The 72,089-nt window shown below is 31.1% G+C and overlaps 5 protein-coding genes and 1 non-coding gene across 8 annotated transcripts in view; 3 read left to right on the top strand and 3 right to left on the bottom strand.

The window, feature by feature from the left end:
• The window catches only part of LOC114194052 (cytochrome P450 71D11-like), a 6,290-nt gene extending 4,896 nt beyond the window's left edge, over nucleotides 1–1,394 (top strand). The window contains exon 4 of the mRNA XM_028084090.1: nucleotides 1,111–1,394. Coding sequence (XP_027939891.1) covers nucleotides 1,111–1,161 — 51 coding nt within the window. The 3' untranslated portion in view covers nucleotides 1,162–1,394. The remainder of the gene's footprint in view (nucleotides 1–1,110) is intronic.
• Nucleotides 1,395–11,932: 10,538 nt separating this feature from the next.
• On the bottom strand, nucleotides 11,933–15,092 carry LOC114195430 (adenine nucleotide transporter BT1, chloroplastic/mitochondrial-like). The gene is made up of 3 exons (XM_028085904.1): nucleotides 14,256–15,092; nucleotides 12,761–12,922; nucleotides 11,933–12,588 (listed from the first exon to the last, which is right to left on the bottom strand). Exons 1-3 carry the CDS (start codon nucleotides 14,823–14,825, stop codon nucleotides 12,115–12,117), a joined length of 1,206 nt encoding a protein of 401 aa, XP_027941705.1. The 5' UTR covers nucleotides 14,826–15,092; the 3' UTR covers nucleotides 11,933–12,114.
• Nucleotides 15,093–34,695: 19,603 nt separating this feature from the next.
• LOC114194172 (AFG1-like ATPase) lies at nucleotides 34,696–53,608 on the bottom strand. Of its 3 annotated transcripts, none has more exons than XM_028084263.1 (15): nucleotides 53,513–53,608; nucleotides 52,912–53,178; nucleotides 52,609–52,745; nucleotides 52,321–52,457; nucleotides 51,946–52,091; nucleotides 48,308–48,387; nucleotides 47,940–48,197; nucleotides 46,273–46,383; nucleotides 45,972–46,094; nucleotides 45,125–45,249; nucleotides 44,980–45,049; nucleotides 43,378–43,470; nucleotides 43,018–43,145; nucleotides 35,769–35,910; nucleotides 34,696–35,098 (listed from the first exon to the last, which is right to left on the bottom strand). In XM_028084263.1, exons 2-15 carry the CDS (start codon nucleotides 53,036–53,038, stop codon nucleotides 34,997–34,999), a joined length of 1,779 nt encoding a protein of 592 aa, XP_027940064.1. In that variant the 5' UTR covers nucleotides 53,039–53,178; nucleotides 53,513–53,608; the 3' UTR covers nucleotides 34,696–34,996. The 3 variants fall into 3 exon arrangements, 2 of the variants coding, with proteins under 2 accessions (XP_027940064.1, XP_027940065.1); XR_003606349.1 differs by lacking the exon at nucleotides 34,696–35,098 and adding an exon at nucleotides 41,780–41,888 and having other exon boundaries at nucleotides 35,790–35,910; XM_028084264.1 differs by lacking the exon at nucleotides 53,513–53,608 and having other exon boundaries at nucleotides 52,646–52,745; nucleotides 52,912–53,045.
• On the top strand, nucleotides 53,447–57,066 carry LOC114194171 (pentatricopeptide repeat-containing protein At4g21065-like). The gene is made up of 2 exons (XM_028084262.1): nucleotides 53,447–54,200; nucleotides 55,612–57,066. Exons 1-2 carry the CDS (start codon nucleotides 53,493–53,495, stop codon nucleotides 56,752–56,754), a joined length of 1,851 nt encoding a protein of 616 aa, XP_027940063.1. The 5' UTR covers nucleotides 53,447–53,492; the 3' UTR covers nucleotides 56,755–57,066.
• Nucleotides 57,067–57,618: 552 nt separating this feature from the next.
• Nucleotides 57,619–64,929, bottom strand: LOC114195616 (DEAD-box ATP-dependent RNA helicase 56-like). Its single transcript, XM_028086143.1, has 12 exons — nucleotides 64,777–64,929; nucleotides 64,503–64,617; nucleotides 64,089–64,189; nucleotides 60,468–60,640; nucleotides 60,143–60,374; nucleotides 59,922–60,040; nucleotides 59,274–59,330; nucleotides 58,991–59,175; nucleotides 58,604–58,748; nucleotides 58,400–58,483; nucleotides 58,095–58,158; nucleotides 57,619–57,909 (listed from the first exon to the last, which is right to left on the bottom strand). Exons 2-12 carry the CDS (start codon nucleotides 64,613–64,615, stop codon nucleotides 57,899–57,901), a joined length of 1,284 nt encoding a protein of 427 aa, XP_027941944.1. The 5' UTR covers nucleotides 64,616–64,617; nucleotides 64,777–64,929; the 3' UTR covers nucleotides 57,619–57,898.
• Nucleotides 64,930–66,518: 1,589 nt separating this feature from the next.
• On the top strand, nucleotides 66,519–66,591 carry TRNAA-UGC. The gene has a single exon. It is a non-coding gene; the product is annotated as a tRNA-Ala (tRNA).
• The last annotated feature ends 5,498 nt before the right edge of the window (nucleotides 66,592–72,089 follow it).

Here is a 72,089-nt window from a genome sequence, read left to right as displayed (position 1 = left end):
AGAAAATATAAGTTTTTTATTGATGAAATATTAAATACTTAGTTTCAAAAAAGATCTTGTTACCTATCATTATTAATTTTGACATTTTAGTTATATTGATATTTCCAAAATTCATAATATGAAAATTTATTAAAATAAAATACTCCAAAACATGATGACAAATGCTTAGTTCAACAAGAAAATTATTTATTTTAAAAATTCTTTTGAGATTATTTTTTTTCAAAATAACTTAAATAAAAACAAGTATGAATTTTTGTAGAAATAAAAAAAAAAACTTATTAACAAGTGACAGATATAAAATTATACTCATTAACTAGTGGCAGATATAAAAATATATATTTTAATTCCTTATTTTTTTTTCTTTATGGTATGTTGTTTGAGGAGAGGGGATGGCAGATGGATGTACCCACAAATATCACTACATAAAATTCAGAATTTGTCATTTCAATTTTTTCCTACACATCTATGATGCAAATATCATAAGATGATTCAAACATCATATATATACAACCATGAAACATGGAATCTTAAGACAATGTTCACATTAGTAAAGGAAATAAAAAAAACGTGATTTTTAGCTTTTGTCACATAAAGATTCTTGTTTATATAATTAAATCTTTATTATGGTCTTAGTAAAAATGTAGATGATACTTTTATAAATTATATATCCTTAGATAATAGATATATCTACAAATACCTAAATATGTTTATTTTATATTTAATTACTTAAAATCTAGATTTTAACCCACATTGGTTGAACAATTTCGTTTGCCTTATAGCATTGAGAGCTGAAATGGGAACCAATTGATTCATGATATTTATATCAATAAAAACAACACCATTCCATGTTTTTATATTGATAAGTGGTAAACTTTGTGAATTAGGATATGTTTAGAGAAAAATTTTCTCAATTTTAGAAGAAAACAATAAATCCGTTTTTTATAAAGGTAAAATTAGTTTATACATGTGTTCCAAACCAAGTTTTGAGAGAGGTTAATAGAAAATATTTTTTTATAAATTAGTTATAAAAAAGAAAAGCATTTTTTTTCTAGTTAAAGATATCTTTTCTAAATTTTCATTTGCTAACATTTTATGTTGATGTTTTTAAAGGGAAGTGATGCAAAGAGTAACGAAGTAAGCAGTGGAAGCAAAGAAGAGTGAGTAAGGAAGAAGATTTCCACACATCTTTGCTGAAAAGTAAATATATGCCTCAGTGTTTCAGTTCTTTAATAATGAATAATTGGTCAAGAGATCAAGTCTTTAAGAACTGTTAATTAGTGTAATATTTTTATGTTATGTTTGTTTTCTCAAGTATTTGAATTGTAAGTTTTTTTTTTCTAGCATGCTTCATCTAAAGAGCTTAATAAAAATGTGTTATTGCAGTTATAATTTCAGCCTATGTTTATCTGTCTTTTATGCATGGGTTATTTAGTCACTCCCATAGCGGGTACATAATATTAGATTAAATAGTGTTAGTTATGTTATTGTTACTACTATTATAATTTTTTTTAATTTTGTTCTATTATTTTTTAAATAAGATCATGTTAGATATTATTATGAATTTTAACATTTTAATTATGTTGACATTTCAAAGTATAACATCCCTAAAATAACACTCCAAAGCTTACTATCGAGTAGAAATCACATGATTATACCAAAACAAAATTCACTGGATATAGTTCATAATATTAAATAGAGTCCTTCTTTCTTTGATAACTAAAAACTTAAATATTCAAAGAGTATTCAAAAGAAAACTACCATGGGTGATGTACTCATAATATCATAAACTATATGTATGAAACTTTAAACTTGTTTGTGGCATTCAGCACCTGTGAATGACTCAACATTGTTCCTCCTCGGATCCTACATTATCTTCTACTATCATGAAATTTACACCTATCGTAGGTAGATAATATCAACATAAGAACAAACAGGATAAGCTAGAAATGATTTAAAGTTTTAAATAAAAAGAGATTATTCTAAGAATTTGAATATAATGACATACCATACAATCATACCATCAAACTTCACACCAAAGTTCTTCAAACACAAACAAACATTAATAATTATAGACCCGACCTCTGGAGGATCGGTGTATTAACTAGTGAAATGAGATCTTGTACTTGTCAATGCTCTATCACTTTTGCCTATCAAGAGCTATAGTTGTACCGTGGATGGATAGCTTCCCTAGTTTCATTGAGCATGACAAGATAAATTCAATATCTCTTTTTAGTGTGACTAGTGTCATCACTCTAAATACAAACCTCCATCGACTCTCGCAACTAGGAATATCAATGGGGTGGGGCGGGTATGGGTAGTAGCTCCTCACTACCATCCCCACTGGATAAATATCTATCACATACCTGTGCGGGTATCCATTATACGTGTACCCGCTTATTCTTTTAATACTTGTGGATATTTACAAAACAAAAATATAAAAATATTTAACAAAATATTTTAACTATAAAAATCTATAAAAAAAATTGTATAAAAATGGTAGAAAGTTATAAAAAAAATGTATATTTATTAAAATTTAAAAAAAATCTACATAAAAATCTATAAAATATCTATATATAAAATTGAATTTTAAACATTCAATCAAAGATTACAATGTCAAAATAAATTCAAATAAAATATAATACATCACTATCATAAGTTTCAAACAAAGTCCAAATAAACTCAAATTCATACAAGTTCAAATAACATTACAAAAGTAAATATTAAATCACGTTTAACACAATTGAAGGTTTTTAACTACTGCTTGGATCAACAACCCCACTTTGTTAAATTAGAGATTAGCATGTACGAGTATCCACGGATACAGATACTATGATACTTGTACCCACCTCATTAACATGCGGGTATAAAATATATTTGTACTTGTTCATATTTTCTATTTGACGACTGTAATCACTAGTTAAGTCATGATTATCTCACCTTGCAGCTATCATTAATACACCCCATATCATATTCAATTAATGGTAGAATTCCCTCCCTAGGAATAACTACCTTATCATTCCATTCACATACATATTAATTTATAATAAAATTACCAAGATAGAAAGCACAATCATAAGAGCAAGTAGCAAAAACACAATATATCACACATAGTTCATTCATCATACTCTCATAAAATTTTAAATCATCACACCATGTTATACATATGCGTTTTACCTCAATCCAAACTCATCTCAAAACATAAATCATCTATTGTTTATTTCAAATTACAGGTTAATAATTCATTATTTACTTTCTATTGCATTAACATAACATTTAAATACAATATTTCCAATAATTTCATCAAAACGATGAAAAACATTTCTCTTACCATAAACCTCTATTCAAAGATCCTAACAGACAAGGTGAAGAATCATGTGTCTAGGACTTATTGTCAAAATTTCAACTCGATCCAATAGTTAACGAAACAGGAATCCTAATTTTCCCAAGATAATAACTCAAACCAGAAAAACATGTGGTGTTCGACGCTGCCTAAATGGCACCCAACGCCAACACGTCAGTGAGTTCACTGACTTGGTTGCGCTCAGTGGTACTAAAGTCCTGCCAAGTGCTAGTCAAGTCATTAGTCATTGTTTGTTTGGTGCCCAGCTAAAGATCCGACCCATTTTGGCCCAATACCCCTAGCTGGCTATATTGGGCGAGATATTCACATAAGTAATACGTCTTGGTGGAATGAACGCACTCGATGTGACACCCTGACTATTATACTAAATAATTATTATTTGATAAAAAGATATGGAATCAATTTTTTTTTTAGAGATTATCCTTGAGAGAACATTAATAATAACATAACTTCATATTCATATATGTAGTTTGCATCTATGTAATTGTTCATAAAATATTACAAAAATATATATTTGTTAAATATTAAGAGTCTTACATCAGAATAGAAGATTTTCTATATTTTTAACATCTCCTAAAGATATTAATAGAAATTATCCAAGAGTCAATCTTCAGAAGATCCACCAATAGTATCCCGAACAACTCTCACTGAGCAGGTTCCTTTTCTGCTCATGCAACAGGTACATATGAAAGAAAAATATGAAAGGAGTGAGGTCTTTATAAGCCTTAAATATCAATCTTAATAAACTCAACAAACAATGCAGACACCGGGGGCCTAGATTTGGACCTACAACCATAAAACTTGATCTTGTTTTACCAGACATATGGATCCATATTTCACTTTTGATGATCCAATCTGAACATCAAAAGTTACTTTGGGAAGTGATTAGGTAGTTGAGTATTTCTCATAAAACATTGGTACAATCATAATTATTTCTTTCTCGAGAATATTAGCCATTCATCGGCTCACAAAAGAGATATATACTCACTACCTAACCTTGGCGATGCCGAGCAGGTATCGGATAGTCCCAAGTTTGGCCTATGAATATCCTAGTCCAGGGCGCTATTCTGAACTATCCAGATATTCACCTACTTGGTAAAACTTCCTTAGACCCCACCATGGTCCCTGCCTTTCATCCCGCAGTGTACCAAACTGTGACTTCCCAAATACAAACACTTTGACACTGGTTTAATCTCAACTTATTGAAACTAGACTTAACTCTTACTTAACCGACATACTCTTAGATATTTTCAAAGGTCATTAAATGTGATGACTATCAATTCATGTCATTGTATAAACTATACACAAAGAACATAAAATAAAATAAAATTTACATGTAATTTTCTTATATTCAAGCTCACTGAATAAAATAATATTTACTTTACTTTACATTTATTTTTATTTTTATTTTTTAATTATAAAATAATGATAAAATAAGAATCAAAGCAAGAACTTTAAATAAATAATTAGATAAGGATTAGAACGTTATAATAAAAAATATAATTTACACAGGACCAATGTGTAACTGAAAATATATTAATTGAAAGAAATAAACAGAATCAGTGCATAACTGGATATAAATAAAATAAAATAAATAAATAGGACCAATGCGTAACTGGAGGTAAATAAAATAAATAAATAAATAGGACCAGTGCGTAATTGGAGATAAATAAAAAATAAAATAAATAAATAGGACCAGTGCGTAACTGGAGATAAATAAAAAAAATAAAATAAATAAATAGGACCAGTGTAACTGGAGATAAAAATAAAATAAAATAAATAAATAGGACCAGTGCGTAACTAGAGATAAAAAAAATAAAATAAATAGGACCAGTGCGTAACTGAAGATAAAAATAAAATAAAATAAATAAATAGGACCAGTGCGTAACTGAAGATAAATAAAATAAAATAAAATAAATAAATAGGATCAGTGCGTAACTAAAGATTAAATAAAATAAATAAATAGGATCAATAAATATTTGGAGATTAAATAAAATAAATAAATAAACAGGATCAATGTATAATTGGAGATGAAATAAAATAAATATAAGAGGATAATAAATGAAAATAAGTTAAATGAAAGTAAATAGAATAATATATGAGTCAAAATAAATAAAAGATTAATATAAAACACATGAGCTTATCAAGATTAATATATAAAAGCTTAACCTCACTCCCCCTTACCTTATTGATTGAAGAGCACACTAATAATAGTCCTAGAAGACTAGGATCTCTTTGAATCTTTGCTCTAAACTTTCTTTTCCTATTTTTCTCTTTCCCTCTCTACTTTCTCTTTCTCTTTCTCTTTCTCTCTCTCCTTCCTTTCTCTTTCTCTTTTCTTTCTCTCTCATTTCTCTCTTTCTTTTTCTCCCTTTCTCACTTTCCTTTACGTAACATTCATATATATATATATATATATATATATATATATATATATATATATATATATATAAAAGCAAGCCATGTGCTTATTTAGATTTTTCTTTCAAAACCATCATTACCTACATTAATAAAGAGATAATGCTTATCTCTTCATCTTATCTTCTTTTTATTTATTTTCTCTTCTTCTTATCTTTTCTTCTTATCTTCTTATTTCTTTTTCTTCTTATCTTCTTCTTCTTCTCTTTTTTTTTCTTTTTTTCTATATTATTATTATTATTTTTTTCTCTTTTAGAAAATTCTTCATATATTTTTTTTTACACACACCTATTTAATTAAAATATTTTTACCTAATATATATATATATATATATATATATATATATATTATATTTGTTTTGTTTTATTTTTATTGTTATTTTCAATAAGTAAAATTTACATCATGATAAAATATATTTTCAATGTTTAACTACATCATAATAAAATACGAAACATTAGTAAAAAATATATATAATTTTTCTAAGTGTTTTATTTAAAATAAATAATACAGTATATTAAAAAAATAGGGATGTTACACTCGAGGCGCTGTAGACTCGCACAATATTCGGTAAGATCTCCTGTGATATCAGTAAGTTTTTAATATCCTCTCATCCGACTTTTCCACAGAGCTCAAAGGCCAAAAGTTATTATAAATAACCCTCCAACCCTTGAAGGAAGGTAACCATTGAAAGATATAGAACTTATAAGACACTTACTGACTTAGGCATCGAAGATTCTTTTACAGATGGTTCTTCCAGCATAATCAGATAATCAAAGCCTCAACTCGACTATCTGAACCTACCTCTCACTCGCTAGGGAATTGAAGTGCACAATTTCGATAAGAACAAGTGTATTTCAATAGGCAATTTTCTTGCATTTCAAAAATCAAAGTAAATTATACAAGTACAAAACTTGCCATGGAAATCAATTGAGTCATGTTTATCAATCCATGAAATAACACTTTCAAGCCAAACCCCAACTGCATATATCAATTGTATCTAAAATCATCAATCCAAATACTTCACCTAACTCATATCAAACAAATGAAATCATTTCATGCATTAATTCAACCATTCATAAATCAAAAATCCAATCCCAATCTCATTCAACCAATTGCAATCGATCCAAAATCAAATACACATCAATGTTTCATAGATCAATCAATTATTTCACAAAAAATATATGTATAAAACACCCAAAGCTATAACAAATGTTCTATTCATTCAATCACAACAAAACTTTTAAAAACATTTAGTTTATCTTCCTTTATGATACTGCTTAAAAATGGTCTAAGACGCCAAAAACTCTTCCAACTCCACATGATGTTCTATCTACACATAGAAACATCACAAAGATTATCAGGTCATACAGTTATGATCACTTATCAGCAAAGATTGACATGCAAGTGGAGAAATCTCACATGAAAAGAGAAAATAGATTGGACCAAGAAAAGTGTAAGATCCGCAGAATTTAATTAATTAACTAAATAATTAATTAATAAATGCGGGTAGGTAGTGTATTTATGACATTAAATTCTGATGGGTATGATGTGGAAAAGTACTAGCTCAAGTGGTTGAGAGTACTTTGATTGTGTGAGAGGACTTGAGTTTGAGTCTTATGTATGCCAATTGTGTGTTATTTAATTATTATTGTTTTAATAATTTGTTGGAGCATGTTTCGTATGACATAATACTTGAATTGTGTGAGTTATAATGAAACATGAATTGGCTTGGTGGTTTAGCTTTGAATTGGCATTGGTATGGTCATGGGTTCAAACCTTGGTGAGCCAGATTTAACTTTTTTTGCTTAAAAATTAGTTGTGGGCTGAATATGAAAGGGTGCAAAAAACCTAGCAGAAAGGGGGCAGTTAAGGGGCTGAGAAACAATCAAGTAGTGGCCCTTGATAGAAGAATAGGGTTTTGGAAGCTATTTTCTGAGAGCTTTAGAAAGAGTGCGAAAATTGAGAGTGAATAGTGAGGTTTGGGGCAAGTGAGAGCTGTTTGGGAGAGAAACGAGGAAAAGGCATTGGTGTTCCGGAAAAATACTCACAATTCAAGTTTTAAGCAAGGGAGCTTCAGGTTAGGGGAGCTGAACCTGTAAATTGTATGTTTGGTTAATTTTGCATGATTGTGATGATGTTATGCCATGAATTTTCGTGCTCCCTATGAGGTGAATTAGGGGTTTGGGTATTTGGGTACTGTTTTATTGGTAATTTTACCTAATTGCATGATTATGATGGATTTATGCAACTATTGTGCCAATTTGGGTGTTGGGATGTTGTGTGGTGCCTAAATTGTGATCGTATGTCTGATGCAATTGATGCAAACTACTTTGGTATGAGTTGGAGTGTGAATTGGTCATGGTTACTGGTGTTTGTGTGCGTGAAACAGTGCCAGAGTCTGCCTGTCTCGCTCAAGCAAGCCAGGCTCGCCTAGGCGAGATATGCAGGGACTCGTACCCATTATCTGCTTGAGGTTATCGCTCAGGCGGAGGATTTTTGGTTTGGGCGAAAGGCCATCTCGTTTAGGCTAGTGAGTCTCGCCTAAGCGAGAATTCGAGAGGGTTGGGAGTTATGGCTTGGCATCCCACTCAGGCGGGGATCCTATTTTTTTAGCGAAGGAGTGTCTCGCTTAGGCGAAGAACGTTCTGATGTTGGCTTAACTCGTAGCCCAGGCGATAGATGTGAGTCTTGGGCGAAATGTAATCTTGCCCAGGCGAGTGTAACTCGCCTAAGCGAGTGTTCGAGGTTGGTTTTGTGTGTGGTGCTCGCTCAGGCGAGGTAACCTAGCCTAAGTGAGATGAATTGGAGTGCTTAGGCGAGAGTTGGAAGTTTAAGCCAAGGATGGATGGATGATGGGTTTAAAGGCAATCAATTTTGCAGTATTGGATTGGTTAAAGTTTGAATAGTTATGCGTGTGGGCTTGCTGGTGTTCCATGGTTTGTGGCCTGGAATGTATCCCTGAGTTGTGGCTCGGGATAGGGGTTAAGCATGTGGCATTCTATGGGTTGTGGCCTGGAATGATTTCCCTTGAGTTGTGGCTCGAGATAGCAGATGAACATGAGGAACCTTTGAGTTGTGGCTCGGGTTGGCAAGTGTTGCCGGTGTGAGTGTGCTGGTTGTGGCCAGTACGGATGGGTCCAAATGGATTGCCCTCCTTAGTGGTTCGTTGACGAGTTTGGTAGTCTTGGGACGTTACGGACTATGTTCGTATTTGGGAACTCCACCTAGTGTTACAGTGTGTGATCCGTAGCATGGTTCCCGCACGTGCTCTATCAGTTGTGGCCGATAAGTGTGGCAGCAAGGCGCCTTGAGATACTCACTAGAAGATGTAGAACACTACTAGCATGGTTGTGGCCATGTGGAAGAGATGGAACGAGTCTCCTAGATGTGCATTGGTACTACATGGTTGTGGCCATGTGGAAGGAAGGGAATGAGTATTCCTTGATGTGTATTGATCTTACATGGTTGTGGCCATGTAATAAAGAAAGAGGAGGTTCCTTGGTGGTGAAATGATATCATACATGGTTGTGGCCATGCGGGATAAAAGAAGAGATTTTATTTTGATGTATTTTATTGTATATTTATATTTGGTGTATATTTATGTGTTCTCTTTTTAGTTCACCCTATCTGCTTGTGTTTGGTGATGATCGTGTACGCGGTACACTGGAGCAGATGATATTGCAGGTGGAGCTGGTGAGGCTTACGCTCGGAGCGTGGGCTAGATCGGGAGTTTTTTTTATGATTTGTGTTTTGAATAATAATGTGTAAACACTGTGGATATTCGTTATAAATTATGTTTGTAAATTATGGAATATTGGACTTTTCATCGTTTAATAAAGATTTAAATTTTCCGCGTTTTTGGAAAATGATGTATTATTAAATACAGTGTAATTATTTATTTTTCTTTATTTTATTAAAATTCGTAATATCCTAACGGGATGTTACAAAAAGGCAAAAAAAAATCAACTTACTCAAACAAAGAATTTGATCGGTTGAATTTGAAGAGTTCACCGCAAGAATCACTTCAACAGTCTTAGATCTTCAAATAGACAAACACAGAGTAAGAACAAGAAGAGAAGGTAAAGGACTTTAGATAAATGTTTTCTAGAAAAATGATGTGTTTTAAAATAATAAAACTCGTTTATAACAAAACTATTTATACTAAAATATTTTATTATTAAAATAATCGAGTGTCAAAATTTTGAAACATCATCAATTATATAATACCATCTTCTAGGTTCTCAGACAAAGTCCATCAATCATTTGTCATCACATAAAAATTTATTAAAAGGAAAAAATAAAATAAAAAATACTATTTTACACCTTTTTCATTTAATGCATTTTTTTTTATAAAAATGAGCCTATATATGTAGCTTTATTTGTAAAAGTGATAATAAAAGTGTTTCAAAAATTATACTTTGTTCAAATATTCAGTTGGTCATTGTTCGAAAATCTTAAGTAGATCCCTATATTTTGATTGGTCTACATTGGATCTTGTTTTTTAAAATACTTAATATTATTAGGTCATTCTCAATAGTACTATATTAACATCATTAGATATGTATCATGTGTTAGTTCACAATTTTTTTTATTAATTTTTTAAATATTAAATTTTAAAGCTTTTTAAAAAAGTTTATAAAAAAAATATTTTTATCACATGTCATGTCAATGTCTTGCCATGTGTTAATTCATTCTTTGGATTTCAATTTGGTCCATGTATTTATTATTTTGATTCTTTCAGACCCTTTTTTTTATTTGGACAATTTTATCCTTTTTCAAATTGAGACCAAATTTAACTTTTATATAATTATTATAATGATATTTTTATTAAATATTTTTATCAATATTAAGCTTATTTAAATTTAAATTTTACATTAAACTTTATTTAAATTTTGTTTTAAAATTTTAAATATATTTATTTTAAAATTTTACAAAATTGTTTTAAACTTGTTTTAAAAGTTTATATTTGAATTTATAAAATTGTTATTTTTAAACCATCCATAACATTTGTATAGAAATTATTGATATATAATATTACATAAATATTTGAAATATAAATTTATAAAACTATATAAATTTGTAAATAATTATTTGAAATATAAAGTCAAATAAAAAAATATCAACACAAATACATTTAAAATATTAAAACAAAATTTAAATAAAGTTCGATATAAAATATAAATTTAAATAAATTTAATCTTATTAAAAGTATTTAATAAAAATATCATTATAACATTATATAAAAGTTAAATGTGATTTTAATCTAGAGAGGGTTCAATTTTTAAAAAAAAATTAAGACTAAATTGTATCAAAATAATAAATATAGAACCAAATTTAGGTAATGACTTGACAAATGAAAAAAAATTAGAAAAAATTAAAAATTAAAAAATTAAGAAGATAAAAAAAATCATAAAAAGACATGTAACTCATTTAATATAAAAAAAAATCATGAAAAGACATATAACCCATATTTAATACTAGTACAATGTTAACAAAAATAACCTAATTGATATTTATTTTCAAAATTAGAATCCAATTAAGACCTCATATACATATATCCATCAAATTAACAAATACTATTTCAGAAATTAAAACTACTTTGTCTGTGGTTAAGACAAGACTAGCTCTTTGAAAATAACTTATTAAATATAATAGACCTAATAATAATATTATCATCATATCTCTAAAATTAAATAATATCTTTATATTAAATACCTCATATATTTATCTCTTTAATTATATATATATATATATATATATATATATAACAAAACTCAATTTTTATATTCATTTATTATCTAACAAATTATGGCTATATCCAATAAAAAAAAATATTTTATAACTATGTTAAGGGACATCAAGTGTATTCGAAATAGTTTCCAACTTCTCCCTTGAACGTCTAAATCTTCGTAAGCATCTCCATCAACATATAACCCCAAGGAAGGATTAATAACTTTCATCCACTCATTCAAGCTATCACCAAATTCCAGTTATCTTGCAACTTCAATTAGATAAACAATGATGAGTATAAGATAAAACAATTTTTGAAATTGCAAGGAAAAATACAACTAAAAATAATGGACTCTTTCCACCTAAAATATGCAGTTAAGCAGAGACATTAGTTAATGCCAACAATAAGCAAGAGACAAAGAAAAACCAAAAAAAAAAAATCATTATTCCATTACCAATTTTCTAATCAAAAGTTGCTATGGGGTAAGCAAAATAATTCCAGTAACAACAAAAAAAAAATCCAGAACAAGTTAAGCAAATATGCAAAATTTGAAGAACGAAGTTCTGCCTCTTAGCTCCAACACTACTCTTCTACAACCTTCATGCTACTCCTCTTCATCGTCCTCTACCAGTATCCTCTTGCATGCTTCATAGCACATGAAAGAAATTCCTGCAGCTGGCACCAACTTCATGCAGCTAGGTCCCAACCCTTTGTACAATCCTTGAATCCCTTCTTGCTCAAGAATGCTTGCAAGGGCATGAATCACATTTTTGTATATTTGCCTTCCACTCAGGGCACCCACTTGCATGTGCTTGCGTGCCACTTCAAGAGGAAAGGTGGCACTGCTTGAGATAGCACCAGCTGCAGATCCTATCAAAAGGGTTTCAACATTGCCAATCTTCTCCTTTTTGAAAATTTTTCTATATGCTTTCCTCAAAGTGTCATATGCAAAGTAATTTGTTGCAGAATATGGTATTACTCCTATAAGGCTGGGAGTGAGGCCTCTGTAAAGTTCTCCAGCACCCTCTTCTCTCACTATTTTCAGGAATGCATCTAGTAGACCATCATACACACCCCTCTGCAAAATTACTAGTTCATTCAGATTACATTCTGCTTTTATTTTGTAAACATAGTCTATGAACTGACAGTGTAAAGATTCTTTTCTCTTTTTTTGCGTTGTTAAATTAGTCAGAAACATGATGATTTCTAAATGGTGAAAACAAGAGTTTGTTTGCTTTATATGTACACACCTGGATGGTTAGACGAGTCTTTAGCAACTCCAGAGGATATGTGCATATTGTTGAAGAAACTCCAGCACAAGCACCTGCTATCAATGATGGAGGAATAGGGAGTTTAGGTTGCTCCCCTGGCTTTGGTGAGAGCTTCTTGTTAACAGTATCATATGCAAATAGCTGCAGAAAAAAGTTAAATGTTCTCAGATGCATAGAAACATATCATTTAAGACTTCATTATATCAAAATTTTGAAATATGGATTCCCAACAAAACATTAAATCCATTACTGTATTCTCTTTAACATAAAAGGGGTCAAAGGAAAATGCAGGAGAAAACAAGTGTAAACATTTTTTGCTTTGGAAGTGAAGTTTTGAGACAGATTTTATGCTTTTCTTCAGTGAGAAACAAGGGCTGTAAGATATCATGTATGTTGTTGAATATGTATCACCAAAGAAACAAGGAAGCTCATTACGTTAGGTTGAATTAGATACAGTTTACTTGCCTTAAAATGAACACCTCTACACACGACAAAATTGACTTTTACCAAAAACCAGGACCATGAAAAGCAATATTGGCTGCGTGACTTCTAAAACTGTTTAAACATCTCAACTGATATCATAAAGGGAAAGGTAACCTGATGATAAAGACATCAACAACAGAAAAAATCCATTTGAGAATGTAGGCAGAGTGAAGTTCATTTAATTGCAAATTGCAATTTGTCTTGTCATATCGGAAAATGATTTTAGGACTTAACAGGAAAAAAGTTACACAAGTCAGTTAAAGAGCACACAAATTCCATTAGAAACAGGTGGCATACTCAAGGATCATTTTATATATTTAACATGTGTTTAGTCTGTGAGCTACCACGGTCTATCACCAAAAAGAAAAAACAAAGGAACAATCAAGTGAAAGCTCCTTATCATCATTAAGACAACTAAGTTAAACAACAAAACTGTAGCAGGATTTAAGAAACACTCAGGAAGATGTAACAAAAATTTTTGCCAGCAACAAAACCAGGTAGATACCAAACCAGATATTCCGATTGTGGTAGAAACAATAGACAATAATTTATCAGCCCAAACACTTCTACTTATATTGACTATACAAATGGTCCTACTAAAGACAAATCCAACCAATAGTAGCAAACCTCTGGACATAAGAAACAGACAAACCAACCAATAATCCAATAGAGTAAAGCAAAAACCAAAATTAACGTCCAAAGAACAAACATATTATGGCAATCAAATCAAGCAAGAAAAAACTCATTCACCCTAAACCCAAAACAAATTGTAAAGTATAAAATGCAAAAAGTTGCAGATACACATAGACATAATCATTCACCACAATCCCATAAAAACTGCAAACATAACCATAAAAAATAATGTACAAATAAGGTAAAGACATGAGTGCGCAGACACTTTTTGAGACAATCAAATCAAGCAAACCAAAAACCATTCAGCACAAACACAAAACAACCTGTAAAACATAATCATACAGTGTGATATAGTTACCTCAATGGCCTTGCTAGGTGCAACCCGAATGACATTAACAAAATTACCCCTAAACAAGCCCTTCCATCCATCAGTCTTCATGATATTGTTGAAGACCTCCCCAGTAGAATTCCCACTACTTCCTACCATCAAATGAGTCCGAATGGTCTCCAAGGGTGCCACAGTGGTCCGTGACACTGCCCCAGCAAAGGCACCACTAATCAACCTCCTAAGAGAAGGGTTCTTCACCTTGATCTTCAACCCCTTAAAGACACCCTTTTTCTTCCCCTTAACACCCGCCACCCCCTCTTCTTCCCCATGAACCCCAGTAATCTTCACCTTCCCCTCTGATTGAACATACCTAACGTACAACTCAGTGCAAGGGATCCTAATGTTCATGCCCCCATTGTGCTGGGAATCACCAGAAGAAGGGTTTGGCTCTTGAACGCCAAACCCCATTCCCATTTGACTAACACTCGCAAACATAGCCACAGGGTCGTTAACACGCCCATCCCATTGAGACCCAAAATTGGAAATTGAGAAAAGACCATTCCTTTCTTCATCAAAGAGCTTGATCCCTCTCCCACCCATCAATCAGAGCCTCTCAAAGATTCTTTCTTTCTGGGTTTGTTGTGAAGATAGGGGTTAATGAACAAGAATAAAAATAATAAGAAGATATATGGTTTCAGAGATAGTGATAAGAAGATTTGGTTGGTTAGGTTCAGAGAAGATTATTGAAGAAGATGGGCAGAGTATGGGATTGGAAGAAGAGGCGGCGAGAACGAGAGAAAAGGGTAGGTGAATGAATCAGTGTGTCTGCGTTTCCCTTCAGCACACTGAACAGGAGACGCTTTTGTTGGTGATAATGTGTGTATATATGTATGTATTATGCACATGTTAGAAAAAAGTTGCTACTGTTACAATTTTGACATAACTAATTATTCACATCAAAAAAATCATGGGAAATTATTAGCCAAAAAATAAAGGGAAATTGACCAATTGCGCAAATATTCTAGTTTATTTTAGCGCAAAAAAAAAAATACTAGTTAGATATTTTCAAATATAATACATTTTATTGTTGATATGGTTTTAGAAGTAATAATTATAAAAGTTGATAAATTTATCGTCAATTTCTAATCAGATGCAGTGAATATCTATTTTACATTATTAATGCATAAGCTCTTTTTTTTCAAAAATAATATTTTAACCTTTTTCAAGAAGTTGCCAAAAGATAGTGGTGTGCAAATTTAAGTGTAAAAACAAATATTTATATTTTCTCTTTTTCGTGTTTTTTTATGATAAAAAACACTACAGATGACTCAAAACTTGAAAAAATATTTTTTAATTCTACCTTTTTAAACAAATATACCTAGACTTGTAAAAAAATCATAATAAGTTATTACTTTATTAAAAAAATCTAAAAAAAATATACTAAAAATAATATTTACTCAGAATTATTTAATAATATATTTCATTTAAATACAAACTGATGTATTGTAAGTTTATGAAAAATAGATATGTACACTAACAACGTAAAATATCACTAAAAAATCATTAAATAATAATTAATTTCAAAAAGAAAAACAATAATTAAATAATATATTGATTAATTTAGATATTATTTTGTAAATTAAAAATTATTGATATTTAAAATAATTTCTGACATTAATAAAATCATTATAATCGTTTTTTGAGATAAATTCTAAATTGATCTTCAATATTATATATTATTTATTAGTGTCTAAATTGGAATCAATTTAACCGATTTAATAATTAATTATTTAAAATTTATTATTATTTAATGCTTTCCATGTAGTGTATACTATATTTAATCACAAATTATCATATATATATATATATATATATATATATATATATATTAAGTTTAATAACTTTTATTTAATTTTTACTGATAAAAGCTTTTTACTGATACTGAAAATAATATTTTACAGGATCATGTAATCACAATTTGAAATATGTAATGAAGTTATAGAGAAAATTAATGCAGCTTCTAAGACATTACTTGGTTCCCCTTCTAGTGTTATACAAAAATAGATAAAAATAAGTTATATGAAATACAAAGCTAAAATAATAAATTATGAGTTAATAAATATTTTATCTTTCCGAATTCATGCTTAATTTTTTTAATAAATGTTAATAAAACGTTTTTAAATTCTTGATTACATTTTTTTAAAATTATTGATTAAATTATTTTTAAAGATATTAACATCGCGAAATTCATTAAGTCAACACTCTATTAAATAGACTTGGTCTGGTCAATGTCAACAAATTCATGCATGTTCTTTTTGTGTCGATAAAGTGCTTCAGTCAATAAAGTCAATAAAGTTGAGTAATGGAATAACACTGTTCAATAAGCTGCTTGAAAATGTTGAAAAAAAAAGGTCAATAAATTGTGACTGTGTGTATATATCTTTTATAATTATATAATAAAATTGATTTTTTAAATTATTTTCATTTTAAATTTTAATATTTTTAAGTCATATAAATATTTATTTTATATTTTATTCCATTTTATGTCAGATAATATTTTGTTATTTATCATATAAATATTATTATATTTATTAAATAAACTTAAGTTTCATATAGAAAAACAGAAAATGTTCATTAAGTCATGTTCTCTTATAAGAAAAAGGTAATTTATTTAAATGAAATTAGTAATTTAAAAAATATTTAATAAAAAATTATTTTTTATATAAATATTAATATAATATTAATACAAATAATAAATTTATTTTCAGTTTATAAGGATTATATTTTTCTATTTAAAAAAATGTGATTAAATTGAATAGAAAAATATATTAAGTGACTGGATTTAATACGAGATATATTTGATACTCACAATGACATTCGAAGGTCGTAATTAGGGATGACAAATCGAATCAGTCCAACATATTTTGGCCCGCAAAGTGCGAACCGGATTGGCCCGTTCCGTAGTTTAATTTCAGGTTCACTTTCTGGCCTGCCATGTCTTGCGGGTTGGCCCATGGGCCTACGGGCTAGCCTGCATTTGTGATGAACGAAATATTTTTTTTCTGTGTTGAGCAAAATAAAAACTTTTTTATTTTTTCATAATAAGTAATATTTATTTTCTATTGAAATAATTTCAATTACTTTACCTATTCAAAAACAAGAAAAATAACAACGAAGATTATAGCTAAAGTACAATAGCAAATGTCACCTTATAAGACATGTACTTAAAAATGCATAAAAAGATATTTCATATTTAAGAATTAAAATCATTATCTTATATACAATTATTATACATAAACATAAACACAATCACAATAATAATAATAATAATAATAATAATAGAAGGAACTTAAAAAAACAACGTGATGAACGATATGAGAATTAAAAAAAATGAGAACATATAATTTTGTAAGCGGGCCAGCAAACCACCCCGTCCAGCCCTATCTTTAGTCTGCGCGGACTACAGATATATGCGGGACGGGCCATTACGGACCAACGAATTCAATATCTCAACCTGCCCCGCATTTTTTTGTGCGGACCTGTGGGCTAGTCAGCCTGACCCGTCCCGAATTGTCATCTCTAGTCATAGTGACATATCTTATTACATGACACGATCCTATCACATGGTATAACAAACGTATGAATAACTACAAAAAATTTATAAAAATAAAATAAATTAGAAACAAAAAAAAAAAACTACTGCCACCTGATTGTGGTTTAAATATAGTTGGTTCAATAACAATGGAAAAACATAATTGAATAAATTTTTTAAATTTTGACTTAATTAAAATAAAATTGAACCTACTTGAAAATTTTCAACTAATGAAATCAAATTACTAACTAAATCAAGATATGTTAATTGATCTGTAAAGTAGAGTCTAAATTACAGTCTAACAGTTAATTTTCAAGATTTTCTAAATTAGTTTCTAATTTAAAATAAAGACTAATTTAAAATAAATAATAGTAAGTAACTATATTTTTATTGGTAATATAATCTATTTTAGATATTAATAATTTTTTTAGTTTATAAAAAGATTTTAATTTAATCACTAATTATTTTTTATTATTTAAATTAATGTGAAATTATAAAAATTATTTACAAAATATATAAATATATGTAACGTTATAATGTTAAATAAATTACAATAAAAAATATATTTAAACATTTTAATTTGATAATTTAATATTAAAAGGAATTATTGAATGCGAAAGTATTAACATTGTCATAAATATTCAGTTTGATACTTGACTTGCTTATAACGAGTGTGAACAATTGTAACGTTAGTGTTCGAACATTACAAGAAAGAATATTAAATTTTTAGTTCTTATATCCATAAATTTATGGATAGATAGACTATTAAAGAATATGGAGAATCATATATATTATATAACAATATTTATTATTCTTACATATAATATCCTCGTTATTTTTAAGTTTTGCATTGTCATTATTATTTTTTTTCTAAATTTTGGATTAGGTAATTTAAACATGTAACCTTCTATTTATATTATATTTTTTAATTAAAAGAACACCTTGATAAATTCATATTTAAATAATTTAAAATATACATTTTACATCCTAAATCATTCACTACAATAAAATCATTACTTAATAACTAATTTAGAAAACAAAAACAATCCATCATCACTCAAATCACTAATTTAGATATTAATTTATAAACTAAAATATTATTATTATAAAAAATGTTTGTATTATAAATAAAAAATTATAACTAATTTATGAATAAAAGCTAATAAGTTTTCTTTGACTAAAACTTTAATAGATAATTCACAAACAATTATAATTTTGTATGCATAATAAAATTATTTTATATATTAATAATTTATATTTTATAAATTCGTATCTAAATTAATTATTATAGTGATTAACTGTTTTTATTTATAAAATTAATTATTATTTGATGATTTCTCTAAAGGAAAACAAGAGTATTAATTGATAATATAGTTAGAGTGTTAAATATTATTTTCTTCCACTATTTCATATTTTGTTAATATTGTAATTATAATTATAGTTTACTTCATAAAATGTTTGTATATAACTTTATTACTTTTTTTTTAATTTTTGATTATTTAATTTAAAATATAATTTTCACTTATCTATACCTACATATAATGAGAATTTATTTTTTATTTTATCACATTTGTATTTTTAATTTTACTCTTTAAATAAATTTTTAAATTAAAATAATTATTTTATTAATTTTATCTTTAAGTAACTTTTTTTCTTTTGTTTTTATTTGACAATTTTTTTAACTTAACCATTTTTTAATTATAAAATTACAACAAAATAAATTAAAATTATTTACAATAAAATTATAAAATTATTTATATTTAATTTAATAATTATAATAATATAATATATAAGCGCATGTATTCTTACTAGCATGATTCTAAATAAAATTCAAAAATATATTAAATTTAATACAACATTTAAAATTATATATTTATAAATTCATTAATCAAAAATTTTAAATTTTAAAATTTCAAATTTCATAACTTATAAAAGTTATATTATTATATAACATGAAAACATTAAAATTATATTTTAAATTATATAATCTAAAATTATATTTAAATTACATCATTTAAAATTATATTTAAAATTTTAAAATCATTTATATAATATTATATTAAAAACACAGTTATATATGGTTATTAATAATGAGAGTTCTGTTTTTAATTGTAACAATTTTTAATGTGCACATTTGATTATCAATTATATCTTTATCAATATAATTTATGTTATTATTTTATGTTTTATATTTTATATTTTATATTTGTTTTTCAAATTCAATTAATTATTTATAATAAAAAATACCTATATGAAAATGATTTATTTTATAATTATTTCTTTATGAATATAACTTTATAAAATTAAATAAAATATTATTTTAATAATAATATTAAACAAAATTTATTATTCCAATAAAAAGATAGACACATGTCAATTTATATGAACTATGTGAGAAAAATTCTGACACGTGTGGTCCGTTTTGTCTATATGATTATATAGAGGGATTATTCCTTTTCTTGTATTAAAAATAATTAATTTTTTAAATTAAAATAATTAATTTATTAATTTTATCTTTTTTAAAGTTTAATTGTTTTTTTTAACTTAAACAACTTTTAAAATTAAAATAATTACTTATAATAAAAAATATTTTCTATTATAATAATTATTTATATTTATATAATTATATATATATATATATATATATATATATATATATATATATATATATATATATATATATATATATAAACACATAATACTAGATGAGAGTCAAGGCATTTGGTAAAAAGGACAAATTTCTATAGTCGATTTGTGTTGTTACTAAAATTAAGCACATGCCTATGTTAGTTGTTAAATTTAAGCACGTGCAATGTTTGTTGGCTCTACCAATAAAATTTTTTAGTGCAAGATTTCAAAACTGGATACCGTTGAGATGCTGCTTTAAAACACAATAATTCAGATTTGGATGAATTGGGGTTGAATTTGTATTAATAAAATAAAATAAAAATAATAATATGTTGTGTTTGGATTTGAAGATAAATTTGGAAGAGTGAATTTGAAAGAAAAAAAAATGTGAAATTACGATTGTTTGGATTTAAGAAAGATGATATGATTCTAGTATATTTGAGATGAAAGTTTGTAAAAGTTTTTATTTGATGTCATGAGTACGAGGGATTAAAGAAAATATTTTATGGAATAAAATTAGATGATTGCTATTTTACCTTTGATGGTGAATGTGAATACTGGAAATTATGTTAAGATGAAAATGAAGTTGTTATTTGAAAAAGTTAAGTTTAAAAAAATGAAATTAAAAATAAAAAAGATTTGTAGGATTAAATTTCAATTGCATTATTATTATTATTATTATTATTATTATAATATTATTATTATTAGGTTTAAATCCTTTGGATGGTCCCGTTTTTGTTCTAAAATTTCAATTGGCTCCTCATATTTTAATTCATTTCAATTGGGTCCTTCTTTTTCGAGAATATGTATCAAATAGACCTAAATCGTTAACCATGTCGAACTCGTTAACGATAGTGTACATTAGACAAGGTCATGTGGATTTATTTTCTAACATGGAATATTACTTGTGGTATAGATAAAATTAGGTTAAAATACATGGTGAAAATTGGACTGCGTTAGGTTAAAACTAAAGAATAGGTGAAAAAAATAGGATTTTGGTGATTGAAGGAGCAGGGAAGGAGATTTGAACCAGTCGAAGGAGCATTTAAGGAGATTTGGATCAATCGAAGTAGCAGGGAAGGAGATTTCACTGAAATTGCGTGTTCGTCGTTGATTGAAGGAGCAGTCCAAGGAGTTATTAGCATTGAAGGTGAGTTTCATTTCGTGGGTGGGTTTTGGTGGGTTATTTTACTTCATTACATATTTGATGTCATCCTTGGGTTATGCGTTTCATTTCGTTGGTGGGTTATTTTACTTCATTCGATATTTTGTTGTCGTGGTAGGGTTGTGCATTTTCGTTTTGGGATGGGAATGTTTTGTTGTTGGGTATGAATGAGTTAGTGGGTTTTGTTTTGTCCTTTAAAATGAGGTAAAGTTGTGGTCTTCTGTTTCATTTAGAAATTTATAGAAGTTGTGGTTCCCCATTTAGGTGTTTTGGTGGTAGGGATCATAATTTGTTTATTATTTTGTGGGCATAATCTACAACTATAGAAATATATATGGTAAAATGTCTAACGAGCGTTTTGAAGTGGTGGTCCTCCATAGTGGAAACTTTGTAACTGTTCAAGTGAAAGAGCTATGGTACTCTTTAGGAGATGGGTCAGTGTTAGAAGATCGGTTGGAACTTTTAACTGATGACAAAGGTGTTATACATATGGTTAACATAGCCAGGCTAAACAATGTAGTGCATCTGTATGTGGTACATAAAATGCCTAAACCTTAGATAATAGACATGATTGATGGGGTTCAGTTGGAAGTTGATGGTCAACTTGGGTTAGAAGATATACAAGAGGGTGGTGAGTTTTAGTGTGGTGGTGAAGGTGAGAAGTAGTTAGAGGAGGTTTAGTTGGAGGGTGATGGGTTAAAAGATATAGAAAAGGGTGATAAGTTTCAGTGTGGTGGTGACTGTGAAAAGCAGTTAGAGAAAAGGGGTCAGGTGGCTGGTATTGGTGAGGCTGAACATTAGGTGGAGGAGGGTGGTCAGTTGGATGGTGATGGTGAAAAACAGGTGGAAGATGGTGGTCAACAAGAGGATGTAGATGATTTTGAGTTAAAATATGTAGATGATGACGAGGATAGCGAATGTGAGTCTTTTAGTGATGAAGGCCTAATTGATATCAACATTCAATGTGACACAAATAGTGATATGGATAATCAATGGGATGGTAATGTTCAATATGAAATGGAAAGTGTTGTAGAAGACCTTATTGAGATTTCTAGGGCAAAGTCAAACAACAAAAGTGTAGTGGAGGAGCAAGGACTTTAAGGGCAAGTGTAGGAGGAAGACATCAGACTTTCGGATAATGAGTGACATTTAGATGAGTTCGTTAGTGCCACAGATAGGGAGGATGATAATGTTGATAAAGAGAGTTATGGTAGGTTTATTATGTTTTAAAAGCCAAAAACCATGGAGGACTACAAATAGGAAGTAAAAACTTATTTCACTAAGAAGAAAGAATTTACATATGCCATTCAGACTTATTAACTAAAAAATGGGAAGAACTTAAAATTTGTAAGGAATGATAAAAAAATAGTTTCAATAAAGTGTTAGAAAATGATTACTCAAATAATACTAATAATAATAAAAATATAAAATGATATAATAATAATTATTAAAGCAATAATAACACTGAGACATATATATAAATCAAAGAATATTAATCAGAGACATGATAATTATTATAACAATAATAAATAATAGATAAAAGGTAAGGAGTAGAAATAGCATGTGTTGAGGAACGCATAGCGCTATCCTTAGAGAGAAAACGCCCCTACTACACAAGACTAAACAAATACACAGTACACATCATATGTGTTTCTTATCATATGCGTTTCTCTCCCAAGATACAACAACCCGTCAGATCGATCAAATGCAGCGAAAGATCTCCGAACCTTATGAACACCACTGTCTTAAAGATAATATAGAGAAGAAAAGAAGAACACTTTTAAGAAAAAAACTCTAGTGTTTGTTGTCTCTGTTGTTGTTGTTGTTGTTTCTTTCCCCATGCACCTATGTGGTATTTATAGGTAGCCAAAGAAGACAAAGGAGTAAAGTGTAATAAGAATATAGCCGTTAGCCATAAAACACATTAACCCATAAATTAAAGGTTTATAAACACATGAGTAACAATAAGTTTTTTATTTTAATTATTTATTTTTTAAATTATATTAAAATATTTCTAACAATCCCCCACATAATTTAAAAAATAAAACAAAAAATATATTATCTTTTAAAACAAAATATTGTAGTTCAGTGTAAGGAACCTTCCGGGTCTGACCCTTACGCTTAGTGCTTATAAACTTCCACCTGAGAAAATGCAGAGACTTGATTGTCTTGAACTACATCCCCTGTGACCAGGTTTTAGTAAATAACACATACAATATCGGTGTTCATTATAGGTTCTAATCAGTGGGTGCACGTTACGGCCTTGTGCATGTATCTTGTTTCATGAGTGTCACTTAGAGACTTGCCCATGTCTCACAATGGCGGCCCCACCATCACACTCACTAGGTAAACCCTCGAAGGGTGGTTTATGACTCACACCCCTACAATAATTGTCATTGGGTTTATTAAGAGGTATTTTATAAAATAATGCACATACCTCAACCATTGGGTTTATTAAGAGGTATTTTATAAAATAAGCATAATAATGCACATACCTCAACCTTATTATTGTCACAATTTATAGTACAACTCGCCATAGGAATGAGACATAAAATTTAATCAAATTATTTGGTGTACTTTAGTCAACAACAACTTCGTTGTTACCCATTGAACTCCATTCCATGGGATCGCTATTCATGTGGAGATGGATGTCCATTGTTGCAACTAATTTATGGGCTATAGTCTCATTCCTCTCGACGACTTAAATTCTTGTTGTTGATGCATCAACCCTTTGATAAGCAGATCTGCAATATTTCTTTTTGACTTGACAAAGTCAAGAGAGATAACCATGAGTAATTAAGTTTCTAATATATTTGTCTCTTATTCATATGTTAATTTTTCATTGACATTTTTATTAGAAACTTCAAATATAACAATTTGATTGTCAGGATGCTTTGAACAAATGGAATAAATTATGTTTGCATAGTAGATCATGACAGAAGAACAACTTTCTAACATATTTCCATGATAGTACACCTTCATCCAAGGTTAAAACATAACCATAACCAATAGTTGATATTGTGCCACTAGAATCAATATCCAATTTACATTAAAAATATCATTCAATAATCTCAAGAAATTGGACATATTGTCATAACTAGAAAAAACAAAAAATAATATTACACTAGATGGCAAAACAGTGAGGTATATATTCATTCACTTTATAATATATAACCAAGATTTTTTTATTAACAGGTATATTAACCATTGCAAGACACCCCCACACTTTGAAATATTTTAAATGTGGTTCTTTTTTCTTTCATAACTCATAAAAAGTTTTATCTCAATCTTTTGTGTTCAAAATATGGTAAGCAAGATATAAAATTTCACTAATATAATGTTACACAAGCTAGAACTTGTAGAATAACATTTACCATATCAAAGTATTTTTTTTCTTTCTTTCTTTCACTGCACCATTATATTAACATCATACACTATATAAAGATGTTACTTAATGAATAATACCATGAGTTTCACACAAAAACACTCATTTATAAAGATATGTATCATCACTTCTCTATTTAATTAATTTTGTACCTCAAAATTTTATAATTTGAATGGTCTCTAACCAAAATTTCTCAATATATAACATGATATATAATATCTTTATCAATGGTAAGAATAGACAATATTAAAGCATAAATTAATATAACAACAAAAACATTAGCTATAGATATCACAAAAAAAAATTCAATGAGAAAGAATTTCATTTATCAATAATTTCATTTATTGTTACCAATAGGAGTAGAACAATTATACACATAAACTTTTAGGCTTAGTTGAAATTGATTTAATTATAACCATAAGAAACACATTAGTTCATAAGATGTGCTTTCAGTCTTCAGCTCTATATTATTTTTAATTTTAGAAATGAATACAGATGAGTAATCAAAAAAGAAATAATAATAATTTTTCTCTCTAAGAATGTTAGAAAATGATTACTCAAATAATACTAATAATAATAAAAATATAAAATGATATAATAATAATTATTAAAGCAATAATAACACTGAGAAATATATATAAATCAAAGAATATTAATCAGAGACATGATAATTATTATAACAATAATAAATAATAGATAAAAGGTAAGGAGTAGAAATAGCCTAGGTTGAGGCACACATAGCGCTATCCTTAGAGAGAAAACACCCCTACTGCACAGGGCTAAACAAATACACAGTACACAATCATATGTGTTTCTTATCATATGTGTTTCTCTCCCAAGATACAACAACCCGTCAGATCGATCGAGTGCAGTGAAGGATCTCCGAACCTTATGAACACCACTGTCTTAAAGATAATATAGAGAAGAAAAGAAGAACACTTTTAAGAAAAAACTCTAGTGTTTGTTGTCTCTGTTGTTGTTGTTTCTTTCCCCATGCACCTAGATGGTATTTATAGGTAGCAAAAGGAGACAAAGAAGTAAAGTGTAATAAGAATATAGCCATTAGCCATAAAACACATTAACCCATAAATTAAAGGTTTATAAACACATGAGTAATAGTAATTTTTTTATTTTAATTATTTATTTTTTAAATTATATTAAAATATTTCTAACATAAAGTGTGTGTGTGTGTGTGTGCAAAGGGAAAATGCAAATGGTATACTTATTGTGCTTACATGTCCACTGTGAAGTCATGACAACTAAGAAAAATAATTGATGTTCATACTTGTAATAGAGATTTTAACTTGAAATTAATGAATGTCAAGTGGTTAAGTAAGAACATGGAGTAAAGTGTTAGAGAAAACCCACAAATGAAAATTACTAACATTCTTGAGAAAATTATTTGAAGTGAGGCACACATCTCAAATTAGGATCAGTTTGTTGTCAACATTGACAAAATGGATTGTACATGTAGAAAATGGAGCATAAGTGGAATTCCTTATTGTTAAGCTCTTACCACAATGAGATTTCTAAATTTAAATGTAGAAGACTTCATTTCCCATTGGTTTAGGAATTCAACATATGAGAAACCTACAATTCAATCATCTACCTAATAAATGGTCAACAAGTGTGGGAAATTACTCTATATCCAAATGTGTTGCCCCTATAAAAAAGAGTAATGCCAGAAAGGCCTAAGAAAAAGAAAAGACCAAAGGCCTAGGAGATATAGAAGGATGATATTGAATTAAGAAAGGGAAGGTTCAGAAAAATATATGTTGTCTACAGGGAAGTGGGACACAACAAAACTTCTTTCCCACAAAAAAGTCAAGTAGAAAAAACTGAATCAACACTATGTCCGCCACAATAAATAAAATCTACATTACCTCCACCACAACAAACTAAATCAACACAATTAAATACACAACCAGTTCCATCATTAGAAGGAACACAATGTACTCAACAATCATCTTATGTTCATGTCATTCCACCTCAACACCCCTCAATAGGCAAACCAAATATCATGCATAAACTCAAGGCTAGGAGGGGTTTTGTTTCGAAGTCATGACCCTAAAGTTGTAGAAATATTATTTTGTGCGTCTGTTATAACGTTTATTTTGTGGAGACTTAGTTTGATGTATTTAAGTATGTATTTCCTTTGTGCATTAAGAGGGAATGCATTTTGATATGTTAATTTGTGCCTCTGTTAAAATATTCAAGCACCTTTATTTTGATGTAATTAAGTACAATTGTTGGATTGCCCTTTTATTTTGACAAACAATGAAATTTCACTTGGTGGACCTATACTATGTATTGCTTCTTCATATACACCAATTTATTTTTAACTTTAACAAATTCCAAACACAATGTTTTACCAACCACTGAAATTGTCTCATTAATTGAGAAACATTACATCAAGTACTTTAACATTTTACAAGACATCATGGGATTTTCAACAACATTGATATTACAATCATATTAATTACGCACACAACAAACATCATCCTTATTCACAACTTAAACCATTTTTTCCAAAAACAAACAATCTTCTATAATTTCTTAACTTTCATCTTTCACCATCCCTTTCTTCCATCTTCACCGCAATCCATTCATTTCTTTATTCTTCAGACCAAGTTTTTCTTCAATTATTTGTTCACTGCACCATTGGAAATAATTGTAGTCAACCAACTCTTCAGACCCACTTTGTTCAACAAAACAACAAAATCTCACTTTAAAAATTTTCCTTGCATAATAAAATAAAACAGTTCATTTTGCTTCCATAGATCTTACCTTAAACTTAAAGCAACCCTAAAATTGTTTCCCCCTATTCTTAGGGATTCTAGCAATTCTCAAAACTACATTCTCACCATAATAACAAATAGATTTTAAACCCAACCTCCTCACTCCACCACCATTTGAAGGAGAATTTTTTTTGGAACCATAATTCCTAATTAAGGTATTTTCCCTTAAATTTTTTGTCTCCTTTCTATCTAGTATGCACGAATTTAACCAAGGTAGATCCAATACTTTCTGTTGTACACGTTATGAATGCGATTATAACCTTCAATATTGTTTGAACCCATCCTCATTTTGATGGAAAATTTTCGCATTCATTGGGTACCGATAAGAGTATGATAATATCCATTTTTTTTAATTGGATATGTGAACGGATGGATACATGCACACACACACACAAATATATATATATATATATATATATATATATATATATATATTATCCTAATCTTTGGTTTTATAATGTTTCTTTTTATTTTCCTACACATGTTTTCATCTTTGTTTTAATTGTTTGACTTGTTTTCTATTCATGGAGTTCACTCACATGTCCAAGGCACTTTTCTTATTATCATAAAGTTATGTTCAAATAGAGTATTATCAATTACAATCAATCAAATAGTTTTTATGTCTCATAGTTGAATATTTTTACTATTTTTTAATATTTTTATTTTTTTTGACATAATTTTTTTTATTTCTCAACAGTTCCACTAGTTTAATATTTGAAAATTTTTATATCTTCAAGGTACTTTTCTTTTTATCATGCCGAATTATACATTTTTTTCTTTTGTACAATTTCGTTGAATGGTGTATCAAATTAATTACTTTTACTTTTATTTAATATTTTTATTTGTTGTTTACGCAGAATATTGTTGTGATCATTTTTTATATAGTTATTTTTATGTTCTAACTCATTATAATAAGTGTAATTTTATCATCACAATTGTATAAAGAGATTTTATTTACTATAATGTAATAATTTCATGTAATTGTTATGAATGTTGTCTATCACGGTTCAACATGGATTGAAACTCAAAAGATGAAATATTTATGCTAAATTTTTTAATTATTATTAGTTGGGTTAAATATGTTTTTAGCTCTTAAACTTCGACGCAAGATTGAAATTCATCTTGCTCCCAAACTTTGATACATTTTTGTCCCCAAACTTTAATAATGAATGGATATAGTCATTTTAATTTAAAAGGTATATAATTATAATTTTTCTAAATATTTTATATTAAAAAAATAAGAATACATCGTTTTAATATTGGATATTGAAAATATCATGTTTCCTTTGTAAAAATAGAGGTTAATGAATTTTGGAAAAATCAATCTGGAAACATAAATATGCTTTCCAACACAGTCATTTTGAAAGTCTATCTTATTTCATTTTGAAAAGTATTCTCTTAATTACTTTCTTCACATTTTCCTCTCCCCACTCTGGATTTCTCATTTCGATTAAGGAAAAGAGAAAGGAGACAAACATAAAAGCATTATTTTTCCCAAAGTACTAAGCTACAATCGAAGATAATAGAAAACAAAGATGAGACACTCACCACCACATCCAAGAGATATTTATACAACATTATAAGGTTGTTTTTGTCAATTCATATATTTAAGAGAATGTAGGAAAAAGTTTGAGAGGGTGCAGGAAGAAATTTCCTAGCCTCACTAAGGCTTTCTTGTACTCTTTCAGAATACTCAATTGACCATTCCTACACTCCCATAAACTTTGAAATACCAATTATACTCTTTTAAGTAAGTTGTTTTTCATTATTTAATTTAAATTCTGGACTAGGTAATCCGTAAATCTTCTTGATTACACAATTTAGAACAAAAAATTTATATTTTTATTTTCAAATTTGTATAATCTAAAATATAAATTTTACATTCTGAATTATACAATTTAGAATGCAAATTTTATATTCTGAATCATATAATCAGAAATGCAAATTTTATATTTCAAATTTTACAATTCACAATACAAATTTAAATTTTGGATTGTCTATAATGCAAATTTTATCCTATATAATCCATAACGCAAATGTCTCTTCCTTCAATGGCCTCCACAACTGCGCTTTTAATGTCGCTTCCCTAAAAACACCCTCCAAAAATACCACCAGAACTTAGTCCTTCGCCCTAATGACCCCTAACCCAACAAAGGAAGTTGATTGGAAACACTATTAGTGAAGGGGAGAAGTTGTCGATTTGACTTGAGAACCGTGATGTCTTTGACCATCGTGTTTGTCTTCTCTCGCATTGACAATGCTATATTGTTGGCTTTTCACTTCAATTTCAAAAGGAGCACACATCCCTCCTCACTACTTAACTTTCCAATTCTTTCTTCAATTTTGGATTTCATTCTCACTCAAAAGTCTCTTTTAGTTTTTCACTTACTTTTCCTTTCCATCTTCCCACATATCCCAAACTTTAAGTGTTAAATTAAACACCCATGTGAACAAAGCATCGTTATTTGAGTACCCAATTGTGTTTTATGAAAAAAAAAATCATCATTTTCAACTTAAGGGTTTATAAGCATTCATGAATTCACTAAAGAACGTAGAAATGTCTCCCGTGAAATGGAGAGAAGTGGATTATAAAGAGAGAGAGAGAGAGATAGAGAAAGAGAGAGAGAGAGAGAGTTTAATAATTTGAACCAGTGGATGAAAATGTGGTAAAACCATCATCACTTTGACTAGGAGATTGGGGTTATAAGGGTCACAACAAATGAATGAAGTGGGGAACAAGAAGAAGAAACAAAATTGAATAGATTTGAATATGATTATATATGGTTTTGGTCACTCAACTATAACGTAAAATTGGAACTAGTCAATGCTTAAAACTTTGATTATGTTTGGTCACCTAGTTTTAAAAAGCAATGAATATAGTCCCTCCCATTCAACGACATTAATTTTTTTCTGACGTGTCAAATAATGTTCCACTAGGATGTATGAACTGTTTATACATCCCTTGACACATATCGTTCACATGTCAATGAATAATGTTTTGAAAGAGAATATTTTTTTAAACATGGGTTGATTTAACTATGTTTTAACATTAGAGAATGGTTTCGTTTGGGTTCATATGAATCAAAATTGAAGTCAAAGGCCATTGTGAATGTAAGAAAAGAAATTGTTGAAGAATATTGGTGGCATAGATGAATAACATAGTTAAAAGAAGGGTAAGTAATGTCGTATTTTGTGTTTGTATAAATTAATTGGGAATTTTTTAGGATTAGGGTTTTACATCATTGTTGGTTTTGGTGTGTTAATAAATTGAGGATTTCAAGTAAGTATTATGTGATGAAATCCCAGTGTTGTTGTACCTTTGGAACTATGTAAAGAAGTTATGGACAAAATGTATGACATCGTCATCTTCATCTTCACAGTTGAGACCAAAACTTTGTGGTTGTGGGGAAAGATTGTTGTTGTTGAAAGAAAACACCATGAAGAATGGTGGAAGATTTTTTTGAAGATGTATAAACTAGGTAGTAAGTCAAAAGTATTTTGTAGTGTTAAAATTTATAGTATTTGATTTAGCTAAGGTGTTTTTTTTTTCATTGTAGACTACTCACACACATTGTAACTACTTCCAATGGATTGTTCAAGTAGAATCTCAGATGGAAGGAAAGACAAACATAGAAGAAGAATAAGAAAGTGTTTTTGGTAGTGAAAAAAATTGTGCTAGAATTGCTAAAGAGAATGCTAAGTTGAAGACAAAGTTAATGGCATAGAGAAAAATGGGGCAAATTAAGATGTGTTTCTCCGTTGTATCTTGGGCTTTTACAGTTATATTTTGTGTGATATTTTAGCTAAATTGAAACTGTAAGGGTTAATTTTTAATGGATAGTAAGGGATATTACGTAAGGGGTAGTTATGTTTTGTGATGAGAGACCTCTAGCTAAGGGACCAACTACTAAAGCCATGGCTAGGAGGAAACAAGAAGAATGTGCATTCGTTAAGCATGCAAGGCCCAAAATGAAGTTCACATGGGCCAAGGAGGATGTGAAGACCTAGTCTAGGACTCTTTATTTGTAAATATCATATTAGGTTTTAATTTTGTGCTTTGTATTTTTGGCCCAATAGAATAGGGTTTTCTTTGGACCATGTATTGGACCAATGTTCACCCTAGTAAACCCCAACATAACCCTAAATGCAACAAAAACAATGAAACACTCACCTAATTTGTATCATCGTTGCTCTTAACCACGTGATTCCACCTTTCTGAGCAGCCTTTGATTTTCACAAAATCCCTCAACAACAACTACAATGTTCAACACCAAACGATTTCAATTTCAATAAAATAATCGCGCTTTGAACAATTTTTGAATTTAGTAACCATTCACAAGCTTTGGAATTCAATATAACGTTTAAAAATCAGTGTTGCACGTTTTAAAAAAAATATCATTTCAACAAATTAATTATTGACAATGGACAACACGTGTGAAGGTAATGTAAACAATGCATACTTCCTTCCCAGTGGAATGTCGTTAGCCATGTCAGAAAAAATTTAACGTCGTTGAGTGGGATGGACTATATCCATTACTTTCTAAAGTTAAGAGACAAAACAAAATCAAAGTTTTGAACATGAGTCAATTTCAATTTTACGTTATAATCGAAAGACCAAAAACATATTTAATCCATTTGAATAAATAATACATATCAAATTGTGAGTGTAATCTGAAACGTATTTTCGAATCTAAAAATATATTTCAGATTACATAATGTAGAAATAATATAGAATGTATATGTTATTTAAATCTATTATGAATTGTATAATTCAAAATAAATTTTCAAATTTAAAACTACATTTTAGATTATATAATTTTATAATTTGAAAATATCTCGAAGTACATAAGTTGAAATGTATTTAAAATTGTTTTCACTAAAAGTAAAATGGTTATTTCATCACATGTGCTGGCTGTAGGAAAAAACATAAGGAGTGTTGGAAGCAATGGTCTACTCAACTTCAAGAACTTCAAATGCATCTTATCGGCAAAAAATGGTGAGGGTCTTTTTCTTCCGTCTTTTTCTTCCTACACCTCCAAGGATTTCTTCTATACCTCCAAAAATTTCAAAAATCACAATAATACTATTTGACCATTTAAGCAAAAACCACGATGAACACACTCCAAAAATTATTTTCAGATGTCGAAGATAAAAGATATTTTCAAAAGTCGACATCTGATTAAAAGTTATATATATATATATATATATATATATATATATATATATATATATATATATATATATATATATCTTTTTTCTTTTAAGTCAAAGTTTTATTATTTTAATTTAAATTGTTTTTCTATTTTATTTTTATTTTTATTTATTTTATAGGTATTTTTATAATTATTTTATTTATATAATTAATGTGTATAGTATTTTATATTTCATTTGTATTTTTTTTAGTTTTATTTAGAGTTTTAATATTTAATTTTAATCACATTTTTTAATTTTTTTTTCATTATATATTTTTTATATTTATAAATGCAAATATATTTTAATATAATTTATTAAAAATTTAATAAAAAAATAATTAAATAAAATATATTTAATATCTTAAAATATATATATATATATATATATTATTTTTTCTCTTTTTCTTTTTAATTTAAAGTTTTATTATTTTAAACATTTTCATTTTTCGTTTTTTTATTTAAAATTTAATAATATTTTAGTTTTATTTATTTTTACACTTATATTTATTTTTCAGTATATTAAATAAAAATAAAATTACATATATATATATATATATTAATATTTTATTTTATTTTTCAAATATATATTAAGAAATATGAAAACATAAAAGATAAATAAAATAATAAATAATAAAGTAAAATAACATTTAAAATTTAGAAAACATAAATTTAAATAAAATTAAAAATATTAAAAATAGAATTAATATTTTGACTTTTGAAACTTCACTTCTAATAATGTATTTTGACTTTCGAAAATCGATTTTTGATAATATATTTTGACTTTCAGAAATCAATAATTAAAATTAAGTTTGGAGATGTAATTTTGGAGATGTGACTTTATTTAAATGTTAAAGGATATTTGAGGTGCAGAAAAAGTTTTGGAGATACAGGAAGAGAGACCCAAACGGTGAACAACACACGTACAGTTCATATAAACTCGTACGGAAATTTTGGTGTATTGAATTATTGGTGGTGCCACGAGAAATTCCTCCGGTACAGGAAGAAAAGGCTTTTAATTTAATAGGTAATTTAACTTGGAATTTCTAAAAAAGTTGTGCATTAACTAATGATCATGCAAAATAAGATTTCTTGCTGCCCCCAACATTTTAATATACCAAAATTACCCGAGTTATTTAGTGAAATTAAAATTTGTGCACGTGTCTTTCAATTAAGGTCTGTAATTTGTGCACGTGTTTTCTTACGATATAAATACTATGATATTCATACCTATCCGGCTAACATGTGAGTATAAAAAATATCCGTATTTGTTATTTGCGGATATCCAATTTTAATATCCATTTTCTATCTGTTACAGGTTTTGTTCGCAGATACCTGCATATATGAATTTTTTTATATCCCTAATTGTTCCATTTAAAAAAAACAAAATTATGATTAAATTGAGTTAAAATTATAAATATAAAAACTAAATTAAACACAAGTCACTGTCACTGTCACTGCCACTTGGTAAAAAATTAAAATAAAAGAATAACAATGAAAAAACAAAATACTAATGTCAATCTAATGAAAATGACCTAATTAGATACTTTTAACAACTAAAGGACTTAATTATACCGAATAAAAATTATGAATCTAATTAAATTTTTCAAACAAATTAGAGGACAAAAGAAGAATTTTAATGTAAAGAAAATAATGTAGTATTTGAGAAAGCTGATGTTAAAGATGGATCATTCCTATACAGAATTCCTCGGACTCATGAAATCATGTTCAAATATATTAAATTAAAATAGACACAGAAATTTTTGTTCACTGAGGGGGTTTGATTGCCCCGAAGGAGGTATCCTTGTTTCCTCCCTTATTTGTAAGGACTAAAGAATAAACATGTCATTAATTTGATCACTCGTCAAGTCTTTGGTGCTTATTACTGCACCAGTATTGACAGATGATTACACCAAGGATATAAAGTCAATATAACGTCAGACAACAACTTCAGGCAGAACAAGGAAATTCAAAAAGAAAATAAAATCAGGTTAATGGATCAGAATATAGGCTGTCACAATTGTTGTGACTGTTTATATATCCTCTGAAAATAGGGGTGGAAATTACTTACTCCATCCAAGTATAATGGAGTTTGCATTTCAATCAGCCGCGAGACCTACAAAGGAAGACTCAAATGTTAATAGGTAATTTACTTACTCCATCCAAGTATAGGAGTTGTACAAATAATTTAGGAGACACTCCTTCCATCCTATTTTGTTTGACGATTAAGATTTTGACACAAAAATTTAGAAATGTCACTAATATTTTAGACTCCATAAAAGATATTTTGATTTTTAAATAGATTAAATATGTTTTTAGTCCATGAACTTTAAAAATGAATTTTAGACACGAAATTAGAATTTGTCTCTGTTTGAAACTTTGATACATTTTAGTCTGTAAACTTTTAAAAATGAATAGATATAATCCTTTTAATCCAATTATATTAAATTTTGTTTACGTACCAAACACCTTTCATGCTATCATTTGAGATATTAATGTTGTTTAACACATTCTCGCTTCAATGTCAGCCAGAAAACACGTTTGACATGTAAAAAAATTTAACATAACTTCATTAAAAAGACTATATTAATTCACTTTTGAAATGTATGGACTAAAACGTATCAAAGTTTCGTACTGAGATGAATTCTAATTTTACATCTAAGTTCATGAACTACAAACATAAACATAATTAACCCTTTGTTAATATATCCCTTGGCCTTTATATTGATTAATTTCTCTTTTACTAATACTTTCTATACTAAAAGCAGAGAACAGTTGCTACTTACAGCTCTGTGAAAAGCAAACAACTCTTCTTGACCAGATAGTATGGATGTGATACTAGAAGGGGCACCTGCTGAGCTCACCCTGCCTTCTGCCAAGACATTGCGACGAAGTTTCCCACCATCGATCTCTGTTTCGAACTGGAAACTGGAATCAAAACAGGAGTGAGAAGGTTCAGTTAACTGTGAATCATTTAATTAGGACAATACTATCAAAAGCAAAGCTGATAAGTCTCAAGTCCGCATTGCTTAATTCATTATTTGGAAACTTCTAGTAAAAAGACTTCAAAATACATGAAAAATGAGGAGGAAAACTGATTCAAATGCATTGATAGTAAACCCCTGCAAAATCCATGGGAAAGAGGGTCAGATTAACCCCGAAAAACAGTGACCCAAAAATGGATTTGACCTAAAGTTTAAGAGTATGTCCCACCAAAGATTTTACCAATCCTGCAAATAAAGCAAAAAGGGCTCCCACAAAAAGTGCATAATGGAAATATGCAACAATATAAGTATCATAAGTGTTAGATATTGTTTGATATTATTAAGATATTGTTAGATATTGATAACCACAATATCAAACAATATCTTCTATTTAATCTTTTTATTTTCAGTTACTCTTTTTACTTGTACCTCTCTCTATTATAAATAGATTACCCTATGTGTGGTTTATACATAAAGGAGATTAATCTCAATCCCTATTTTCTTTATTCTCAACAATAAGTATCAGGTAGAGCAATGTCTAACCCAAAAATTGCCAGAGGGCTGTAGTCCTCCTACGATGAACAAACAGGTGTTCCCTACAGCACACAACATGGGTGTCATGTATTGTTAACGATTGTTTTATTCCTCTAGTAACCGCTGCAACTAGAACCACCCTCCCCCTAGAGACCACCAAGCTTCATTTGCGCCTCAGTTACCCGATATCACTTTCCTTGTTAGTGTTGTTAGTGAGTTTCTAAATGCCCTTTGTGATAGTCATTGAGATGCTGTGACACATTCTCTGATACATAAAAAATGCTCTAGGAAAAGGATTATTATACGAAGACAAAGGCAATACTAAGACCACTTGTTATTTGTAAGTGGGTTGGGTAAGATCATCATTAGATAGAAGATCAACTTTGGGTATTGTGTTCTTATTATTGGAGGGAACTTCATCCCATGGAGTAGCAAGAACCAAAACACAATTGCTGGAAACAATACAAATGCAGAATATCGTGTTATGGCTCACGCAACTTCTACCAGAGTAAAAGATTGGTGACATCCTTGGGACAAAGTTTATTTGTAACAATCAAGTTGCACATCACATTGCATCAAATCCAATCTTTCCATGAAAGAACTAAGCACATAGAGAATGACTATCACTATGTGAGAGAAAAGATGCTCTCTAAAGAACACAACTGTTTTTGTCAATTTTAGTGACCAAGTTGGTTAACAAGTTCACTAATCCCTTAGAGGTCCTTGGATTGATTGCATTTGCAACAAGCTAAGGTGCATATGACATGTATGTCCCAGCTTGAGAGGAAGTGTTACAATGTAATTAGTCATTAGCTGTTACAAATTTATTAGTCATTAGCTATCATATATACTAGGGAATTAAGATCACTATTTCCTGATTATTAGGTAAGATTTATCGTATTTTATTCTATAAAGTGGCATTCAAATAACTTTTTCCTTTTATAGATTGGGGGAAATTATGATGATCATGGTAGTTGGGGTGATGTAGGCATGTGGGAATCTCAAAATTAGAAAAAAATAATTTCTCTCTTATTCAGTCTCAATACATACATCTAACATATATACTGACATACATACATACAAACATATATTGAATGGATAACTTAGGAAACAAGCACAACCTATGCTAGGAAACAAATCCCCAAGATTCAAGGATTGATATGCTAGTAATAAACCAAGATACAGTCAATATACAAAATTAAAACCAATAGGAATAAAATCTGAAACTTCCTAAATATCTTGATAGAATAAAATCTAAAACCTCTTCAAATATCATGACATGGTACATATAGAACTTTACCACCCAGAAATAATTACAATAAATAATTACAATATTTAACAACAGATCTTTGTAACTCAACATAATGATAATATCTTCTCGTAAATCAACACTTTCCCCTAGGTTGGTAAATGAATATCTATTATTCCCAACTTGCATATAAGATTATGAAATCGCTATGTGTAAAGACTCTTTGTAAACAATTTTGCTTGTTGAAGTTCTAAGGGAATGTAGGAAGCAATTATAAGGCCATTATTAGAGATGGCAAATAAACCCGTGCCCGTGGGTATCACCCGAACCCGTCCCCGTTTTGACGGGGAATCCCCACTTTGACTGGGTATGGGTATGGGTATGGGTAATACCCGAAATTTTCAACTGGGGATGGGGATGGGGATGGGGATATATATATACCCGCCCAAATACCCGTTCCCGCTTAAATTACTAAACTATTTATAATTTATTAAATAATCTAAAAAATATATATAAATAAATAATATATTTACACATAAAATATAATATAATATAATATAATATAATATAATATAGTATATATACATATAAATAAAATATACTTTTATATATATATATATATATATATATATATATATATTTACACATATACATGTAATATAATATAATATAATATAATATAATATAATATACATATAATATATATACATAATAATATAATATAATATATATAATATATACGTATAAAACAAATTAATCATTTAACTAGTGAGATCTTTTATAAACAAATTTATAACATGACAAATTTATAAAAATTTAAAAGAAATATATATATATATATATATATATATATATATATATATATATATATATAAGCATAAAATATCTACGCATATACATATAATATATATACATAATAATATAATATATATTATTATATTTATATTATTATATAATATAATATATACTTAAAATAAATATATATCTATAAAAATATATATATATATATATATATATATATAAACATAAGATATCCACACATATAATATATATACATAGTAATAATAATATAATATATAATATAATATAATATATATAAATAATTATATATATATATAAACATAAGATATCCACACATATAATATATATATATACATAGTAATATAATATATAATATAATATATATATATATATATATATATATATATATATATATATAACATATTTCTCATTCTCTTTGTTTTTTGTTATACACTTTGTTTACTCTCTCAATTGTCTGGTTTGTTTTTCAAGATTTAATTTTGAAGGTAATTTTTCTTCTTCTTATTACATAATTTTTACTCTTTGTACATGGTTATGTTCAAATAGGTGTTCCTCAATTTCATTCTATGAAATAATTTTTAGGTTACACATTTGATTATCTTTATTTATTTATTTATTTTCATGAAAATGTTTGACTCTTATTTTGTAGCTCTTCTTTTTGTTACTTTGGTTATACACTTTTTTACTCTCATTTAATTATTTGGCTTGTTCTTTAAGGTTTAAGCAGATCTTCAAGGTACTTTTCCTTTTATCATAATCTTAATTATACATTTTTTTTTCCGTTATGTTATGTTCAAATGGATATTCTCAAATTTGGGTCACACATTTAATTATCTTTACTCCTTTATGATAATTTTATTTATTATTTATTTTTTGTTTCATGATAATGTTTAATTATTTACTATAGAGGCTTTGATGTGTACAAGAAGTTGGATATGGAACTCAAACCATCTAGGTAAGTTACTCAAATTTATTAATATTTTTTGTTAGTATTTTTTGTGAATTCTCATCTAATATTCTACATTTGGTGTTTGTAGGTGTTAAAAAATTAAAAGGAAAAGATGTTCTCATGAGTGAAAATGAATCTGATGAAGAAGGTACATTATATTCTAGTAATTAAAATTTTCAATTTCAATTATTATATCATATCTAATTTTTCATTTTTTTTCTATGTGTAGGTGGATCGAATGCAAATGAAACCACTGATCATTTGTAAAATTAATAAATATTTTGGTTATTATAAAATTTTAGTAATGTGTAATTTTTTAGCTTTTATATAATTATTTGAATTTTATTTAGTTGTTATTTGATACTTTAATTTGAGATTTATACTATTATAATATTTTTCTTAATATTTGACATCATGAAAATCAAAAAGAGTATGTTATTTTAATATTGAATATTTTGATAGTATCATGATTCCGTTGGTGTGATTTTTAAATTTTTTTTATAAAAAATATTTAATTGATATATGGAACAATAAAAAAATGGGTATGGGTATGGGTACCGTTACCCGGTGGGGATGGGGATGGGTCAAAAGTTGTATACCCGTTGGGTTTGGGGATGGGGATGGGGATGAATTTTTATTATGGGGATGGGGATGGGATCATGATACCCGTACCCGCCCCGCCCCGTTGCCATCCCTAGCCATTATCCAGTTTTTCTTTGATGAAGTATTGGTCTATCTCTATGTAGTTGGGCATAATATGTTGAAATCTATTTTGAGCAATACTAATAATTGATTTATTATTACAAAAGCAGGTCAAAGATTCTTCATTTCACTTTAATACTATTCAACCATAGCAATCACATGCCCCTTGTTCCATAACTCGAAATTTTGCCTCCACACTAGACCTTCCACTCAAGAGCATGCAATATCATGAGGTAGACCTCCTATCAATAACAAACTAAACATAGTTTGCATCAACATATATCTCTATATTTCATTTTCCATTCATCTTGATCAACAATTCCCTTCATGGACTTGTCTTCAAATATTGAGGATTCTATTCATAGCCCGAAAATGTCATTCTTGGATCTTGATGAACTAACTAACCACACTCACAATAGAAGCTATGTCTAATATAGTGTGAGCTAAATAAGTAAGCTTCCCTACATGTCTTTGATATTGGCCTTTATTCACTAGAAAACTATCTTTGTCACTCCCAGTTCTATGGCTTTATTCTATACGCAATCTAGTGGCCTTGCAATCCATCTTACTCATTTCTATGATCAGGCCTAGAACATACCTCCTTTGGAAGATAAAGATGCTCCTTTTAGAGTACGCAACTTCTATTCCAAGGAAGAACTTTATGTTTTGTTAGATCCTTCTCGAATTGAGCAGCAAACTTTTCTTTCAAGATCCGTTTCTCATGCTCATACACATGAACGAAGAGAAGAGTAAGTTTCCCTTCAAAGGAATGTTTGATAGATAGGGTATGATCACCTTGACATCAATGGTATCCCAAGGAAATCATAATTTAAGTTAGTCTCGCAAACCAAGCATGGGTGAGTGTTTTTAGTCCATACAAGGCTTTCTTCGGCATAAACATCTTATTCCTCTCTCTCTTCAATAGATCCAAAGTCATGTGGGATCTCCATATCGACTCCTTCTAGATGCCCATGCAAAAATACATTTTTCATATCAAACCATTATAGCTCCCAACTAAAGTGTGTTGCCAACAAGACAATGATTCTAACCTTATTCATCTATACCATAGAAGTAGCTCCCACCCAAAGTGTGTTGCCAACAAGACAATGATTCTAACCTTATTCATCTATGCCTTAGAAGAAAATGTTTCCTCTTAACTAACATCGTAGGTTTGAGTATATCTTTTTGCAATTGAGCTTGCTTGGTAATGATCTAATGTGTTATTAGACAATATTTTACAGTGTAGATCCACCTACGCCTACAACCTCTTTATCTTGTGACCAGTCAACAATCTCCTAAGTCTGATTCTTTGCTATGACACTCATCTCTTCATTTATGGTTTAAATCTAATTCTTATCCTTTAATGCCTCTTGTACTAATGTAGGAACTCTAAATACATGAATGCCACAGAGAAAAATTTGGTGTTGCACACAAAGGTGCTTAGTGGACACAAATTGATTGTTTTCCTTTTCTCTAGGCAATAGGCACATCATTAAGGTTAGGCTCAGAGTTACTATTCAAGGAATTTTCTAGAGGTTCATAAGTATAAACACTTACATCCAGCTCAGAAGAGTGGAGCTGTTCTTGGACTAGTGTGGGATCCCCTGTCTCCATTGATATTGTATACGAAAGAGACTCTTTGTATCACTAATATCTAGTATTGATCCTGGCTTAGAAACAAAATTTCCCTCATCAGAAACGGCCTTGCAGGATGTATCAAGGATAATAACAATATGAGAAGATTCCTAAATTAAATGAACCGTCTCAAGTGACTCAAAAGGCTCAACTTCTATAGAACTCCCCTCTGATGTTGAGGACACGTGTAAAAAGATTCAATTTCATGAAAAGTGACATCCATGGAGGTATAATTTTCTGACTCAGGATGGTAACAAAGATAAACCTTTTTTATCAGAAACATAACCAATGAATATGTACTTAATGACTTTAGGGTCTAATTTCCCTGGAAACTAACTGTTAAAATGGACAAAAATGCAACACACCCAAAAATGAAGAATTTGTAGGCTAGACAAAATGAACAAATAGAAAGAAAGATGATATAGATTTAACAAGACTAAAAGCATTCAGAACACGCATGAGTAATTTGTTAATGAGGCAGGCAGCGATAGCCTGCCCCTAATAAGACTTAAGGATAGGCACTTGGAAAAGAATGACCCAAGTCACTTCAAGGAGGTGCCTATCTTTTTTTCAAAAATATATTTTTGTTGTGTATCCACACATTTTCTTTCATGAACAACACCATTTTCAAAAAGAACATGTGATGGTTTTACATGTCCCCTCCCATAATCAGTATGCACACATTTAACTGACTTCCAAAATCATGAGTGTATCATACAAAAAAGTTTTATAAATAAAGAAAAAATTTCAAAATTTTCTTTCATGAGGAAAATCCATGTGATATGAATAAAATCTTCAATAAAAGTGAGGAATCATTTAGCATTTGGTAATACTAGAATTTGATGCACGACCCATATATTAGAGTGAATTAATTCAAAAGAATCAACACTTTCTATTACAAGGAGAATATGTGGCACAATGGTGTTTTGCTCACTGACACACATCACACTTAAATGATTCAACGAACTCTTTTGAAAATAAAGGAAACATGGGCCTAAGAACATAAAATGACTAATGTCTAGGACAACAATGGAGAAACCTTAGGGTCACCCTGTTACACTAGTTTAGTTTTACTTCTGGTGAGGCAGGTCTAAAACAATTATACTATGTAATCCAAAGCTCTTCATGCATCATATAGCTCACAAAACAGATAAAATTACCTTTCTAAGTCAAAAAGTGTGCCCTCCTCAGTTCCTTGAAATAATTCATCAATTGAAGAGGATGCCAAACAACATAGACAGCAATGATGATTGTATAACTCATCAATAAGGGTAATAAATCTCCGTGCCTGAAATGTAGAATTTTATTTTTCTCAAAACAGGACACGGATAGCAGAAACAAGTGTACTGTAAAGAAATGCAAAGGATAATAGATAAAAAATTAAGTAATGTACTTGAGGAATATCTTTAAAAATATACTGATGCAGAATAAGAAAGCCAGTTTCTGATAATATTTTGCAGCAGTAAATTAGGCAATTATCACTACATTGGGGCTAACTAACTTATTTGTACTGATAATACCTTGTCACGGATGCGCATACTCATTACTGGAATATCAGATATGAAAACAGTGTGAAAGTTTTCAGCAACTGCAATATAATCTGCAGCACCCAACTGAAAATAAAAAATAATTAGAGAGAGAGCATCTCATGTGCACCTGCTTGCATATGAAAAATCACACTGAAGAATTAAAATCATGATTTGAATGCAAGCCAAATAGTAATAAAGAAGCAAGGGAATAACAACAAAGCATAGGATTTGTACAATCCTTAAGGTCTTCACAACCAACCACCTAAACATCAATCCATGGTGGTATTTTGGGTACCCTTTCTCCAACTAGATTTTCACTCAACTTAGCCTTATCCCTCCTTTCCTTCTTCAGGTTAAACATTCCTAACTCAAAAACTTTGAAGGCTAATTTGTTTATTATTAAAGAGTTATATAATAATTCTGTTGGAGATCTCACATCAACTATAAATATGACCAAATTATAATCTATAAGTAGCTGCAAACCTCAACTTATAAATTGGGCCTATCGTAGCGAGGCTTGTTGGGCCTATCTTGCCACTCGCTATTAGACCATCCACAAATATTTAGTCCAACTTGAGATGTTTGGTTTTTGGCGTGAGGGGTTGTGGTTGAGTTAATTTTAAAGTTTGTTCTAAGAAATTTCAATTGTTTATTGCTATAAATATAACTAATTCTATGTTGTAATCAGAGTAGGAATATGCTGTAAATACATGTATTTCTATAGTTTAAGAAATCCCTAAATTGTGGGATCAATTTTGAAATATTTTCAATATAACCAATCAGGGTTGAGAGGATACCTTTGAAGCACTTCTAAACAGTTTTGGATTCCAAGTCCTACCTTATTATCAAAGAAAGTTTTACATTATTCTAAATCTGTACTCTAATACCTTCCTTCCCTCTACCTTTACTACCCTCAAGGCAATAGTAGTTACAAAGGTCACCAAAACAAGAATAAACATCAGAAGGCAAAGAGTTAAATCAAATGTTCCACCATACGTGTGAAGTATGAACTAACTCTTGTAAGTTGTTCTTACCCATTTGGGCCATGAACAGTTTAATGAAACACATAATATCAACTTGCCATTTAAGAAAAATAAATAAAAGTAAACCACACAAAAATATTTAAAGACTTAATAACTTTTCTGGTCCTACTATTTATTTATATTGTTCAATTTCATCCCCCAATTAATAAATGAATCAAACTGTTCCCTTATTTTTTAAATCAATCCAGTTTGTTCTCTTCGATCCAAATTGACTTAAAATTATGATGTTAATTAACACAACAATTTTAAACTATCACTAAAAAGTTGTTGCTAATTAGTGTCAATGTTTATTTAAGTGACATTGTCACCAATCGAGGCTAATAGTGGTAAGTTAATTTAGACAAAGGTACAAAGTTGCTTCAATTTTCAGAAAATAGGGGACCATTTACGTCCACTTGAAGTCAAAGAACCACATTAAACCATTTATTAATAATGATACAAAATTGAATACAATAAATACCAAGACCAAAATGGCAATTAAGGCTATTTACTAATTGCATTAGTTGGAAAAGTATTTTGGAAAACAGACAAATTAAGAGAAATAATGTACCGGACGACCACAGAGATATTCAAATGTAAAGCGTGCAACTCCATCAACGCTTTCGGGAACCTCAAGTGTCCTGGCATAGAACGAAATTATACTGTCAATGTTTATTATTCATCTCATTTAACAGAACTAAAGTTACATAGGATACCTTCCAAACATCACTGAGATGGTGGTATTAGAAACTATTCTTCCTCCCAATCTGCTTGTTACATCATGCCACTTTTTCTCAAATTCATTGATTGCTTCCTTTTCGATAGGCCACAAAAAGTGCACCTACGTATCTATAGCCGTTAAAAACCAATATATTCCAATTTCAAAATGCATAATAAGATTACCCAACTATTGTGATTACATAATGGTACATATCCACCATATAATAATCCTAATTATTGTGGCTTTTAACTGTGCCAAATGGTGTTGTGAGATGATCACGTTATGATCCATAGAGCTGACCTCACGTAGTGGAACAAGACTTTGATGTTGTTGTTCTTGTACATAATTTCTAACGATGAAGATACACAAAATTAAGCAAATTATAAGTTGATAAAGCTCATGATCCATACCATAAAGTTACGGGAAAGGGTAGCTGAGCAAAAACTAAGAGATCCACATAACTAAATAACAGTCTAGTTTAATGCTGGGTAGGTTGACCACAAATTTCTATAACATTGGATTGACCAATATATTACCAGTTAAAAAGACTTAGATGTGACTTTTTTAAAAATTGTAAGATTTTATGTATAGAGAGAAAAAGAGAGATAAAAGAGAATGTATTTGAGATGTAATATTACGTCATGTATAGATGTATTAGTTTTAAAAACCTAAAACAGTGACTGCGTTGGTGCTAATCATATTCCTAAATTGAAAAGACTTGGTTGTTGTTGTTGTTGTCACATTACCCATCCTCTACTATGAAAGAAATTGACATCACATTTGCACAAGTTATTTTTTCATAATTGAGCCAGGTTCAGAACAAAAATAACTTCAATTCTCACCTGGTTTTCTGATTTTTGTGCTATAAAACGACGGTAGTCAATTTCACTCCCTATCAATACCTTCTCACAATGGTCTTCCAATTTGGAGACAAGTTTCTGAAATATTTCCTTTTGCATACCAGCCTGCACAAAAGCAAGAGTGAGAACTTGTTTCCAATTTGTCTATGTCGAGAGGGGATCTAATTCTTCTAAAACAGAAATTATAAGCAATGTCAATGGTGTAGTTATTGACTCTAACACAACTAAAAACTGGTTAAAATGATAGCAGGTACTGTGAAAGATTGACTACTAAAGAAAACACCTCATTTAAGTCGCTTGGTGCTCGATTACTGGTAGCCACAATTATAGTTCCACTGCTCAGCAATCTGCTTAGAATTCCAGATAAAGCCACAATAGCAAATACATCAACGGTCTGAAATATAGAGTACCAAAACTTAGTCATATTCTACACTAAAAACAGTGGTGCTTCAATGCCATCAGAGTTTTCACTAGATACTATGAAATGAAATTGAAGTATACATATAGGTAGGGGAAATATTTCTAGAAAAGCAATCCATAAAGATTGCACATAAGAAAATAGAGCATACAAGCAAAAAGAGGATGGGGGCAACTTCAATGCCTAAGAAATGTTTGAGAGAACCTAAATCTTTGGTATGAAACTATTGTGAAAAGTGCTCTTTGAGGCGTCGAATTCAAGTCTCATCGTCACTAGTGATGACAATGTCATCAACATTAAGAATAACCAAGTACATTGGGAAAAGTCATCACTGAAAATAACAAAGTAATTCAAACCCAAAGTTTAACTGATGCAACTAGGACCTCAAATATATGAACGAATCAAATCAAAAGGGGATAAAACACTTTTATTAACTTGAGGACCATAGGTATGATTGTAAGACATTGTAAAATTATAATAATAAAGAAAAATAAGTAAATGAGATGATAATTAATTATTTTAAAGGGATTTATTTGAAAAGTTGTTATTAGATATAATGGTTTATCCACTGCGACGAACATTTAATGTATTTTTATATTACACGGGAGCATGGGATGATTCAGGTTAAGATGCATAACAATGAAGAATGAGAGTTGGGCAAGATCAGAGAATGATAAGAAATTCTTAGAGTTTAATTAGAGTTGGACTAAAATCTCTTGTCTTTGGAAACCAGAGAACGCTACACATAGAGGCATCAATTTGCTTCCATCGAGCTTGATCAATGCTTGGAATATCTTTGGCTTGTTTGGTCCAGTGGTCCTCACGACCTTGACCCTAGAATTACAACTGAGCAACAACAACCCACGAGCTGTAGTTGCTTGTCCCATTCAATTTTTCACATGGAATCAACAAAACAATAATGTAAGTCACCACAATAGCAGTATTTGAGTGGTACTTGTCAAAAGCCAAGGGAACGGAACCTAAAAAAGGGACACTTGAGTGTGAGTAAGGAGGCAAAGGGTGTGTTGTCAAGTAGGTCGTCTTAGGAAATTAGTTATGGGTATGTAAAACACACATAGAGCTGCGAAAAAAGCTTGGTGGTCACCAAGAGAGGGTGATTCTGGTTGCAACAGTCATTAAAGCATGCAATGGCCAAGGGGGCTACTACTATTTAGCCAGGAGACAAAAACAGGGATCAGAAGTAAACCTAAACTAATGCTGGCATATAAGAAAATGTCATCTATTTATACTAATTTGTAGAATCAAATACAGTAAATTCTTGCCTAATAATTAGGAATCAATGATCCTAATTTCCTAAAATTTGTGTTAACTAATGACTAAAAAAGTTTAACACCTAATAGCTAATGGCTAATTACATTCTAACTCTAATTATTAAATAAAAGAAAGTAGTATATCAAATCTATTACCTCCAAGTGATAAAATCAAGGTTTGATGGATAGTGGCAAGGAAACAATAATTAGGATACAAATATGAGGAATTCATTATAACAAAATGTATGAATTTTCCTTTACCTGTATCTCATCAAAGCACAAAATGCTAGCTCCTTTTTCATTTTCTTCTCCATCTAGGAAAAACTTATCCGCTACAGCTGGAAGAATGTTCTTTATTTGCATATCTTGCTTGTATCTTTCCTCTGCAGCCAACCACTCCTTAGCTTTCATGTCAAATGGAAGACTCATAATCCAACCAGCAACAGTCGATTGCAAAGGCTTCTCTTCCATTTGGCTCTTCCATATCTTGTGCATATGTTCATTAATTCTGAGCATGGCCTGGATATTAGCGAAGGATTTGTTTTCAACACCATGTTCTTAATAATTACCAATGCTCTAAGAAAGGTAAGATGGTCCATACATTCTAGAAAGCAACATATAAGACTCACCTCATGAAAGTGATACCTTTTTCGATGTTTTACAATTCCTTTAGTAGAACTATAGAACATGTCCATCAACATTGTCTTCCCTTCAACATGAGAATTGAACCAACATAGTTAGAGAAGAGTTGGATATTTTGTGTGTGTGTGTGTGTATTTATGATAGATAGGAAATTATTGGATGTTGTTACATATCCTTAATTACAGTAGTTTGACAATTCAAGTATGTGTTTGGTCTTTAGCAAATGCTATTTGTGTTTATTAATGGGTTAATGGGATAATTAACGTTAATATGAAATTAACCTTGAAGGCAGTTATCGAGGATTTCAAATTTACTAAGTAAAAAGAAAAGGGTAAAAGGCTCCCTTCAAGGTTAATTTCATATTAAAGTTAATTTTTCCTTTAATAAAATACGTGACAATTATTAAAGACCAAATATATGTTCAAATACATCAACTATAAACAGAGTTCAAACAAAACTAGCAAAATTAAAAATTTTGTACCAAGACTATTTTTCTTTCTTTAAAACGAAATATATCAATACTAGTTATTCAGAACCAACTATTTACCCTAATAATATACTCTATGGTGTACATTGACACACAAATACTCTTGAATGGAGTAGCTATTAGAATGGGGAGTAACTCTTGAAAAATACTCTTGAATCGAGTAACTATTAGAATGAGGAGTAACTCTTGAAAAATACTCTTCAATTGAGTAATTGTTGGAATGAGGAGTACCTATTGAAAAATACTCTTGAATGGAGTAACTATTAGAATGAGGAGGAACTATTTGAAAAACACTCTTGGACTAACTTGATCCCTCTTTAATTTTCATTCTAAAGTTATAAAATTCATTACCACTTTTCTTTAATATTGTAGACATTTTAGTCATGAATTAAGATTTCGGTCAAGTTCCTCGTTATAAAATAAAAAACTTACTCATGAAAGAATGAAATTCTTCATGATGAACTTTGTTGATGTAGATATTAGGAGACTCATTACATACATCTGATATATATATATATATATATATATATATATATATATATATATATATATATATATATATATATACACATACATTGGATGGATAATTTAGGAAACAAGCACAACGTATTTTGGGAAACAAATCCCTAAAATTGTCAGATTGATATGCTAGTATTAAAACCAAGATACAACCAATATACAATATTAAAATCAATAGGAATAAAATCAAAAATTTCCTAAAATATCTTGACAGAATAAAATCTAAACTAAAATATATCAACACTAGCCCTCAAATTGGTGAAAAAGTGTTCTCAATTCCCACATTGGATACAATTCTCTCAAAGTTGTTGCGGTTAAACCCCTTGATGAGTATGTCTGCAAGCTGTCCTTGAGTAGACACATATGGGATCCAAATCAAGTCCCTGTCAAGCTTTTCTTTGATAAAATGTTTATCTACTACTTCAATATGTTTAGTTCTATCATGTTGTACAGGATTTGAGCTATGCTGATTGGAGATTTATTATCACAATATAACCTCCTAGTTTTAGCCCACTTTATCTTCAAGTCTTCTAGTATAATTTTCAGCCATAACAGTTCACATATTCCTTGAGCCATTGCTCAAAATTCTGCTTTGGCCTAGATCTAGCTACCACACTTTGTTTTTTATTCTTCCAAATTACTAGGTTTCCACCAAGGAAGGTGTAATATCCAATAGTTGATCTCCTATTCATAACTAAACCTACACATGTTCATTTTTGTAATTGGTGCAAAGGTCTTTATGTAATCCAATCCATTTAGTTGAAGTGAGCCCTTAGCCACCAACTGATACAGACCCACACCTTAAAAGCATAGAGAAAAAGAAAAGAATGAAAAGAAAACTGATTTAGGTATTATTCTGTTAGCAAAAACAGAAAAATAGAAGGATAACAAATCCAAATCAGAGCTACGCTCCTCTCTAGAGCAACCCAAACGGTTCCTCTCCTCTTTCAATATAAAATCCACCCCCTCCCCAACTCTCATCAAAACTGAATACAAATAGAATCTCTCTGTTCACCTCCATAATTTTTCTCTCCTCTAACTGCCTGCCACCTCAGCTCCTGGGTTCTTCTTTCTTAGGTATATTTTTCCCCACCATGTCTTGGTGCCTTCATGCGCTATTGGTTGAAGAAGCCCACTCATTCTTTGGGCCCCACACCAACTAACCTTATACCTCTCAATAGTTCCATCAGGCTTGTATTTTCCTGTGTAAACCCACTTACACCCATTTTTTTTTCTTTTTTTAAGTGGTAGGGTTACTAGTTTACAAGTATTGTTCTTTTTGAATGTCTCAATTTCCAAATCCATGGCTTGTTTCCATTTTTTGTCAATTAATGCCTCATATATAGAAGAAGGTATAATTGTAGTATTTAAGCTTGTGAGGAAGGTTCTATGGGTAGGGGTAGCTGAGAATTTTTTAAAGGACAAATAGTTTTTTAAAGGGTAAGGTGGTTTAGTGCGGGCTCTAGTTCCTTTATTAAGAGCAATTGGGAAATCTAGATTCTGGTCTACCTGTGCAACTAGTTCTACAGAAGGAAGTTTATCACAGCAGAATCAAAATTTACTAGACCAGACACATTTACCTCATGAAATGATATAGGATTGAACTCTTGAACATGAGTACATCCTGGAATGACCTTTCATCTTCGGGTGTACACCATATTTTTGCCAAATATTGCATCATCATGTTGTCTAATAATTGGTCCAGCACATTCAGGATTTTTACCTAGATTCAAGATTTTGATTCACCTCTACTCTCTCCCTCAACTTCAGTTTCACTTGTATTACTCTTTTGAATTTCTTTTTTCTTTTTCTTCATTTTCGGATTCCAAAGACAAATTTGGACACATAAAAGGCTTATCATCTTTCTCTCTTAAACTCTCCCTTGAAGATGAGGATGGTTAAAATAACTAACTTCCCCATTGGCACAAATTTTTTGGAAAGAGGATGAAAAAACTTATTTTTGTGTGACAAAGTACCCTAAGAAAACACATTTATTAGCCGTAGGGTCTAGTTTTCCCCTTTGTTGTCTGTGAACATGTACAAATGAAACAAACCCAAATATTCTTGGTGGAAGGTAAACTGTATGAGTTATATGTGGACAGAATGAGCAGAGAACTTCCATTGAACTTTTTAATGACAAAACAGTAAAAGGTGATCTGTTAATTAAATAAGTGACAGTACGTCTGGCTTTCCCCAAAATTTTTTGGGAACATAATTTTGAAAAAGGAGTGTTCTACTTTGTTGTAGAAAGTGCCCATTTTTCTATTCAACAATTCCATCTTAATAAGTATGAAATTGTAGAAGTTGCAAAATTATCCCGTGATGAGTTGCAACTAGAGACTACATTTAGGCATCATAATAGAAATTGTAAATCTATTTAATAACTTGTTTTGAGGGTAATATATGAATCTTAATTCTCAAATTAGACTTTTGTAATGTTGGTCACATTTAATGTGTGTGTGTGTGTATAGTGTCCGGATGTCTTATATTTTAGACATCAGCTGTACCCTAGTGTAATGTCTATACATAATTAATATTTAGAAATCAAATGAGCCTGATATAAGTTTGCATCATTGGTAAGCATAACAATCCAAAAGAAGAAAAGAACAAGGTAAATACCGCTGCCAACATTGCCATATATGTAAAGTCCTTTAGGAGCTGGAGGAGCAGTTGGACGACGACCAACAAGTGAATCCAACTTCTTCTCACGTTTAAGATACGATACCCATTTCCCCACCCCTGACTCCATATTCGCAGGTCTTTTCCTGAATCACGGAAAAGGACATGTAGCTTCAATACATGTCACAATACAAGTAGCTTCAATCACAGAACACATTCCAACCAAGACAGAAAAATGTAATAAAATCTGCAGTAAACAGACAGAAGTTGAATTTGAAATTACAACCATCATTGAAAATCCATAGAAACAGTGAAATTGCATCGTCTTAAGCCTCCAGTTGAATCAAAACCATGTTAGATTAACCCAGAACTCACCGGGATGCCCATCTTTCAGTAAGCTTATTGTTCAACCGCTTCCACCAGTCCTCATCCTTCTGGTGCAGCTCAACTTCCTCCATAAGAAGTCTCCGCCGCTCATTCTCCCGCTGCTTCTCCCAATTAGCTAGATTCACCTACCAACAGTGAGGACAAATTCAAAAACCACATACACAAACACAAACACAAAATAAAAACCAAGCCCTGCAAATAAATTTAAAGAGAAGAAAAACATGCTGGTTAGTGCAACAAATGAATTAGTAATAGAACATCCAATTCCAATTATACATGATACTCCTCCATATCTTTCTCATACTGCTCCAACCTGGCAAGCAAACTCTCAAGCTCTGAAGCAACACTCTCTTGGTAAGGATCATACTGCAATTTCCCTTGATCAACTAGACTTTTGTACTGAACAAGCGGGCCTGGAAAGCAACAATTCCGCACAGAAATTAACAAATCGCGAATTCCATTCAAAAGATGAAAAACAAAGTTAATTGACAGTTAATTCCTAAAATCAAATTACAACAGAACGTGGATGATTATGATAACGGAATTGAAATCAAATTGAAAATGTGAATAGAGATTAACCTGGAAGGTTCTGCCGATTCGATTGATCGCAATAAGAGCGAAACGCAGTGACGCGGAATTTGGAGGCTGAGCTTGAAAACGCCGCGAGTTGTTTGGATTTGGAGAGAAGATTCCATATTCTTCTCATTTTTTGGAGAGATTTTGTTTTCAAAAGTGAATGAACTTCTGTACTTGCATTTCATGAGAAATTTGGTTGTAATAACAGAGGCGAGTAAGAGAGAACGTGTATGTAAGTGACGTGGCTGCTTCCCTCACCACCAAAAGAAACTAAATTGGAAAGTGAAAACAGAAGTGCAACATTAATATTGTACTCGACTTGCTCTGGCTTTTTTTGATCGGACAATGAGAATGAAAGATACCTACTTCAAAGTTTAGACCATTTTATTACTAATGTAATAACAATAATAATATTTTTTATATGATTTTATGATAAATTTAAATATTTTATTTGAGTTTTTAAAGTTTTTATAATTTATTTGTTTAATTTTATAGTTTTATACCCTCCCTTTCCTTGCCTTACGATTTAAATGTAGGTAATTCCGCTTTTAAGAACTCTCCAACAAGAAAATAAAAATGAAGCAATGCAATTAACAGCACTCACCACCACCCTCTCACGCCTCCAACTCCAAGTCCCACTCCCTCCGGACACCACGAAACGACGCGCCGCCGAACAAACCTGCTTGGTGCTCCTCCGCACGTGCGACACGCTCGCCACCCTCACGCGAATTCACGCCTTCATCCTCAAGCTTGGCCTCCACCACAACCCTCTCGTCCTCACCAAGTTCGCTTCCACCGCCTCCAACATCGACGCCGTTCACTACGCCGCCTCCGTCACATTCCCCGAAGACCGGAATGACGAGGCTACCCCTCGCCGTCGCGCCTTTCACGACGCTTTTCTCTTCAACACGTTCATCAGAGCCTTTGCCCAAACAACGCACGCCAAGCCCCGCGCTCTTCATTTCTACCGCTTCATGCTCCGGCACGCCGTTTCGCCCAACAAGTTCACCTTCCCCTTCGTCCTCAAGGCCTGCGCCGGCATCGAGAGCTTGGCCCTGGGGATGGCGGTCCACTCCGCCGTGGTGAAGTTCGGCTTCGAAGAGGATATCCACGTGCGGAACGCCATGATCCACATGTATTGCTGTTGTGAGGAAGGGTCTAAACCGAACTCTGCTCAGAAAGTGTTCGATGAAAGTACTGACCGCGATTTGGTGACATGGAGCACCATGATAGGAGGCTACGCACGTGCCGGGAATTCCACACGTGCAGTTTCGCTGTTCAGAGAGATGCAGGTAGCTGTTAAATCTACCTTCCACTTTCTCACTTATTTTCTACTGATAAAAATTGAAAAGTAAATTAAAAATCATTTTATAAATAAAATCAATGCCTTCACAAACGACGAAAGATGAAATAATTTTAAAAAGGTATTCTACATTTTTATTCTTTGATTTATCTATTATAATGACAGTAATAAATAATTTTTTATTATTCTTGCTACGATCCGCAAATTTGGTTGAAAAAGAATGATAAATTGTCTAAAACTGCCTGTACATGTAAATAAGAAAATTATTTTCATAAAATTTTAATAGAAGAATCGTAAAAAAATTAAACAAAATATTAAATTACATAAAAGTTCAAATAATATACCAAATTAGTATAAATTTTGAGTACCTAATTAATATTAAACATATAATGGTACGATAAAATAAAATTTGAAAACACAATTAAATTACAATATTTGAAAAAAGAAATAACAAACAACTACAAGTTCCTTTTATTCTAGAGATGTGAAAATGATTAAATTTGTGTTTGATATTGTCAATTCTTTGATATATCCTCTAGAAACCTTTGCTCACATTAACGTTCAAACTATGTAACTATGTAATCCTTGCTACAGCTCTTGCATACTACTTTAAATTTGTGAAAACATTTGAACATCATTGTGGAGGTGTTGGTATAATTTCGTGAATATGGTAGTTGGCCTTCATCGTGAGATGTTGCTCTAGTTAACCTACCATGTTTTTCATACAATGTTGAAATTAATCACATCCAATGTAAGTCCACGTAATAGTGAATCAGGATAGGTGTAATAAGAATGATGTATGAAAGAGGCGTGTCTTAACATTTGGTCATGTATTACGTTATCTAAGGTAATCAAAATATTATTTTTTATGACTCAACATAAAAACATCTTCATGCAATAATTATACAAAATTGTTGACCTTTGTGAATTCAAAATATGCATGACCATAGGCTCAAATTACCTGCATTTTCTTCATTTTAATCCTATATCCATGACCTGACCATGGAATTCAATGTCGTGTCAGGGTTATACTGCAACTCCTTAAGAATACTTGAAAATGATGGTTTTTGACCCTGTTGCTTCAGATTACCCACCAATCTGCATATTTCATTTTAATCTTGGTCTTGTTAACCTCACTATAGAGGTGACAAGCTTATATGACTTTGAATAAAATATTCTTGGAATATCTTCCTCACCTTGTTTTATGAGATATATGGCTTAGCAGCTAATCTATTTCTTGTTTAAATTTATTACTCTGAGCATTATGTGTAATCTATATGAATATCTGAAGCTATTTTTCATTTCTTTGATCCTAAAATTAGATGCAAATTATGATTCACAATTCAAAAATTTGTTTAGTGATTCATAATTTAAACATTGATTTGACAACGTCCATGCAGGTTACAGGGATGTGTCCCGACGAGATCACCATGGTTATAGTTTTGTCTGCGTGTGCTGATTTGGGTGCGCTTGAGTTGGGGAAGTGGTTGGAGTCGTATGTTGAGAGGAAGAGCATAACGAAGTCTGAGAAGTTGTGCAATGCAATGATAGACATGTTTGCGAAGTGTGGTGATGTTGACAGAGCTGTGAAAATTTTCAGGGAAATGGAAACGAGGACCATAGTTTCATGGACTTCGGTGATTGTTGGTTTGGCAATGCACGGTCGCGGATTGGAGGCTGTTTCTCTTTTTGATGAGATGGTGGAACAAGGGGTGGAGCCTGATGATGTTGCTTTTGTTGGGGTGCTTTATGCCTGTAGTCACTCAGGACTGGTTGATAAGGGGCATTACTATTTCAAAACCATGGAGAACAGGTTCAACATTGTGCCAAAGATTGAGCATTATGGCTGCATGGTTGATATGTTGAGTAGAGCAGGGCTTGTGAAGGAGGCTGTGGAGTTTGTTGGAGCCATGCCAGTTGAGCCAAACCAGGTCATATGGAGAAGCATAGTCACTGCTTGTAATGCTCGTGGTGAGCTGAGGCTCGGTGAGAGCGTGGCTAAGGAACTAATCAAGAGCGAGCCAATGCACGAGTCTAACTATGTGTTGCTGTCGAACATTTACGCAAAATTGATGCGCTGGGAGAAGAAGAGGAAGGTTAGGGAGATGATGGGTGTGAAGGGGATGAGGAAGATTCCAGGGAGCACCATGATTGAGATGAATAATGAAATGTACGAGTTTGTTGCTGGGGATAAGTCACATGATAAGTACAAAGAAATATATGAAATGGTGGATGAGATGGGAAAGGAGATTAAGAGAGCAGGGTATGTGGCTGCAACATCACAGGTGTTGCTTGACATTGATGAAGAGGATAAGGAAGATGCTTTGTATAGACACAGTGAAAAGCTTGCTATTGCTTTTGCTCTTCTGAGTACACCCCCTGGAACACCAATTAGAATTGTGAAGAACTTGCGTGTTTGTGAAGATTGCCACTCTGCTACTAAGTTCATTTCTAAGGTTTATGCGCGAGAGATTGTGGTGAGGGACCGCAATCGCTTCCACCATTTCAAGAATGGTTTGTGTTCCTGTGGAGACTTCTGGTAACAAATAGGTAAGAGGCATCGTAGGTGTTCTATTGTCTTGTTGAAGTCTGATAATGTTTTCATCATGTGCTAAATCTTGATTGAAAGGGGCGTCAGCATGTTTTGATTGTGTGCTAAAACCCTTTTAAAAAATAGAAATTTTGTTGAAGTTAAGATGCAAATATAGGTTTGTATCATTGGACTCACTAGGTTATTTAATGTGATTGAGGAGATACAAGGGACTAAATGAATGAAAGAGGAACACATTTTTCCTACATTTATGAAGAGATGTATTCATGATTGTGTCGTCTATAAAGATTGAAGTTGGGTTGCATTGCGAAATTATGCTAAATATAATTGAGTGTTAATTATAAGAGACATTGTGAAAATTTATTTGGATTTTGTTTCACTATCTATCTATAAAAAAATATATATAATTTATTTAAGATCGCTTTTTGTGCAAGACTTCGGTATCTTTCTTTTCTAGCCTTTTACTTCACAGTGTGAGTGAAACAACACGAATTCATCAGCCACTGTTGCTAATACTTCTAAAAGAGAAGGATGAACTTCAATTAATTATAGCCTATGGAATTATGTTTGAACAAAATTCCTTAAAAAGATTTTTTTTCAAAAGAAATATAAATATGAAACTAATTCTCTGTAAATTTAAATTAATTTATATATATATATATATATATATATATATATATATATAGTTTCTTAAGAAGAAAATCTCATTCCTTTTCTTCTAAAAATCCGTATAAATAGTTCCTCTAAACATTTTCTTTTATTTTACTCTCTTAAAAAAAGTGTTTATAGGAGAATTTATCCAGAATAACATATGCATTGAAAATGCCAAAGGGGCACAAATATTAGAGCCCAAATATGAATGAACCAATTTCACCCAACAATGATATTAAACTTCCAATCAAATAAACTGCAACAAGATTGTAAATCCATAATACAATAAATAAATATCGATAAATCCATGAGCCGTCAACGGCAAAACGATATACCACTCTAACGATAAAATTCCCTCAAAAATCTATAAAACTACAAGGACTCCACAATGGAATAGTAAATTAAATTGTCGACAAACTGAGAAATGTGATTAATCTACAAGAGCTACCATCCGAGCTATTCAAGCATTATCCCTCTCAGCCTTCCTAAGATGGCACTGCAAAAACACAATTCGAGGAAACCATGTCAAACTTCAAAGCAACGGTGTAAGAATAGAATCAAACACAAGAACCAAACAAAAGGTGAAGCAAAAATGACACAAGGGTAAATATATCTTGTACAGAAAAAAAAAATAAAAAATAGGCATCAAAATACAATATCAAAGAAAACATGAAAACCTACTGTAGCTAGCTGTATCAATCTGCTCAGGAAGCTGCTTTATATCAACTTCAAACCTGGATTGAACCTGAAATTCGACAATTAACAAAATGAATATTGCCAATTGATTCAACGTTAGCATTTTGAATAGACAATTATATGAAGCCAAATATTGTGCAAGGAATTATGGTGGAAGGTGTTCCAGTAAATGGTAGAAACGTGACGGTTATGTTAGAATGTTACTAAATTTCTAAGGTAGATGCATTTTTTCATAACAGTGCCCAGAATTAGAGAGGTGACAAAAGGAAAATATAAACTAAGTTTCTTACATTGTTGAGAACATCAACATCAGTGGAACATGAAACAAATGTAATTGCAAGGCCCTTGGTTCCAAATCTTCCAGCACGGCCAACCTGTTCCGAGAATTTACCCAAAAGAAATGACAATTAGATGATGGCTCTAGAGAAGAATGAGGGGCATGAAACAAATTTTGTAGGAAAATTTTGAAAAATGAAGAGATTATCTAATCAGACCCTGTGCAAGTACGTATCAGCAGAATCCGGCATGTCATAGTTTATAACTATATTCACACGTTCAATATCGATTCCCCGACCAACCAAATCTGTTGCAACTAGAATTCTTGTATGTCCCTCCTTAAAACCTTTATATCGCTTTAACCTGTACAAAAGCCAGAAATTCAGATCAGGCACAATTTACCAATGCACAAAATTGATCTTTTGAGACAAACCAGCATTAACAAGACAAAAGAAAACAGAAGACTAATAACAACCATCAGTGAACAACACCAACAGAAACACAGTTGTAGGAACACAAAAATGATGGACTACCTATCCAAATCATCAATTATAAACCAATGAAGACTGATTTGTCGGCATCCTTTCATATCACATAGTACATACCTTTCTTCCTGAGACATTCCAGAATGAATGCAAATAGATGGGAAGTTGCATTCTCTAAGCAGTTTGTCCAGCTCCGCTGCTCTACTAACACTTTTCACAAAGATAACAATTTGATTGAAGTCCAATGCATCAAGAAGGTCGTTCAACTTCCTGTTCTTCTCCTCTTCTTTCAATTTGATGTAGTGCTGCCATTTCAATAATCCGCATAAGCCCCATACCATAAAATTTGTGATATTTAGCAAAACATGAACGAGTAAATAATTTAGTTTGATAAAAGGCCCACCTGCACAAGTCCATGAAGGGTCAACTTTGCTTCGTCATCAACATAAATTTCCATTGGCTGAAAGAAACAATGATACAGTAAATCATGTTAGGAGCCTTCCTCAAGCTAATGGAATCCAAAACGACATCAATGATGTATGTTGATCCTTGAATCACAGTTCTGCTTCATTTATTTTATGTCTTTGCAGATACCTCAAGTCACACCATGCAACACTGACACTCTTGAGAACTCTAGCAGGAACGTTCCCAGAATACACTAACAATCCCCTTCCCACCCTTAGCTATGACATATCCTATGTTGTAAAAAACCGTATCAGACACAGACTTTTGGAGACAAAACCAACTTCCAATGTGAGACAACTGAGGGAGCTTATAGAATGAGAAAACATACAAACTTAATCAGGAACTTACCTAAAACATTCCCAACAAGATCTACCATCCCCAGCTATAGCTACCCAACCCCACGTCATACCCAGAAGTTGTTTCCATAAAAACTGGCTATAACAAAAGCACTGTCCATATTGAAGTCATACAATCACAAGTAATTTTTGATGATACCACAGCAATCTAAATATCTAAAATGCTTTCAGGGAATTTAGGACTTAAGAAAAGAGACTAGTAATAAGTAGTATTGATTATGGGGCATTACATCTTGCATAAATTTTTTGCAGACAGGACGTATTTCCTTGCTGAGTGTTGCAGAAAACATCATAACTTGCTTATCATGGGGTGTCATCTTGAAAATAGCTTGCACATCTTTCCTCATGTCTGTAGAATTCATGATGGAAACAAAGAAAACCAATTAAAATCAAAGGAAGTCCAAAAGTAAGATGCAAGTTATAAGAATGGTTGTTTGGAAAATCAACATACCCAGAGATTCTAGCATCTTATCACATTCATCTAAAATGAAATGTCTAACATTCTTCAAAGAAAGGTCCTTATCCCTAGCTAATCCAAGTATTCTTCCAGGTGTACCAACAACAATACTAGGGCATTCGTTCTTCAATAGATCCTTGTGAACTTTAATGTTGACGCCACCATAAAAGACAGCAACCTTCAGATCGGATAGGTAGGTGCTAAACCTTTCAAATTCGTTGCAAATCTACACAAGAGAAATTACACATGTATCTTATATCAGAAGTTAATCAAATAGCAAGTTCCATAATATTGCAAGTGCTAAGTTCTAAATAAATACCTGGTATGCTAATTCCCTTGTATGACATAAGACAAGTGCAGAAACTTGCCCTGCAACAGGGTCAATCTGCTGCAGGGTCGATAGAACAAATACAGCAGTTTTTCCCATTCCAGATTTAGCTTGACAAATCACATCCATTCCAAGTATAGCTTGAGGTATGCACTCATGTTGCACTGGTGGCGAACCAAAGAAAATAGAGGTCCAACGAACCAGTGGTAAGTAAAACAAACCTTTGAGAGATTTACCAAAGTATAATAGTTCTCCAAAAGAAGATTACGATAAAAATATTACCTGTAAAATAAAGAAAAAATAAAAAATAAACAAGTTTAGTATAATTGTGATTTTATAAATACAATCAGCATAAAATATAAGATCTTTATGTAAGAACGATAACTGTAGAAGTTAAGCACGAGTGTTTCTATATTCAATTATATGTCCTCTTAGAGACTTGGTAATATGTGAGCAACTGCTCATTAGAGTTAACAAATCTAATGATGATGTCTCTAGATTCCAGTTTTTCTCTTATGAAATGACAATCCATCTTAATTTATTTGGTCCTATAATGAAAGACGAGATTAGAAACAATGTGTACTGCTGCCTGGTTGTTACATACAAGGTGCATCTGGGAAACTTCTTCAGATTTAAGCCTCTTGAAGAGTTGTTTTAACCATATGAGCTCAAAAATGACTAATATTGTTTTCCTATATTCTATTTTTCATTTGACCTTGCCACGACATTTTTTTCTTATTTATCCACAATATTAAACTATCTCCAACAAAAACACTATATCCTGAAGTAGAGTATCTATCACTTGGTTACCTTGCCCGGTCAGTATCAGAATATCCAACAATTTGAGTATTTTCCTTATCTTTATAATCGAGGTCTTGGCAAAGAGTTTAAAAATTGACTTACTACGCTCAGAGCAAAGGCGATGTCGCAACAAGTCACACTAAGGAATTTAGTTTATCAACTAACGTTTTATATCTCTCAAGTTCAGAATACAATTCTCCTTGATCAAGTTCCAGTTTGACAATCAGATCCATTGGTGTGTCCACAAGCTTAACATTTATCATCCTTGTTTCTTCTATAATGTCAAGAGCATATTTTCTCTTATATATGAACAAACTGTAATATCAAGGAAATACCTTAAGTGTCCAAGATATTTGTCTAGAAAGTTTGTGTTTTTAGCTCAATTGCTGAGGCGAAATTTACTCCTACAGGTTCTAATGAACTTCCAAATGTGGCAGGTCTCTGCTGGTTTGATGGCCAAGATTATTTGCATTAGAGCCAGTAGATTCAGAGAATTCTAAAAGGGCAATCAAGATCCAACCATGTCGATGGTGGAGGACCGAGGTCAAATAACTGTAGTTTTGAGATCAGGATATCATAGAATTTTGAATGGGTTGTGGATCAAACTAGATTAGTGCCAACATTTAGAGACGTGCAATACATGCTAAATTCGTTGAAAGAGAAAAAATCTTTGAATTCTTACATGGTCTTAACCATGAATATGACCCAATCAAGGTACAAATCTTAGAAAGAGAAAAAATGTTTCCTATATTAAAAGTTTTCTTTATTGTCAAGGGAGAAAAATCTCAGAGAGATATCAAGTTTCATGGAGGAACTTCCAACACAGGTTATTCCATGACAACAAGAAAAGGGATCTTCATGGAATCAAACAATCGAGGTAAGATCCCTGAAAAAGGCAACCATGGAATTGTTCATACAGTAAAAGATCACAACATACTAAGGAAATGTACTTCAAACTCCACGGGAGAGACCAAGTACTAGAGCACATGGGAGGCAACAAAGGAACCTCCCGTAATATGAAGAAACAAATCAGCCTAGTGTTGGTCCTCAACCAAATCTCAAGGTGTTTGAATTCCTGATCTAGAAACAACTGATTACATGAACCCAATTCCTATGTCTTTCAATTCATATGTTCAAATTAATAGAGAACAACTCATTACAGTTGCAAATAGCAATGATATACTCATGCAAATCTGGGAATAAATAAAGCCAGAATCATTTATTGAATTAAAAGGTGTTTTATATGTCCCAAAATTGGTCAATAGTCTTATCTCTATATTGTGTCTTTCAAGACCTTGCCACGAGGAAGATGATTTTAACTACTAAGGAGCAAAGTGGCTTGTATGTGTTAGAGTCCAACGACTCAATCAAAACATGGGCGGTCATAAGCCAAGGAGCAACAACAAAAACATGAGCAAATTCACAAAAATGACTTTATCATAAAACACTTGACATAGCTCATTTAGCCTTATGAAATCATTGTTCCCTTGTTTGTTTATCAAAGAGTCTGGTAAATCTTTCAATTGTGATATTTGTGAATTGTCAAAACACCACTGTGCATCGTATCCAAGTAGCAATAAAATAAAACAGTAATTTCCCCTTTTGAATTAACTCACTTTGATTTTTTGGGCCTATTTAAGAATCTATCTGGAGTAAAATGGTTTATCACTTTTATTAACAATAGTACCTGTAACATGGACATATGCTATAAAAAGTAAGTCTTAGGTATTTCAATTATTTGTTAATTCAATGTTTTGCCAAAAATCAATTTGAAAAAAAAAAATCAAAAGAATTAGGTCTGATAGTTGTACTGAATATGATAATCATGAACTCTCCAAATATGTGTCCCTTAATAGCCACATGTACTGAAATAGAGTACTTTTTTCAAGAATATCTGGGGTATTTCAAATCTTTGTTAATTCATTGTCTTGCCAAAATCAATTTGAAAAAAAAAAAATCAAAAGAATTAGGTCTGATAGTTGTACTGAATATGCGAATCATGAACTCTCTAAATTTTTGTCCCTTAATACCCACATGTACCAAAATAGAGTACTTTTTCTAGACCTTTTAGTGGAGTAAACCTGCAAGTATTGAACACGTACATACATGGTACATTTTCAGATTAACTTTAGGAGCACTTGTGCTTCAAAATAAATCATTAATTGATCCAGAGTCATCACATGACATGTTATCAAGTTTTATTAACTCCTTGTAAACTAACAAATTTGTAATATGGAGATTGACCATGGTGGTTTGGGGCCATGTAATAATTTATTGTGCTTCAAAGGTCAAACAAATTTATTTTGACCAAACCATAGTGAAGACAAGTCAAATTGGGTCCGGTTTGCGAAAATTTGGATCCAAATCATGAAAGATCGAGTACAAGTTAGGTCACCTTTGCTCATTTAGAATCATGTTGGATTGGACAGTGTTCAGGTGGCATCTTTTGAAAAACTAAAAACTGAAAAATGGGGGGAAATAATAAATGGGAAAAAAACTAAAAATTGTAAAAGTTGAATGAAAATATATATCAAGTCTCAAAACTTAGATTTAAAAGAAATAAATCAATCAAATATTAGCAGTAATTAAATTTTAAGCTTTTATGATAGAGTCCGGTCTATCGGCGCATAATGTTTCAAAACTTGTATCTGATCCAATTGGTTGGGTTAAACCCAAACCCATGGTCACCCCTAACAAAAAATTAAAGCTTTTAAAACCAATAGTTAAACCCATAACTATTCTGTGTTCTTAAATCATCAGAGTAACTCCGATAGTAGTTATTATAAATAATTATGCAGGTAATTAATTTACCTTCAGAAGGGTGCTCAAATCCAGAGTCCACTATAGCCCGAAGAAGCTCTGGCTTCAGCAAAAAGTCTCTGAATCCTGAACTGTGAATTCCAACATAACCCCTGCAAGAAACCAAAAACAGAAAAAGAGCATTCAACATCAGAAGATCATAAAAAAGCAACGTAGTCCATTTTCACTCCACCCAACATCCCCCAAGGCCAGATCATCAACCCATTTCAAGTAAAAACAAAAAACGCAAACTTCATTTGGAATTACCCTCGTACAGTTTAACCCCATAATGAGCAGAGCAATTTTAACCCCCAAAAAAATGCGAAAATTAAATGTTAACAATATATCTTATATCATATTTATTATGAAACACTTCAAAATTTGGCATGAGAACATTTCCACGCAAAGACCGCACAACTAACTCACTTCTTCACAGCTTCACCGTTGACTTTATTAGCAGCACCTTCAGGCTCCTTCTCTTCTTCGTCTTCGTAGTCAAGAAGGTCCTCCTCGTACGCTTCAGTCTTTGTGTCCCCCATTACTACAATTTACAACAACATTATTAATTCAATTGCAATCACTGTTACAAACTAAGAAAAGCTCCAAAAAGAAACCAAGGAAAGAACGAACAAAATATTAAACCTAGGGTTTAGGCGCGTAAAGTCAGATAGAGAGAGTATTAGGGTTTTGAAGAGTGTACCTGTTCGTAGAAGCGTTCGGAGGAGGCGGTAGAAGGAGTGGAAGGGTTTCTGAAAAGGGAATTTTCTTAGCGGAAAATCAAATTTTTTTGGGGTAAAAAGGGAGTGAGAGTGATGAAAACTTGAACATCTTAGGATAATAACTGTATATAATAACGCTGCCAAGTGTGAAAAGAAAAAATAAAAGCAAAATTATATTTTAATAACTATAAATCCAATTTTCATAACTAGATCAAATTATATTTTGAAAAGAAAAAACAGATTTTGATAACTAGGGTGGAGAAATAAACTAAATCCAGTATAATAGCAATAAATAATTTTCTATAATTATTAGTAAAGAGATCAATTTGTGTAATTACTTTACTTTATACTATTATATATAATTAATATTTTTATTTCTTTTACTTAGTGTACCAAATTATTGGTATTAACACTAAAATGTGGACATTAAGAAACTATTACTTTTTCTATTACTAGAGAAATCCAGTACGTCTTATATTCATATTTTTACAATGGAAATGTGTTAAGTGTTTTTTATAATAATAGATGAAAACACAAGTATTATTTTTTAATGATAATAAAAAATTATAAAATTATTATTATTAAAATTATAAAATTAAATAAAAATAATTTATAATCTATAATTATATATAAATATAAAAATAAATATTAGATTATATATCAAAAGATTTTTTTTTTATGTCGTTATTTTAATTTTAATTTTTATAATATAATTATTTATTCATTTTTCTAATATACAAAGAGGGTTTTTCTTTTAATGTCTATAATCATTATTTTTATTTTATTCCTTAAAATATGATTATTTATTCATTTTCTAAAGACCAAGTTATTTTTATATGTTACTAATTCTTGTTCTTTACAAATTTTATAAATCTAAAATTCTCTTTTATGGATAAACAAAAATTGAAATTGTTATTGTTTTAATCTCACCCAAATTTTGATTAGATAATTGAATCTGAGTAAGAATCAAAATAATTGGAAACACCAAAATTTTATAAAAATATTTTTGTTGATACAAAATAGTTCAACAATACATTAAACGTATTTTCAATTATCAATAGGGGATGTAACTCAAATGGTGGAGTGTTTGCTTTGCATGCAAAAGGCATGGGTTTGATCCTCCGCATCTTCAATTTTAGTCAAAATTAGATATGGAGAAAGTTAAGACATTATAAAGAGAAAAATAACCTATATTACTCATTTTTGAATTGGAAATAAATTGGGTTTGTTAATGTTTTTTAACTTCATATCGTACTTCGAGTTACCCCGCCCTGAGTTCTCTCGGGATGAGCTCTTAGCGATTAGCCCAGACTTCTAATTTCTCGGGGGTCGGGAAATGAAATTCATAGAGCCCCCAAGCCTTTTTGTCGTGGATCGCCACCTCCACATCAACATGCTACTCACGTTTAGGTAACGCGGGTATGAGTTAGTCATCCGAGCAACTAACCTGGTAGGTTCTCTCCGTCTATGAAATTGCATTTGACTCACCACCAGCATATGAATCAAAGTAGCAGCCATTTCGGTTTCAGTGCGTAAAATAAAGCAGCAGTTTCAACTTCTTATGCAATGAGCAAAACCTGTGCACAATTCTTTTCTCTGAGTATGTAGAAAGAACTACTAAATTTATAGAATAAAAATCATGGAATCACTAAAACTTTATAAAATATTTTTGTTGATACAAAATAGTTCAACAATACATTAAATGTACTTTTAGTTATCAATAAGGGATGTAGCTCAAATGGTAGAGCGCTCGCTTTGCATGCGAGAGGCACGGGGTTCGATCCCCCGCATCTCTAATTTTAGTCAAAATTCGATATGGAGAAAGTTAAGACTTTATAAAGAGAAAAATAAACCTATACTACTCATTTTTGAATTGATCGCCCGAGCAACTAACTACTAACTTTATAGAATAAAAATCATGGAATCACTAAAACTTTATAAAATATTTTTGTTGATACAAAATAGTTCAACAATACATTAACTGTACTTTCAGTTATCAATAGGGGATGTAGCTCAAATGGTAGAGTGCTCGCTTTGCATGCAAGAGGCACGGGGTTCGATCCCTCGCATCTCCAATTTTAGTCAAAATTAGATATGGAGAAAGTTAAGACTTTATAAAGGGTTTGTTAATGTTTTTTAACTTTTTGTCGTGGATCGCCAGGTCCATGATCCACGCCAACATGCTACTCACGTTTAAGTAACGCGGGTATGAGTTAGTTATCCGAAACATGGAATCACTAAAACTTTTATCAATAAAGGATGTAACTAAAATGGTAGAGTGCTTGCATGCGAGAGGAATGAGGTTCTATCCCCCGCATCTCCAATTTTAGTCAAAATTAGATATGGAGAAAGTTAAGACTTTACAAAGAGAAAAATAATCTATATTACTCATTTTTGAATTGGAAATAAATTGGGTTTGTTAATGTCGAGTTACCCCGTCCCGAGTTCTCTCGGGATGTGTATTATAGCGATTAGCCCATACTTCTAATTTCTCGGGGGTCGGGAAATGAAATTCATAGAGCCCCCAAGCCTTCTAAATTGGGTTTGTTAATGTCGACTTACCCAGTCCCGAGTTCTCTCGGGATGAGCTCATAGAGCCCCCAAGCCTTTTTGTCGTGGATCGTCGCCTCCACATCAACATGCTACTCACATTTAGGTAACGCGGGTATGAGTTAGTCATCCGAGCAACTAACCTGGTAGGTTCTCTCCGTCTATGAAATTGCATTTGACTCACCACCAGCATATGAATCAAAGTAGCAGCCATTTCAGTTTCAGTGCATAAAATAAAGCAGCAGTTTCAACTTCTTATGCAATGAGCAAAACCTGTGCACAATTCTTTTCTCTGAGTATGTAGAAAGAACTACTAACTTTATAGAATAAAAATCATGGAATCACTAAAACTTTATAAAATATTTTTGTTGATACAAAATAGTTCAACAATACATTAAATGTACTTTCAGTTATCAATAAGGGATGTAGCTCAAATGGTAGAGCGCTCGCTTTGCATGCGAGAGGCACAGGGTTCGATCCCCCGCATCTATAATTTTAATAAATTAGATATGGAGAAAGTTAAGACTTTATAAAGAGAAAAATAAACCTATACTACTCATTTTTGAATTGGAAATAAAGTGCGTTTGTTAATGTTTTTAAACTTTTGGTCGTGGATCGCCAGGTCCACGCCAACATGCTACTCACGTTTAGGTAACACGGGTATGAGTTAGTCATCTGAGCAACTAGCGTGGTAGGTTGTCTCCGTCTATGAAATCGCCTTTGACTCACCTCCACTATATTGAGCAAAACTTGTGCACAATTCTTTTCTCTGAGTATGTAGAAAGAACTACTAACTTTATAAAATAAAAAACATGGAATCACTAAAACTTTATAAAATATTTTTGTTGATACAAAATAGTTCAACAATACATTAAATGTACTTTCAATTATCAATAAAGGATGTAGCTAAAATGGTAGAGTGCTTGCATGCGAGAGGAACGGGGTTCTATCCCCCGCATCTCCAATTTTAGTCAAAATTAGATATGGAGAAAGTTAAGACTTTACAAAGAGAAAAATAACCTATATTACTCATTTTTGAATTGGAAATAAATTGGGTTTGTTAATGTCGAGTTACCCCGTCCCGAGTTCTCTCGGGATGTGTATTATAGCGATTAGCCCATACTTCTAATTTCTCGGGGGTCGGGAAATGAAATTCATAGAGCCCCCAAGCCTTCTAAATTGGGTTTGTTAATGTCGACTTACCCAGTCCCGAGTTCTCTCGGGATGAGCTCATAGAGCCCCCAAGCCTTGTTGTCGTGGATCGCCGCCTCCACATCAACATGCTACTCACGTTTAGGTAACGCGGGTATGAATTAGTCATCCGAGCAACTAACCTGGTAAGTTCTCTCCGTCTATGAAATTGCATTTGACTCACCACCAGCATATGAATCAAAGTAGCAGCCATTTCGGTTTCAGTGCATAAAATAAAGCAGCAGTTTCAACTTCTTATGCAATGAGCAAAACCTGTGCACAATTCTTTTCTCTGAGTATGTAGAAAGAACTACTAACTTTATAGAATAAAAATCATGGAATCACTAAAACTTTATAAAATATTTTTGTTGATACAAAATAGTTCAACAATACATTAAATGTACTTTCAGTTATCAATAAGGGATGTAGCTCAAATGGTAGAGCGCTCGCTTTGCATGCGAGAGGTACGGGGTTCGTTCCCCCGCATCTATAATTTTAATAAATTAGATATGGAGAAAGTTAAGACTTTATAAAGAGAAAAATAAACCTATACTACTCATTTTTGAATTGGAAATAAAGTGGGTTTGTTAATGTTTTTAAACTTTTGGTCATGGATCGCCAGGTCCACGCCAACATGCTACTCACGTTTAGGTAACACGGGTATGAGTTAGTCATCTGAGCAACTAACGTGGTAGGTTGTCTCCGTCTATGAAATCGCATTTGACTCACCACCACTATATTGAGCAAAACTTGTGCACAATTCTTTTCTCTGAGTATGTAGAAAGAACTACTAACTTTATAGAATAAAAATCATGCAATCACTAAAACTTTATAAAATATTTTTGTTGATACAAAATAGTTCAACAATACATTAAATGTACTTTCAATTATCAATAAAGGATGTAGCTAAAATGGTAGAGTGCTTGCATGCGAGAGGAACGAGGTTCTATACCCCGCATCTCCAATTTTAGTCAAAATTAGATATGGAGAAAGTTAAGACTTTATAAAGAGAAAAATAAACCTATACTACTCATTTTTGAATTGGAAATAAAGTGCGTTTGTTAATGTTTTTAAACTTTTGGTCGTGGATCGCCAGGTCCACGCCAACATGCTACTCACGTTTAGGTAACACGGGTATGAGTTAGTCATCTGAGCAACTAGCGTGGTAGGTTGTCTCCGTCTATGAAATCGCCTTGGTAGGTTGTCTCCGTCTATGAAATCGCCTTTGACTCACCTCCACTATATTGAGCAAAACTTGTGCACAATTCTTTTCTCTGAGTATGTAGAAAGAACTACTAACTTTATAAAATAAAAAACATGGAATCACTAAAACTTTATAAAATATTTTTGTTGATACAAAATAGTTCAACAATACATTAAATGTACTTTCAATTATCAATAAAGGATGTAGCTAAAATGGTAGAGTGCTTGCATGCGAGAGGAACGGGGTTCTATCCCCCGCATCTCCAATTTTAGTCAAAATTAGATATGGAGAAAGTTAAGACTTTACAAAGAGAAAAATAACCTATATTACTCATTTTTGAATTGGAAATAAATTGGGTTTGTTAATGTCGAGTTATCCCGTCCCGAGTTCTCTCGGGATGAGCTCTTAGCGATTAGCCCAGACTTCTAATTTCTCGAGGGTCGGGAAATGAAATTCATAGAGACCCCAAGCCTTTTTGTCGTGGATCGCCGCCTCCACATCAACATGCTACTCACGTTTAGGTAACGCGGGTATGAGTTAGTCATCCGAGCAACTAACCTGGTAGGTTCTCTCCGTCTATGAAATTGCATTTGACTCACCACCAGCATATGAATCAAAGTAGCAGCCATTTCGGTTTCAGTGCGTAAAATAAAGCAGAAGTTTCAACTTCTTATGCAATGAGCAAAACCTGTGCACAATTCTTTTCTCTGAGTATGTAGAAAGAACTACTAACTTTATAGAATAAAAATCATGGAATCACTAAAACTTTATAAAATATTTTTTTTGATACAAAATAGTTCAATAATACATTAAATGTACTTTCAGTTATCAATAGGGGATGTAACTCAAATGGTAGAGCGCTCGCTTTGCATGCGAGAGGCACGGGGTTCGATCCCCCGCATCTTATCTATAATTTTAACAAATTAGATATGGAGAAAGTTAAGACTTTATAAAGAGAAAAATAAACCTATACTACTCATTTTTGAATTGGAAATAAAGTGAGTTTGTTAATGTTTTTTAACTTTTTGTCGAATCGCCAGGTTCACGCCAACATGCTACTCACGTTTAGGTAACACGGGTATGAGTTAGTCATCTGAGCAACTAACGTGGTAGGTTGTCTCCGTCTATGAAATCGCATTTGACTCACAACCACTATATTGAGCAAAACTTGTGCACAATTCTTTTCTCTAAGTATGTAGAAAGAACTACTAACTTTATAAAATAAAAAACATGGAATCACTAAATCTTTATAAAATATTTTTGTTGATACAAAATAGTTTAACAATACATTAAATGTACTTTCAGTTATCAATAGGGGATGTAGCTCAAATGGTAGAGCGCTCGCTTTGCATGCGAGAGGCATGGGGTTCGATCCCCTGCATCTCAATTTTAGTCAAAATTAGATATGGAGAAAGTTAAGACTTTATAAAGAGAAAAATAAACCAAGCTCCACGCCAATTTGCTACTCACGTTTAAGTAACGCGGGCAATGAGCAAAACTTGTGCACAATTCTTTTCTCTGAGTATGTAGAAAGAGCTACTAACTTTATAGAATAAAAATCATGGAATCACTAAAACTTTATAAAAAATTTGTTGATACAAAATAGTTCAACAATACATTAAATGTACTTTAAATTATCAATAGGGGATGTAGCTCAAATGGTAGAAGCGAGAGGTACAAGGTTCGATCCCCCACATCTCCAATTTTAGTCAAAATTAGATGTGGAGAAAGTTGAGACAATATAAAGAGAAAGAACTTCTAACTTTATAGAATAAAAAACATGGAATCACTCAAATGGTAGAGCGTGCTCGTATGCACAATTCTTTTCTCTGATATAGAACTTATAACGTTATAGAATAAAAAACATGAAATCACTAAAAATTTATAAAATATTTTTATTGATACAAAATAGTTCAACAATACATCAAATGTACTTTCAATTATCAAAAGGGGATGTAGCTCAAATGGTAGAGCGCTCGCTTTGGATGCAAGAGGCACAAGGTTTGATCCCCCGCATCTCCAATTTTAGTCAAAATTAGATCTGGAGGAAGTTGAGACAATATAATGAGAAAAACCTGTGCACAATTATTTTCTCTGAATATGTAGAAAGAACTACTAACTTTGTAGAATAAAAAACATGGAATCACCAAAACTTTATAAAATATTTTTATTGATACAAAATAGTTCAACAATACATTAAATGTATTTTTAATTATCAATAGGGGATGTAGCTCAAATGGTAGAGCGCTCGCATCTCCAATGTTAGTCAACATTAGATATGGAAAAAGTTGAGACAATATAAAGAGAAAAGTAACCTGTACTACTCATTTTTGAATTGGAAATAGTATA

The sequence above is a fragment of the Vigna unguiculata genome, chromosome 8 (genome assembly GCF_004118075.2).
Source record: "Vigna unguiculata cultivar IT97K-499-35 chromosome 8, ASM411807v1, whole genome shotgun sequence".
Lineage (NCBI taxonomy): Eukaryota > Viridiplantae > Streptophyta > Magnoliopsida > Fabales > Fabaceae > Vigna > Vigna unguiculata.
Note: the sequence above shows the minus strand (reverse complement) of the source record. Positions and strands in the feature narration are given on the sequence as shown.

Excerpts from the sequence above, each read along its gene's own strand:
- LOC114195430 (XM_028085904.1), bottom strand. The coding sequence starts at position 14,825 with ATGGGTGGGAGAGGGATCAAGCTCTTTGATGAAGAAAGGAATGGTCTT. Across the intron at positions 12,923-14,255 it reads CACCTAGCAAGGCCATTGAG|CTATTTGCATATGATACTGT; the intron begins GTAACTATATCA and ends TTTTTTCTGCAG. Across the intron at positions 12,589-12,760 it reads AGACTCGTCTAACCATCCAG|AGGGGTGTGTATGATGGTCT; the intron begins GTGTGTACATAT and ends GTAATTTTGCAG.
- LOC114194171 (XM_028084262.1), top strand. The coding sequence starts at position 53,493 with ATGCAATTAACAGCACTCACCACCACCCTCTCACGCCTCCAACTCCAA. Across the intron at positions 54,201-55,611 it reads CGCTGTTCAGAGAGATGCAG|GTTACAGGGATGTGTCCCGA; the intron begins GTAGCTGTTAAA and ends ACGTCCATGCAG.
- LOC114194172 (XM_028084263.1), bottom strand. The coding sequence starts at position 53,038 with ATGAGAAGAATATGGAATCTTCTCTCCAAATCCAAACAACTCGCGGCG. Across the intron at positions 48,198-48,307 it reads AAAGGTATCACTTTCATGAG|GCCATGCTCAGAATTAATGA; the intron begins GTGAGTCTTATA and ends GCTAATATCCAG. Across the intron at positions 46,095-46,272 it reads CACCAAGCGACTTAAATGAG|GCTGGTATGCAAAAGGAAAT; the intron begins GTGTTTTCTTTA and ends GCTTTTGTGCAG.
- LOC114195616 (XM_028086143.1), bottom strand. The coding sequence starts at position 64,615 with ATGGGGGACACAAAGACTGAAGCGTACGAGGAGGACCTTCTTGACTAC. Across the intron at positions 60,641-64,088 it reads ATTTGAGCACCCTTCTGAAG|TGCAACATGAGTGCATACCT; the intron begins GTAAATTAATTA and ends GTTCGCCACCAG. Across the intron at positions 58,749-58,990 it reads GGAATGTCTCAGGAAGAAAG|GTTAAAGCGATATAAAGGTT; the intron begins GTATGTACTATG and ends GCTTTTGTACAG.